A 72089-nucleotide genomic window follows, 5' to 3' on the forward strand; every position below is an offset into this window, starting at 1 on the left:
AAAATGTATGATCATGTTATTTGGTACAAAATTCCTACGAGTCAACGATAACAACAATTTTATACACTCCAAGGCACCTGTTGTAGTGTAGGCATAGACTAGGTGTATGGTACAATATTTTTTTTCGGATTTTATGAGTTAACAATTATCTGTGATCCAAGAAAAAGGTTCTGCGTTATCAATAGTATAATAATTCAATCTGAAACAATAAGTGTATAAATATTCACATGTTTTTCTCATAATTTAAGGGTTAGAGGAAGGGAGAGGAATATTTAAATTGTTGGCCCATTTAACTACCATCCAGGTATGATTTCTGGTCTATAGATTTTCAAGTACAATATAACTATCGAGCCGACATAGAAAATATTCTAAAATATAACACAAATTAATTATTTTTTCAAAAATATAAAGTATATTTCATGGAGTTAAGGACATGAATTATACTACTAAGAGACATAAGGATAAAATATTAAATTATTGTAAATTTTAATAGTCGTAGATAATAGCATTGAGTATATATTGTATAGAGAAACAAGTTAACGAATTTTGGTTGCACGTGATATAGTTGCCGCTTCTACGGATAGAGAGCGTGCAGTATTTCAAAAGGTAATAAATCATTAAGTTTTCAATATTTTGGCCTTTGGTCTAGAAAGTTGCTGCATTTATCATGAACTTGAGCATTATATTTTATTGAAATGATTATTTTTTGTTAACTTCTTGCCCATCAATCACCCTAAATAAATACAAAACAAATTTTAGCTTTTAATAAATAAAGCTTAACTGAAATCTCATAACAACAAAAATCATTTTCACATTTCAAAATTTGGTATATTATTTCAAAAAAAATTTACACATATCATCTTCTAATATACAAACATAGTATATTCGTCTTCAACTTTTATAGAATGTATTTTGACCGTTTAAATGTATGATCGAGTTTTTGTAATACAATTTCCTACGAGTAAACAATAACGATAATGTTTAACACCCAAAGTGTGTAGTACAATATAGTTTTTTAGATTTACTTATAACCAACGCTGTATCTTAAAAAATTCGCTGGTTTTAAATGAGTCAAATATCATATAAGGATAACTATGATCCATGAAAGATGGTCAGCGTTGGTATTATTATCAATTGAGCCGACCACAAAAATGTAAAACTCTTTTTTATATATACATATATCTTCTTCTATATACATATATAAGTTCGAGTAAAAGTTCTACCGCTGTAATAATACTATTAAATAATAGGTAATACCACCTAACCCAGAGAAGTTCTTAATACTTTACCCCAAAACGTAGAAGTTTAAATTTAATTTTGGAGTCTAACATTGTCCAGTTAATTGTGATTGTTTAAATAGTTGTACTTTTATTGATAACTTAAAAATAACATGGCAAGTTAAGTCATTTATATTATCTTCGATGCGTAGCTTAGAAGGTATTGATTAAACAAATTTGTGTTTTTATTATATTTTTGTGTGTGGTGAGTCTATACTATGATTTCTGATCTATAAACTCTATAGATCAGAAATCACGCCAGAAAGGTATTTTAGTGGTATAAAAAATTCACCTCCAACTCTGGTGAAACGATAAAAGCGTGTAACTATTTCTATTATCTAATGAATTTATTTAAGTTGTTTTTTTTAAAATAAAATATGTTGTTATTTATCAGCTAGTCTACGCGCTTGCATAGTTTAATACCAATGTATTTGTTGACTCAAGACATCTTTGTACAAAATAACACGATCATACATATTCGAGATAATAACAAACACACAATTGGTAAATATTTTTGCCGATGAACGGTGTGAACTAGTTTTAAAATAGTATACGTGTATTATACCTATATACCTATTATACGTTCACTGTACATTTTCATAACTTGATAGTATTTAGCAGTTGTGGGAGCTGGTTTTCGTAATCATGAGATTTCAATTAATCATTTTTGTTTTAACACTCAAGTTTATATATTCTGTTTATCAATGGAGAGTAATGGACAAGAAGATAATGATAAAGAATCACGTCATATAACAAATTATAAAAAACTATATGGAACAGCTGTACGCAGACCAACTGCCTCAGAAATAACCAACGCTATATCAGATTCAGAAGCTTTACGAGAGTTTCTAGCGTACAAAAACATATTAAGGATTATAAATATTTATGACGTACGTATTTAAATAACTGTGTAAATAAAAGTACTTATTTTTTAGTAAGATACTCTAAAATGGTTTTTTTTTGGAATTACCATTTTTCAGTATAAATACTAATACACATACCCAACTTAACCTAACCTAACCTAGACACTTAAAAAGCATAATTGTCGGTTTACAGTTTGTCGTGTTTAAAAAACAATTGTGTATATGTATAAAGTTTTATCCTTCATTAGCTATATCGTCAGAAAATTCTACCTACGGTAGAATGTCATTGTCTGTTACTCAAATATCTATTAAACTTATTTATTGTTGTTCACTCAAAGTCTAATACTTTTAATCTAATCAATAGCCCTTACCTGCTTATAGATTCAAAAGTCTTTTCTAAATCTAAAAAAAAATCAGGGAGATATTTTAAAGACCCCATAAAATAAAAGGGAAATTGGTTAAATCAAGTACATCCTCTTGAATTATATGTAAAATCGTATTGGCCTTTATGTAATATTTTAATATGAATCATCAATAATTGGCTTCTAACAGGAAGGATTATAGTAAATTTTAACAATTATTCAAATAATATGACCAGGATTTCCACCATAGAAATAGACCTAGTCTTATTAAAATCTGTATTAACCTGTGTAACTACTGAATACTTGTTAATTATTATATCTATTATAGAAATCGCTTCAGAAGCTATCTCTCTAACTGATAGAGAGTAGTTCATTGTCTATACTCTACTTACTTCTCTTCCATTATTATTACAGTAACCAATTAAGTCATTTTTGTATAAAATAATCATCAAAATAATCAATTCAACATTTAATTATTGTTTATTTTTAGGTTGAAACATTGCAACAGTTTTTCTATATTGGAGAGTATCCAAGTATTTTTATACAGATATTAAACGAGTACAAGACTTTGAGTTCCGAGCCCATTCATTTAAGCAATGACGAAATAACAACACTGACTACGAGTTACAATGGTGCATCAAAAAACAACAGAATTATTACTGAATTTAAATTCAACTGCAAATTACAAGAAATACTGTGCACGAATTTTGTAATTTTGAAATTTTTTTTACCGAAGGTTAACATTTTTTTAAACTCTATTTTCGATTACGTTAACAATATGATAGAAATGACATACAAAGGAAAATTTATGGTAAACGCATGGCTTTGGAAACTGCATATAAATCTAATAGGACTGCAAGGACTACGACGTTCTAAGTTAAAACATCAAACATTTTTAGACGATCATTTACCGGAGATTAACGAAACTCTGCAGGAGATGATAACGTCATGCCGAAACCATAATTACCTAATGAAAAGGTTTGACTACATCTTAAAAGATTACAGCAGAGGACGTGATATATATAAAGTGTTTGATAAATTTATAGAAATGTATGACCACAAGTATCAACATTATTTCCAGAAAGAAAATCGTAAATTATCTATTGGCGTTGAACCAATAGATTTACCATTCATTTTGTATGAAAACATCAATGGCCTTGCCATTGACTGGAACAAACCGAATAAAGTATTAAGTAGTGAAATTTATAATATCCGAAATCCAAACTATAAAGGAGAATGGACAACAAATCCGTTAAAATACATTAAGTTACACAAAGTCATTATGGACGTATTAAAGGCAAAATTGTACAGTTAAATTTGGGTTCATTTGGCTTTTTATCAGAGGATAGGAATAAAGGCTCGAAGCGAACATGATAGTTTTATATTTGCATTAAATAATGTTGTACTTAATTTTGCATATAGTGAAGACCACATCTTAAACAAAGTACTGATTTTATTGAGTGAAACATACAAAAACCAACGACGAGAAGATAACTGAATCTATAAGAATATTAGCAAAAGGAGTAAACGGTTTAATGAGAAATTATACTGGTCGAAAACATACTGGACATAAGTATCAAGAGGCCAAAATTGATGATGAATACTTCGAACAGCATTATGAAAACTATTCCAGATTTTTTAGAGAACATAGACTAGGATTTCATCGTTTCTTTCGTGAAACTGGAGGATATTTGGGAAGATTAAATTTAAGTGTTCTATGGTTTTTTATAAATGAAAACCAAACCACCGAATTTGTATTCCCAAATATCAATCAATAATACAGTAATACCTGTTAAAAAAAACATACATTTAATTCAAATAAATATTAAACATTTACTAAATGTATTACTCTATTCAAAACAAATTGATGTACACTTCTAGTGCGCACATGGAGTAATAATAGCAGACAGCATGGATAGAGATAAATGTAGGAATGTAGTAGAGCAGCGAAAGTCTTATTATTAGCAATAAGTAATATTAAAATAATTATACCTACATAAAAAATAACTTTGAAGTAAATCTGTGACATATCAGTTAACGAGACGATTCAATATAATTTAAAATTCATAATAAGTTACTTTAATATTTATTTTATAAGTTCTTTTCTTTTTTAGTAAAATTATTTTTACTTTATTTTATTTTAATCAAAGAGAGATTGTTGAACAGATTTAGGTAAAAAGTGTACACCACATAAATCTAAAAGATTTTTGTTAAGGCAAATTAGTTATTCTGTTTATATTTGGACTGATTGAAGAATAGTAAATTAACACTAAGAATCTCGATATGTACCACGAATATATGTAGTTAGGCGCAAAAATGTTTATGAAATTTTATAAAACACTGAATTAAAGACTAAAATTTAAAAGTAAAAACCTGTAAGTGGAGTCGTGGCATAGTGGGACATTATTTGATTTTAACTTGTAGCTACAACAAAACATTTTTTTAAAAATTTTATTTGAAAAACTTGTAAAATTGATATTCGTTACATGTTGATGTTAACGTTTGCGAAATTTTAGTATTTTATAGTTTTTCCTAACACGTAACGTACCTACGTTATATTTTGTTTTTACTAGGCAGAGCTATTGTAAACATTGCCAAATTGTGTACGGTATAGCTGCATGTCGACAAAAACAACGGCCTAGGTAAAAGAGTTTCCAAAAAACTAAACAGTGTTTGATTTAACCGAAATTTGCGTTAAAACCTACTCAAAATGTCTAAATTAAGTTTTCATACACTACTAAAAGACATAACGAATTATTATCTACCACTATATGATATACACTTAGGTGTATATTATATTTACTGTTATAAAATCTCCAACTTCTCTGCAGTATAACATTAATCAAATCACTGCCAGTCAACATTCTGATGATCAAATCCATCGGTTTGGAAACATATTATAATATAACAATTTTCGTTACATTAACAATCAATCGAGCATTGTCCACAAGCAACGTTCAACCATTTTGACATTATTATTCAGAATGAAGTAAATAATTTAATATATACTTTGACTAAACTAACACTATTTAGTATATGCAAAAATAAAGTTCTCTTGTATTATAATGAATTTAAATTATCATTATTTATAACAAGTCATCAGCCTTTTAAGAGCTGATTTTTATAATAAATTATGATATTGCAATTAAACATGCATATTATGTTATTGGGCTAGGTGGTCAATCAATTAATCTAGTCAATCCCCTACAGTTCTGATTAATACACATACGCACAATTTTAAGGGGATAGCATGCGGTCTGTTTTTAAGAAGTTTTGAACAGGCGATATTTAAGCAAAAAGAGGTTTTAATCAATATCAAAAATGTAAATTAATTTACCGGTTAATTTGTATAATCTTCGAGGTATAATTTATAATTTAAATCATTTTTTTTTATGAGTAGAAGCCATTTTTGTTTGTTTTAGACCCAGAAGCCTGAAGCTTTTGAAACTTAAATAGTAACGTTTATATTTTATTAACTTTTTAAATTGAGAATAATGTACTAAACATTTTGACTGGTCGATGACCAGTTTCGGATAACTATTTTTAAAGTTGTAAGAGTTTTAAAGTTAGGATGGGAGGGGAAGTGCGGTTGGGAAATGCGCGCAGATAAAAATAATACTACACTCCACCTTTCCTCCTGCCCTAAACTTGAAACTTCAAAAATAGTTATCCGAAACTAGTTATCGACCAGTAGACATTTTTAATACGATATTCTAAATTTAAAAAGTTAATAACACATATACGTTACCATTTATGTTTGAAAAGTTGCTAATAAAAAAACTTAGTTGGGGGGGGGGGGTAAAATTAAAAAACAAATGTAAAAAATAAAGATTACATCGTATAGAAAAAATATTTAAAAAAAAAATTTTAATTTCTTATTGAACCGTATGAGATATTGAGTGATTCACGATAATTGGATCACATTGTATCTATACAGATTTGAAATTGGACCACCTTTATAATAGTCCAACGTTTGGGTTTTTGGTCTAAAAATTGAAAAAAAGACTTCATACAATCCCTTAATATTGAAAATTTTATAGATTTTATTGTTGTTTTTCCCGATGTTGTGTCTCGATAATAACTACTACGTTTTTTTTGGTATTTTTGCAATTTTATAATGTGCATACTCTTTTTATTTTCAAATTAGGTATGCAAAACTAAAATTCTGTAAAATCAAGTAGTCTTAGCACTAAAATTAATAGATTAAATTATATTCATAGGTGTAGATTTCCACATTTATGATAATATCTCTTTTGGCTTTTAGATGTATGATTACATTACATATCAAACGGAAGAATAAAAACTATTTATAAGTAGAATCGATACTATATACTTCATTATTATGAACCAAAATCATTTTTAAAATCAAATGAGTTTTCTTATTTACAGATTTTAAAAGTAACATTGTTATTTATTCGCGAACACAAAGTCGACGGTATTGATTCCTTTTATATAAAACAATAGATCATTTAATTTTAATCTTCCCCATCTGTTTTTAGTATCATCAAAATATCTTTCAAGGGCTACACTACGATTTCCAAAAAAGTCCGTAAACAATTCTTTACAATTTTTTCCGACATATTCATAATCAATTTTGGCCTCTCTATGTCTATTATTTGGTTCATTATAAATTCTCAGTATTCGGTTTACTTCTTTTCCTAATTTATCCACAATTTGAGATATCTTCTTGTCATAGGGCTCATATATTTCACTAAATAAAATTACTATCTCGTTAAAGAAGTGGTCATCAATATAAGCAAAATGTAATACCATATTTACAACATATATAAAACCATCATACTTGCGTCGAAGCTTGGTCCGCACTGCCGCAATTTCCTTTAATTGGGTTTTTGTGGGCCAAAATTTGCGCGGAAATTTGGCTGCGACTATTGTTTGATAACAAACTAAATATACCCAAATATAACTATAAAATTGGGCCTTTAAAATGTCCAAAACTATTACTTGATATTTCTTGTATTTAGAAGGATCTGCTATCCATTCACTTATACCGTATGGACTACTGTTAATTTCAATTATTTCGTTTTCAAATACATCATTATACAAATTTTGCCATTTAAAGGTGAGGCAGATAATGTCAACGTCAAAAAGATCTCTTGAAAATTGTTGCATAGGAATCGCCCATAAGTCTTTGACATCCGATGTAAATTGTCCCTTGTTCTTGACGAAACGTTGAAATTTGTCGTCATACATTTTTAAAAATGTATTAAACATTAAATGTGGACCAGATTTCTCGTTGTAGTAATTTAAAATGAAATCACACCTTTTCATTAAGTAATTATTTTCTTGACACAACATTATCAATTTCTCCAGGGTTTCATTAATCTCCGGTAAGCGTTCTTTTAGCAATGTTGTTTCACCAAACTGTAGCTGTATATGCAGTTTCCAAAGCCATTCGCTCACTAAGAATTTCGCTCTGTACGACATTTCTATCATATTGTACACGTAGTCAGCAATAACTTTTATAGAACTTTCGATTTTCGATAAACTTAACTTCAAAAGTACAATATTCGTGCATTGTATTTCTTGTACTTTGCGGTAGAATTTGAATTGGGTAAGAATTCTTTTGGTTTTTGACCCGTCGTTATAATTTGATTTAAGTGTTGTTATTTCTTCGTCGCTTAAATGAATAGGCTTAGAACTCAATGTTTTGTACGTGTTCAATAGCTGAATAAAATCAGCTGGATACTGTCCACCATAGAAGAATTGTTGTAAATGTTCCACCTAAACACATAAAGTACCAAAATGTAGATTGAAGTATTAATTTACGCGTTAATGTTAACTAAAAACGACTACATTGGTTAATCTAAATAGCTGTATATTTTAAGTTAATGAACTACTTTTTCTCGGGTGGAGAGAAATAGTCAACCAAAGCACATAATTAGATCCATTGCATTCTTTTAATAAGTCTATTCATACCTCGCCTCGGTGCTAAAGTGTAAATTATTTATGTTTGCTGACGACGACACTCTTATTATGACAGAGCAAAATTGTGGTTGTTTAAAATGAGCTGTAGAATATAATCTCAGTTGTATTTAATTATGGATGAAATTAATCCTTAGCGTTGAACCTAATAAACTTGTGTGTATACTAACAGTTTTTGAGGCAATTTCTATAAAATATGTATATACTTACAATTACTCAATGTCTACACCTTGATTAATACCAATTATACACATTTAGAATCTTTCTCAATGTACTATTCCTTTAATCACACCAATTGTACATAACATTAATGTAGTATAAGTAATAGCATGGTCCTCGATGCATTCAAAAAATCAAGGATTGTTCCTATTCATAAATTGGGGGGTTAGTTTTAAAGATTTTACCAATCCTAGGCATATGATTTTATTCACCAACCATGCCTTATAACAATAATATACAAATTCGGTTTTTTCTATCAAGATAGTGACCATAATTAAAGCTAGTCACAGTTACACAGAAATTTAAATAAAGGTAGCATCGGAGACGTCAGACCCAGTTAATGTCTTCACGGGCCCAAGGCAAGGAGATACACTTATCTCATTGTATTTTAATTTAGTATCAGAGAAATTAAGGTAAGTGATAGAATAATACTAGGGAACTCAAGGATAAATCTTCTCGCTTATGCCAAAGACATAGCTTTATTAGGAAATACCCAATTAGAGGCAGAGCAGATTTGTTAAAAAACGTGTAGAGACAGCGAAAAAGGTCGGATTGTGTGTGAATGATGAAACAAATTGAGTATATGGTTATAAGTCGTTTGAAGAAGGATTATTAACAGGGATATATTATGAGCTCGAAGGACACATATATAAAAAGGGACATGTTTCATGGTCATCTTTTAATACAAGACAATAACATAAAAAAGGGATTTTGTACCAGAATGCAATGGCCAATAAGTTATATTTTTGCCTTAGAAAAATACTAAGCTCAAGATATATATAAATAAATTTTAATTATAGATATTTATATAAGACATTGATACGTCCAAAAATTCAATATGCCTTTGAGACGTGGTGTCTTAGGTAATAAGAGGAAAGCTGTTTATTTGGATTTGAGAAAACATTTCTAAGAAGAAATAGATTGTTTGTGTTTACACTCCAACAGGATAATGAAGAAAAAGACATAATAATATACTGAATGATGAAGAATAAAAAATATTGTAATTAAGTTAAAATAAATTGATTAAAAAAAAATAATTTTTCTGATACTGGACACATAGTATCTTAAATTCAAAAATTAAGATAAAAGTGATAAACTTTAAAGTATGTGTTTAAGAAAAGCATTAAAATTAAATCAATCATAATTCAGATAATAAAGTATTTTTAATCCATATGCCTCTGCTTGGTCATCAAAGTTCCATGTAACGTTCCTAATAACTCTCTATCGCATCTATGTTATACTCAGGACTTCATTCCAACCGACAGATCACACAACTTCACTTAAAAATACTTTCGGGCTTTCAAAACAGGTGTCGCTACCGCATTTGGTCCAGAAATATACTGAACGTCACTTGTTTTAAACTTAAATTGGTAGTTATGTACAAATGGCTCTACTTTGAGCCTTCTTTTTAGTGCCCTGTCACTGTTATACCTACTCCCAAGCATACTTATTGTAGCCAAAGTATAGATTAGAAACAGTCATAACTAACGTTATTTAACACTGCAATTATCGCATCAATTGATGTAACACCAGTTGTAGCCCATTATCTGTGAGATACACGATTAACTTTTTAATTACTTGCAATTAACTTCAAGTATTTTATTGGATAACTACACAGAACTTAAGCTTTTTTTTTAAAATTAAGGAGTTCATATAAATATTTTCTATCCTGTATATCTTATTTTTTGTGAGATACGACTATTGGAGTAAAATAACCTAATCTTACCTAGCCAAACCTGACGGTATTTCATTTGAGAGTAATATAAGTACAAATGGAAAATATCACTGTATAAAAACGACTTAAATAATGTTATAATATCAGAAATCAGAAAAAGTTAAGTACCATAATACTATCGCATGGTCATTGCGAGATACAATCATACTTAAAATCCAAAACCCAAATGGTGACGTACTTAGTCTGAAGAATAGAAAAATTAAATATTAAATTATTATAATTCACAACAAAATAAATTATTGTTTACTTGAATATCTTGAAAAACTTTTGAATCCGATATCGCAGTTGTTATTTCAGAGACAGTCGGTCTTACTGCTACCTTGTTAATCATTTGTCGACGCCATTGTTTATCAAAATCATCGTCATAGTCATATCCACTTACCTCCGTAGATAAATGAAAAAAAATGTTCAGTGTCAAAGAAATAAACCCTAGTTGAAACTTCATAATGACAAAAAAATTAAAATTACAAACGAGTGGTTTGAACAAAATGTACACGTATAATATTTTAAAACAAATTCACACTCATCTAGGCCTAAAGTACAAACATATTTTCATATTCAGCTTTTGTATGTGTTATCGTTAGCATGTATGATCGTGTTGTTTTGTACAAATTCGCAGTAAGTCAACAATAATAACAATTATTTAGGTCACCTATGATCCAAGTAATATGTTTTCCGTTAACAATAGTGTAAGAATTGAATCTGTTATAATAATTATTGTAGAAATAATCACACGCTTTTCAAGTGGTTACCTAAAATACAAACATAGGTAACATTTTCGTATTCAGCTTTTGTACATGTTATCGTGACAATGTATGATCATGTTATTTCGTACAAATTCCCTATGAGTCAACATTAACAAAAATGGTGTTTAATAATGGCACCTGCGATACATGTGTACAACTACGTCATCTTTATATTTTTTAAGATAAACGTTCTTTTTTGGATTAAAACGAGTGAACAATTTTACAAGGTTACCTATGTTCCAAAAAATATATTCTTTATTGACATTAGTATAACAATTGAACCTTATATTATATGTGTAGAAACAATCACACTTATTTCAAGAGGTGAGTTGAAGGGGTATTTTTTAATCATTGACCCATTAAAATAACATTCCCGTATGATTTCTGATCTATAGTTTTACCAGACACAAATATAAGAAAAGGTTAAAATAAAAGTAATAAAATCACTTAAAATTAAAACGCTTTGGTGCTAATTTGTAAACATTGCACCTCGCTTAATGTTATGGATACATATGTGTTTTAGCTCATGACAAATTTTCAACTAAAAGGTCCTAAAATTACGGTTAAAAAACAAAAAACCTTGCAACTCCTGTGGAGGGATGAGAAATGGGTGTGATTTAAATTTGATACTATTGACCTATAGGAACATAACAAATAAGTATTCTTAAAAAATTTAACTTGATCAGACCATTTTTCTGGGAATCATAGCCAGTAAGAGTTAAATTTTTTGAAATAACATTTTTTTTCCAAATTTAAACTGTAAAGAAGTGAACTTTTTCTAATTTTACCACCCTAAAGTACCAACATGACAAAATTTGTGATAAATAGAGTTACTACTAGAAGGAATTGGTCAAATATTAAAAAAGATACAGTGTAGTACGTTATTTCTAAATACATTTTTTTATACGTTTGAAACATAAAACGAATATGTGTCTACTAACTATTATTATATGATCGATATCTCCAATTTCTCTGCTGTCAAACTTTGATGAACTCACTGTCAGTTAACGTGCTAGTGTTTAAATTTATCTCATTAGGTCAATGTAGTTTGTTGGAAACTGTTTTATCATAACTCCCCTACGTTTATATTAACAATTTTCGTTACATTTTAGATTACAATGTAAAAGATAGGAGAGGGGTAAGTGAGTCTTCAGAATATTAGAATTCCCATAAAAAAATACTATACTACTTCCTATATAATAATTTTTATTCCTTATTTTCGTGATACCTATTTGCCTATTGCGCGTGCGGTAATAATATCTTAGTGGGGATCTCCCAGCTACTTTGCAGTAATCGAGCTTCAAGGCAAGAGGTATCAGCAATGGATGAGAAGATAGCAAACGAATTGGCGGTATATGTTATCAGACGGGGTCAGTTAAAGTCTCAACTGACGAAATTTAACTCGTTTATAAATTACCCGGGTAGTAATACCAACCTAACGCAGGTGAAGTTGCGGATGGAAAAAATAAATACGTTATGGGACAAGTTTGATAACATCCATAACAACATTGAAGCATGAGATGGTAGTACTGGAAACTTACAATATCGAGATAGGTTTGTGGATTTGTTCTTCGACTCAATGGCAAAGACTGAAGACAAATTAAAAGAGGCACGAATAAATTATATACCACAAATACCTCGACAAAATAGTGGTACAAATCAAAATGACAATTTCTCGTTTGTCAAATTAAAGCCTTTAGAAATCCCATGTTTCACAGGCAAGTATGCAGAATGGTCTGCATTGCATGATATGTATTATGCTATGATTCACTCAAATACTTCGAATACAAAAGTTCAACAATGTTATTACTTGAGGAAATCGTAAGCGGAGATGCAGGTGAATTAATACAAAACTCGGAAACTACAGCAGACAACTATGAGGCAGCATGGTCAATAATACAAATGTGAAGCTGATTTTTATCGTTATGATATTTCAGTTAAACTTTATTTATAAGTAATATTATTCGTTTTTCATTTATCTAAGTAGGTCGACGGGCAAGACGATATCGAAGAGGAATCATTTCAAAATAATGCTCATAAAAGATTATATGAAACAGCTGTAATCAGACCAACTGCCTGCAAAATAACCCCGGCCATATCGAATTCCATATTTTTCGAGATATTCAAGTAAACAATAATATATAATGTATGAGGCACATAAAACCAAAACTGTTTAACCCAGAAAAAATGTAATGCCGTTTTTTTGTGATAAAATGTTTTAGAATGATATGATATTTCAAAACTATTATGGCTCAACCTTCACAAAGATTTTTCCTGTAGATGGCAGCACTTAATATGTTTTGGCTTTGATACTTAAATAAATGTTTGTAATATCAAAATGGCCTCTACGTTGGTTAACGTTTACAGATGGTTTAAAAGGCGTGAATTTATACATACTAAAGTGAGTTTATTATATTACCTAGAGTGGATTCCCACTTTTGTGGGTTAAGCGGTTTTGTTTCTATGCGCCTCATAGATAAGGATGAGGAATATTTTTAAAATACCATTTTTTTATACTATGTTAATAAATACTTGACGTTGAATGTATTGACATTTATATATTCTTTTAAATAAGTAAAATAATTATTTAATTTCAAGTTTATGATGAACAGAGCAAATTTTTAGACACAGACTATTATCTACGACTGTTAAAATTTACAATATTGTAATATTTTATCGTTTTATCTTCTATTAATATAATAATTGTTTCGTGTCCTTAACTTTATTAATTATACTTTATTCGAGTAAATAATTCATTTGTATTCAGTTTTGAAATATTTTCTTTACCGGTTTGATAATGATATTGTACTTGTGAATTTATAGATCAGAAATCATACCTGAAAGGTATTTTAATGGGACATCGATTTAAATATTCCTCCCTCCCCCCAACCGTTGAATGACGAGATAAACATGTGATTATTTCTACACTTATTATTTCGGATTCAATTTTTGTACTTATGCAAACGCAGAAACATTTTTTTGGATTATAGGTGACCTTATAATAGTATTGTTGACTTATTGAATCCGGAAAAACTGTTGTACAATACACCTAGTCTATACCTACACTTGCCCAACAGGTGCCTTGAAGTGTACACAATTGTGGTTATTATCGAATTGTAGGAATTTTGTACCAAATAACATGATCATACAATTTAACGATAACATATACAAAAACTAAATACGAAATTATGTGTGTATTTCGGTCGAGGATGAGTGATCTTCTTAGCTCAGATAACAATATTGTGTGTAAGCACCACTGACACCATAATGTTATTTTTGTTTAGTAACTTTAATAAAAAATTCTTTCCTTGTATTAGAGAGGGCATTGTTATTTGTCAAAGAAGAAGGAGCGGTTGCGGTGTGAACTGGTCTAAGTCCTTTGCTGATTTCCTAACGCCCCGCTTAATACAACAAACGATTAACAAAACAATTAATAACGACCATCACCTTATTACTTGAAAACAAACTGCTATCATTAGATATAAATACTTTCACAACCATGTCTTAAGTCCAAACCCTCTTATTAAATGCCCGTCCTCCCACATGATTCCTGATAACCCTCCTCGCTGCCAAAAAAGATCCTGATGTAGAGATCTTCTTTAACAATAAAAAAAATGTTATTCTATATGTACTAGTAATTTACTCAAAAATGTTATTATTATTGTAATTTAATGATTATTGTATATTTTATACAGATTGTAATTTTTACGTAATTAAAAACAATCTTTTTATTAATTAATTAAGCTAGATTTGCTTTAGGGTATAATTTTAAAAATAATTTGTATGTAAACAATAGTACTACAACGGTAGAACTGTTATTGTAACTTGTTATCGTTTACCGCAAAAGGTGGATGTTCAAAGTTTAGCTATTATGTTTTAGTGGTATTATTTATGCCACAATATAAAGAAAAAAAACATATTTATCTTTTTATCTTGAACTTGATTTATTGTTGTATTTTCAACAACAAATGTTTTATTAATCGTTATTAAAACTGTTTATTTTTACATTCATCAAATTTATTAACAACGTTATTATTACAAAGTGTGAAAACATTTAATTATAATGGTCCTTTAAAAATATGTGTTCATAGAGTATGTATTGAAGACTGGTATAATATATAAATCTTTAATGCTAAAGTATGTGCTAACGACACCGTTTATATCTGTTAGTGAACAAACTCCATATCTATCGACTTTAGCTTGTCTTATAAATTTTTTTGGGTACTCCAAACTTTTGTATAATCCTATTAAATTACATATATCAGAAAATTGTCCGAATCGTGCATTCTCTCCAGCTGAAACAAATGTATGCAAATTTAACTTATTTCATGCTACTTTTCTTCATTTGCAAAACACAATTCAAGTGTATAATAATTTTTTTTTTTTTCAATTGGAAGAACACGGCTAACAATCATAATATTTTCTACCTTGTCCTATGTAACATTGTGGTTGGTGTTGTATAATAAGTAATGAACTAAATTAAAAAATGAAAGTCAAGTTTCTACTGAATATATGTAAGGAACTGAGTCCAATCAAGTATCCATTTTGTGTGAGTTTTATACTTCTTTTGTTAAAAAAAAAAAGTATGTTACTGAGATAATTATCGATTCTGTAATTTAATATGATTTACGATTTTTTTTTGTATTAAGATTAATATTTTGTACAACCATTGAAGAAGTCATTTTTTTTTACTTTTTTAAATTTAAATTTTTTTAAGATGATTAAACAAGTACAGTTAAAATTATTACAATTAGTTTATGTTAGGTATATTATATATGTTATATACCTATGCATAAAAAGGTAAAAAATATCTAAATACTTACTTTTTACATGATGGATTAATAACGCTGTAGATTTCATAGTCATCATTCTTCTTCGTTTTTCCAGATTTTTTAGTAATTCTCCATGCTCTACACAATTTTCTAGATCGGAAAAAATATATATATATATATATTTCAACTAAATATTTCATAAATGATTGTGATTACCTTCGCTCATCGGAGTTACATCAGCTGTAACCAAAATATAAAATATCAAAATACTTATACGTTTAACATTTTTATTTTTATTTTTCATACATAACAATCATCCTATATTTGATAATATTTAAACAAATCAATGTAAAATACATTCAAAACAACTAGTAGCCATGTTCGAATTAACTATGCTTAGAACGATCATCGAAACCTTGAGTTGAAAAACATACATGAAAATGAATTTTAACTTCAATCGTTTTTACATAAAACTAAACGTATTATAATCTAATTTAATAATTGAATAAAAATGTTAAATTTCTATATTTACATGTGGAAGCCCGTAGTTTTTCATGTACAAATTTTTGGTACTCTATTTTTTCTAAAATTTAAAACAAAATACATTTTAATCTACTTTATTAATATGATAGAAATCAATTTTGAACTATTACTCATAATAAATTAAATAATTTACATGGATATATATAATATTTACTATGCTATATTCTTACTATGATATGTGTAATTTTCTATGGGATTTTCTTTGTCTTCTGAAATTACAATAAAAAAATGTTTTACGTCTTAGTGGTCTATCTTCTTTAAAATTAAAAACAAAATAAATTTTAATTTACACAATTTATTATGACAGAAATCATTATGCAACTCTGTGATTATACTCAATGTATAAAATAGTTTACTACTAAATATTTACGTTGCTCTATGTATTCTGCTATGTCTTTGTTTTTTACTTCTGAAATTAAAATAAAAACATTTTGTACTTAATGAATTTCAAACAATTATGTGGAATTATTTCCATAAATTTTGCTAAGCAAATTATTACCTGGTACTACAAACATTAATACTAACTCCGCTAAAAATAACATCAAATAAATGTATTATTTAATGACATTATATTATCTATTTTTTTATTTTAAAATAAATAATATGTCGAATATCAAGTAAAAGAAGACACATAATATGTTTTATAAGTTCGGAAATAAGGTGCTTGGATTTATTATAATAAATTGAGTGAAGACCATGTAAATAAAATGGCTGAATCGCAGCAGATGTGGCGAGTAGAATAAAATTGTATGATTTGGTGGTGTTTAAAGAAGCAACATTATTACTCTTCATCGTTATTATTGTGTTTTTGACTTTATGATTATGATTATGATTACCCATTGTAAATTTTCTAGAAAGAACCGCTTCTTCAATTATCGAATACAAAAATTTATCTAGAATAAACAAATAATGGGTTTAACTTTACAAAAGCTAGAAAGTACTCAGAAATATTTTAATTTAAAATTTAATTTAATTATCTCTGATCTCAAAAAATCAAAGACATCATATTTTAGGACTTAATTATTGAAAATATTTTACCTCTTGTGTGCATTATCTGGTGGTCTATAAAAAAATTATAGACATAAGTAAATCAAGAAAAAACAATTATTTTGTATGTAAAAATATTTTTACTGACTTGTCATCAGAACATGCTCTTTATATTCATCTGTAAAATAAGTTGAATATTGAATTATATTTATGTATTTCTACTCTCTCTTGTGTATGTATAAAAATTAAAAAATCACCCAAAGCGGCCGAAACATTTGTCAACGCAAATGATATTAAAATATATAAAGTTATCATTTTCACCTGCAAAAATAATAAAAATAATAATTATATATTTTCTGAACTGAGCTGAGAGAACTATACAATCAGTTTGTTCAACTTTTTTAAAGTGATTTTATTGTAAATTTTGGATGGGTTCTATGTGGACCGAACCAGTAAAATCTAAATGTATTCGACGGTTCCCCTATGTGATTACATTTACATAGCTGTATTCTTTTTACTATGATATCATATGTACAACACGAGTTCAGATTACGTTTTCTTATTTGTTGGTTTTAATAACACTTGCAAAATTAGTGTTTACATTAGTTTTACATTTTTTTAAGTATCATTATTGGTTTTTATGCAAAATTCGTATTCGCTGTAAAATTTGTAACAATAGGTAAAGCTATCAAGCAAGCAAACTCAAACTATCAGAAAGACAAATAATAAAACAACATTTGGCCAAAAAACCACTTGTTTTTTATAATAAAAAAAATAATAAAATAAGCTAGTAGAACAATAAAAATTGTATTTGTAAAATACAACAGTTGTCTTAACGTAAAAACTTAACAAATGTATCGTGCCAACAGTTATTTGTCTTTTGTCCACATTATCAATCGCTCATTTCAGTATCATTCAAATAACATTTCTGAACCTATAAAATATGCTTTATGAAGAAATAGGTTAAGCAGTTTAAAATATAATATCGTGGGTCCAGACACAAAAAAAAAGTCCTCATCGAAGCTAAAAAGGGGATGAAATCACTTTCGAATAAACGCTTCGATGCAAATCTGTGGATAGTAAGTTCAAACCAGTACAGTCCAACTCATGCACAGTAAGAAAGTGAGGTGCAGTGTCCACAGATCGGCATCGAAACGTTAATTTCAATGGGGTTTTATCACTTTCAGTTATAGTATTTTCTTGATGACCCGTGACCTCCCCGTCCCCACTATGCCACGACCCCACTATACTAGATATAATGGTATGAATCATCAAAACATATTTTGTTTTTCATTTTAATGCTTAGGTATACGCGTTTTACACACAATTGTATCTGACTGCATTATTTATTTTTCTATACATAATATAGGCCATAGCTCCACATATGCCTATTATTCTAAAAGTTTTGTTTTTTTATCGACAATAAGGAACGATCTCTTCTTGACACTGAAATCCTATAATGGTATAAAATCCTTCAATGGAACTTACGAAGCATCCGTTCCCGTTCTATGGATTTAGGCTCATTTCTACGTACCGAAAGATGTTCCTTCGCCTCGTTTTCTGAAACAAGGCTTCGGCCTGGTGAAAAGTTTTCCCTACCTTTCTTCCACCTCTTACGTTCTGACCGGATCGACGGTTACGGTGGCGCTGTCATTGCCGTTCACCACTACCATACAGACCAAATACATTACGCTTGAAGCCGCTTTCATTGAAGACTTACAACGCAATTCAATTGACCTCATTGGTACTGAAGTTTTCATTAGCTGTAATACCCCAATCACACTTTGGTCTATATATATAACTACTTCCTGGAGCCGTTCACCTAATTTACTTCATTCAAAATACTTCTGGCAATTTAAACAGGTTTCATCTACAATCTAAAATAGTTTTTAGTCCAGTCTTTATTTCGTTAAAAAAGAAAACAATGTATAGACAAAATCTAAGCACTCTAAAGTTTCGTGTCATTAAATGTAGTAATTATGTCCAAAAACCTCAAGACTAGTATTACTAAAAGTTGTAAAAAATAATTTAAAAATGCTTAACTATTGTCTTAGAACTTCAACATATTTTTGCAAAATAATCCAGATATTCAGATATAAACAGTTTTATATACAATGATGAATCAACTGTACGAGGGTTACGAACAAATTATTATAATTTTTGTTTGACAGGGTCGAAGTTCAAGCATTCCTAAGATTCTTGGACATTGTATTGGCCACTTAATAAGTTATGCACTTACGTGGATGCTATTTATGAGATCTAGTTAATTTGATCATATCTAATTAATGCAATAGATAGTGTATAATTTGAGAGTAAATATATCTATAGAAAATTGAGCAAGTAACTCGGAAGGTATGGTACTTACAAGCATGTATGGTTTTAATACTTTTAGTATTTTAACCTTTTCTTATTTTTGTCTGACTAACAATTGCTCAGAAATTATACGTGAAAAATATTTCGATGGGTCAACGGTCGAAAAACGATCACCCTTCCCCCACCTCTTGAAAAGCGTGTGATTGTTTCTAAGCTTAATATATCAGATTCAATTGTGGTTTTATATATCAAGTGAATATGGTATTATATTATACTTACATTGATGACCAATTCTTTAACAAAGTTCTAATATTATTGAGTGGAATATATGAGCCCGATGACAAGAAGATATCTCAAACTGTAGACAAATTAGCAAAAGAAGTAAACCGCATATTGGGAATTTATAATGAACCAAATAATAGAGAGGCCAAAATTGACTATGAATACGTCGAACGAAAATGTGAAAACGATTCCGAATTTCTTGGAAATTATAAATCAATGTTTGCAAAGTTCTTTCGCGATACTGAAAATAAACGGGTCCAATTAAATTAAATAATCTATTGTTTTATATAAATGTAAACAGAACCGTCGACTTTGTATTCCCGAATAAATAACAAAACCACTCTTAATATTTGTTAAATAATAAACTCGTTTGATATATTAGTAAAATATATTAACATTTTACTAAAAATGAAATGTACAATATCAATTTATTATACATACTTCAATACATATTTAAAATACCTACTTCCTCGAGCCCTTCATCTACTTAAACTTCACTCAAAAACACCTCTGGGCAATTTAAAAATGTGTCTTAACCGCAATTGGTCCAGGGATCTACTCAATGCTAACTAACTTAACTTAATTTCTGATGTACAGGTGGCTCTACTGTGAGCCTCCTCTTTACTGGCATGTCTGTGTTAATCTTCCCTCAACTTTACTTATTGTACATAATATATAGTATAGTTTGTAATTTGTAAATATTAGCAATAAAATCAATTTTTAATTAAAAAAATATATATATTATTTTTCTAAACACTGTTTTGTGAATTCAAATACAAATCTACAATAATTCTTAGCCCAGTCCTGATTTCGTTAAAAAAGAAATCAAAAACATTATTTGATTTACCTATTTTAGAAAAGTATTTCCAAGTACAGAAAACGACTATAATACTATACTACTCTGTAGTTTAGATTTTAATTTTTTTTCCTAATTTAGAATTACATCTCTACTAGTCAAGCCAATTGATAGTGTATAATGTGAGAGTAAATATACCTACAGAAAATTGAGCAAGTAGCTCAGAAGGTATAGTACTTACAAACACGTATATTTATTATACTTTTTATTATTTTAAACTTTTCTTATTTTTTTGTCTGGCTAAACTATAGTTTAGAAATCATACGTGAAATATATTTTAATGGGTGTTTATATTTTAATTAAAGTGTATGAAAATTTAATTTGTCATGGTTTTTTTTGCTATAACGTAAATTTAGGTTGAATTACAGACTATTTTCATATAGTTTTTGGTCATATATTTGATAAATCGTAAAAAACGTTAGGTTAAGTAATAATAACATATAACATAATATAACGAACAAAACAATATCTGCTCACAAAATGGCACCGTCTTACTAGTGGCTATTTATTAAAAGCAACTGACTATAGAAAATACGCGTTCCATGAATTGAGTTCAGTGGGATACTACAATATTTTATATTTTATAATAAGTTTAACTATTATTATATGTGATTATTTCTACATTTATTATATCAGATTAAATTGCAACACTATTTCATAGAGCATAAGGCGACCTAAAAAATTGTTGGTATTGTTGACTCACTGTGAATCTGTACAAAACAACATGATCATACTTGCTAACGATAACATGTGCAAAAGCAGAATACGAAAACATGTTTGTATTTTAGGCGAGACTGAATGTGAATTTTGTTTAAAAATATTATTCGTGTACATTTTGTTTAAACCACTCGTGTATAATTTGAGCGTTCTATTGAATTTTCAAAAATTTCCTCTATCATTATGAAGGTTCAACTAGGGGTTATTTGTTTGACCCTGGAGTTAATTTTTTACATATCTACAGAGGTAAGTGGAGATGGTGAAGACGATAATTTTCGAAAACGGGGGCGTCAGCATATGATCACAATGGCTGCACTAAGACCAACTGCTTCAGAAATAACCATTGCGTTGTCAGATTCAAAAGTCTCTGGAGATATTCAAGTAAACAACAATTTATTACTTTCTGAATTATAATAGTTTAATTTCTTATTCCTAAAATTAGGTACGTGGTTTGTGACAGTTTTCCTGAAACTTTGGTCACCATTTGGGTTTTGGGCATCATTGTATCTCGCAGATACCACACGATTATATTATCGAAAAAGTCAGCTTTCTGATATCAAAACGCTATTTAAGTGGTTTTTATACAGTGATGTCTTCTATTTGTATTTATTTTCACTCTCAAATGAAATACTGTTAGGTTAAGTTAGGTAAGATTAGGTTAAATTAGGTTATTTCACTCCAATAGTCCGTCGTATTGCACAGATACACAAGATATACATGATGGTAATATTTATTATAGAAATACGTGATTATATAAAAAATATGTTAAATTGCTACTGACTGGTCTGACTTGGTGTGTCATCAAATGATGCGACAATTGCAGTGTTAAATAACGTTAGTTATGACTGTTTTTAATTTATACTATGTGCACAATAAGTATTTTTGAGAATAGATATAACAGCGAAAGGGCACTATGGAGGCGGCTCAAAGTAGAACCATTTGTACATAACTATTTAAATAAAAAATAGGTAACATTCAGTTCCATGGAGATTTGATGACCAAGTATAACCGTATGGTTTAAAAGCCTTATTTACCTGAAAAATAATTATAGTCAAATTCTTTTCTCAAATACATATTTTTAAAGTCTACACTTCAATTTGATTTTCATAATCAAAGATTCTGTGTGGTAGTTATGTATTTTAGTATAATTATATTATTTTAGTTTCGATGCGGAGCAGCGATGCTATTGGTTTTCATTTGTTTATTTTGATACACACACCCGGCAGAAAGTGCAAATGTAAAAAATTAAACATTTAAAACCCATAAAAGTATTAATCATCAAAACACGACCTTTTTTAGCTTATCAATAGAATCATTAAGAATGTCTTTCTTGGTTTTCACCGTCATTGACGGTATGGTGGTATCTAAATCAATATCTCTCCATTTCTACTATCGATGCTATCTTTCACTGCAAATCCGGTTCCAATTTTTTCACATCATGTTAGAATATCCATATATTTTAATAGTTCATTCAGTACATCATTATGTATTTTATTTTCCATTATCCTGTTTGGATGTAAGCACAGGGGCCACAGGGTCTACTTCTTAGAGCTTTTCTCTCAAATACAATTAATCAGCTTTTCTCTGATTATCTAAGGGACCATGTCTCAATGCCACATAAAATTATTGAACGTATCAATGTCATATATATCTGTTATTTAAGATTTCTTTTTATGCATCTTAAGTTCAATATTTTTCCAAGGCCAAAAAAACCCTTATTGTATTCTGATAATAATTTCCATTTTTAGGTCATTGTCTTGTGTTAAAAGATGACCCAACTATTTGAAATAGAACACCCTTTTACATATGTGTCCTTCATAAAATGTCCCTGTTGACATTCCTTCTCCACTAGTTTTATTATAATATACTCACTTTTTTTCATCATTCATAAACAATTCGACGTATTCCGCTGTCCCTATACGTTTTTTTACACATTTTTTCTACCTCCACTCGGCCATTTTCAAAAAAAACTTTGTCTTTGGCATAAGCGAGAAGATTTATCCTAGAGTTCCTTTGTATTATCCCAATTTAGCTGTGTCTCAATAAGAGTTTAATTAATTGCTCACGATCATTCCTTTCTATAACCAAATGGTAATTGAATGAATAAAGTCATTAAATACATAGTAAAATCTATTTAGTGAATTGTATTAACCAATTTGGTCTTTTTTGGTATTAATAACATATAAAATATTACTCAAATCTGCATTTGGTATTTTATGTGTTTAGGTGGAACATTTACAACAATTCTTCTATGTTGGACAGTATCCAGCTGATTTTATTCAGCTATTGAACACGTACAAGACATTGAGTTCCGAGCCCATTCAATTAAGCAACGAAGAAATAACAACACTGACCTCAAATTACAACGAAGGATCAAAAACCAATAGAATTCTTACTCAACTTAAATTCTGTCGCAAAATGCAAGAAATACAGTGCACAAATATTGTGTTTTTGAAGTTTAGTTTACCAAAAGTCGAAAATTCTTTAAAAGTTATTGCTGACTACGTGTACAATATGATAGAAATGTCGTACAGAGCAAGATTCCGGTGAGCGAATGGCTTTGGAAACTGCATATACAACTACGGTTGGGGAAAACAACATTGCTAATAGAACGCTTACCGGAGATTAACGAAATTCTAGAGAAATTGATAATTTTGTGTAAAAATAACAAATACCTAATGGAAAGTATGACGACGTTTTTAATTATAACAACGAAGAATCTGGTCAACATTTAGTAATTGATACATTATTAAATATGTATGACAATAAATTTCAACGTTTCGTCAAGGACAAGGAACAATTTCCATCGGATGTTGAAGGCTTGTTATTGGATTCTATGTGGAATTTCTCAAATAGCACTTTCGAAGATTTCTCTGGTCTCATCTTTGAAGGAAATATTTATATACGGTATATTCGAAAAGGAAATTAAAAATATCAGAAATCAGTACAATAGGTTTGAATGGACAGTAGAACCTTTTAAACACAAGAAATATCAAGAAATCGTTTTGGATGTTTTAAAGGCAAAATTTTACGGCTATATTTGGGTATATAGTTTTGTTATCAAAAGATAGTCGCATCCACTGTCGCACAAATTTTTGCCAACAAAAAAAAATTTTAATTACATAGCGGAAATGCGGACCAATCTTCGAAGCGAGTATGAAGGTTTTATATATCAAGTATATTTGGTATTATATTATGCTTACATTGATGACCAATTCTTTAACGAAGTGCTAATTTTATTGAGTGAAATATATGAGCCCAATGACAAGAAGATATCTCAAATTGTGGATAAATTAGGAAAAGAAGTAAACCGCATACTGGGAATTTATATTAAACAAAATGGTAGACGTAAAGTGGCCAAAATTGATACTGAATACGTCAAAAGAAAATGTGAAAAAGATTCCGAATTTTTTGAAAATTTCGGATCAATGTTTGCAAAGTTCTTTCGTGAGACTGAAGAAAGACGGGTAAAATTAAAATTAAATATTCTATTGTTTTATATAAATGGAAACAGAACCATCGACTTTGTAATCCCGAATAAATAACAAAGCCACTTTTAATATCTGTTAAATAATGAAACTCGTTTGATTTTAAAATAAATTAACATTTTACTAAATATAATACTCATTAAACTAAAGAAATTGATATTGTACATTTCTAAATGACATGTTTTTTTTTTATTTGTCAACTTTAATTTTGGTGCACAATAATGAATTGTGTAATGTGTTGTATTTTATTAATATCTTTTTATTAAGGCATTATAAAAAGTCAATTAAAACTTTAAAAAAATATCGGTTTTCATACTGACAATTTTAATACTACCGTTTGATATATTATACCGTACGTCTAATTATCGTCCGTATTCAAACGTCTAAAAAAGAAAAGAAACCCTCTTCAACTATATAATATAATGAACGTTAAAATCTACAATAATAACTTAACCTATTTATTTTAGTGCTAAGATTACCTGATGTTACATAATTGAAGTTGTATATTGTTCAATAATAAAAAATGTATGTATTACAAAAATTGCGAATAAAACATATTGGAACAATAAAAGTAGTAATAATTATTATCGAAACACATCGGAAAAACAACAAAAAAAAAACCTGAAAACAAACTGACATTTTTAACTTAAAATCGTAGTTAAGTAACCAAAGTCAAAAGAACTCGAATCTCTTTGCAAAACTGAAATTTCAATATCTTATGTAGTCGAAATTATGTCTGAATTTTTAGTCTAAAATAAACCAAAATAGCTTCTACTCATAGAACAAAATATTAAAATTAACAATTCTACCTTGATACTTATACAAAGTAACCGGTTATTTAATTTACATGATCGAAATTTATCAAAACCACATTTTTCTTAATAATTGATTATATATAACTTCTTTTAAACAGACCGCATGCAATCCCATTAGGAAAAACATTTTTTAATTTTTTTTTTGAAACCGTATTTATATCTTAATAAACAAGATCCCTCAAATTTTATCAAACCTTGTAGTCGATTAAATCATAATGTATGTAAATGTATTAATTATTAAATTTTATTGTAATTTATGAACTACTTGATGCGAAAAGTAACCCATAACTATGCCAACTTGCTGGTTTGTACTACTTTTGAGTATGAAAAAAATACATTGTATTCGTGATATTAAAAAAATAGTCAAAAATATTGTTAAAATAGTTTTATTTAAAAGATTGATTTCTACATTTAGGTAGGTACCAACTAGGTGTCACCGTGATAAGATAGTATTCTACTCGGGTTATAGTCAAGTGTTAATGAGAGAATCAAATTTACACTTCATAGTAGTAGGTATAACAAAAAAAAAATCAGGTAAAAAAAATAGTGCATTGAGAGGACAAAACATTTGAACAGGTTATTTTCTGCGCTGTATTGCATTTGTAAAAATGATAAAATATTTTCGTCCTAGTTTAACATTAGGATTAATAGAAAAATGAAACATTTGGAATCATTTCTTTTTTTTGGGGGGGAGGGGGGTTGAAGTTAGATGCAGACAAACAAGTACATCAGCTTTGCATTGGAATTAAAATAACTTTATTTTTTTGTATAAAGAATGTTTTAAAATCTCGATGCCTGATTATTGTTACAATTATTGACATAAAAAATATGATCAAAATATGTAACATTCAAAATATTTTTTTTTTTTTTTTATTATTGTAACGGCTGCATAGTGATTTGATTGTTTTAAAGCTTTGGTTTTCTATGTTTTTACATAAGACCTTTGATAATCATAACATTTTCAAACCTCAAAATAACATTTTAGATATAGACACGTCTTGTTTCATAAATTATCTACAAAAAAATTATTATTTTAAAATTACTGTAATTTTGTATTTTTTTTGATAAGATATTTTATTTTAGCTAGTTTTTGAAACCTACAAAATTTTGATTTAAACGAATAATTGTATGATATTCTGATAGCTTAAATAAGTTTGAGCTTGTGCAAAAATTATGATCTTAAGTATATGTTGAACTTAAGTTTAAGGCCTTATTGGGACGATTTAACAAGTTCATTCCAGGAACAAAATTATTTTATGTAGGCGTAACTTAACTCTGAAATTTTTTTATTGAGTTTTATTTTATAAGATCGAACGCAGTTAAGCCTAAGGCATCATAATATTATATATGTTTTTTTTTAGCAAACTTATGTTATATTCGCACACGGTCTACATGGTCTGAAATATATTTTTGGTGTTAAGTAAAAACATGTTTATTTGTTAGAATCCTATTAAGAAGCAATTGTATAATATATTAAATAGGACAATTCGGTATCGCTTATAAAATGTGTACTAGTAACTGAAAGTCTATTGCTTTTTGTTTTTTTCAAACCGATAAATTCGTACATGGGTTGCCTTAATATTTTAAGTTCAACATAAAATGATGTAATTATTTGAACAATACATGTGTACGATATTGTTCTGCTTTTGTGTTCAAACTTAGATTGTACTTCTATATATCATGTTTCAAATTTGGTATTTAGGTCAATATTAAAAATAAAAGCTTTGTAGAGCTGATGGTCTCCAGTTCAAACTAAACACTAACAATGGTAGATGATTACAAATTTACCACTTTTAGTAAATTATGCACCCTTTTAGTCACCTTCATTATAATATTAGTCTATGTGGCGTTGTTGGAGCCCAATGTAGTTAGTTTTGTACCAATAGTTTATAACAGGATACACAAATAGGTATCCAAAATTTTAGTTACTATGTATATGCAATAATTTTGGGTAGGTATTCGTGAAGGTTTATTTTTTCTTTGCTTTATATGTAAAATTGTAAAGAAAACATTTTATTACACATGTAGCTAGAATTAAAATTAAAAGTATTTATCTTTTCTTCGGTAAACAGTTTTTTAATAAAAAAAATGTCTTGTTCTTTAGAAGTTAGCTTGATAAATAGAAAATCAACAACTTATTAATTCAATGTAATGGCAAGAACCCCTATTTATTTATTTTATAATTTTTTATGTAGTTTGTGTATTAAAATCAGACTGTGTGGTATGGTTTTTATAAAATGTGTAATCAATACAATATCTGTTTTTTTTCATACCAATAAAATTGTACACAAGTAATCTTAGTTTATTTTACGTTTAGTATAAAAACATAATATTTTTAAAATTTAAACAATACACGGGCACATTTTTTTCTACATATTTACAACATCTTAAGATGTTTAAGAGGCCCTCGGTTGTTCTAAATTCCTAACAAAATCGATTTTAAATGGTTATATCATCTTCATTTCTGATATCTCATTTCATATATGCAATGTATTATAATAGTGGGATCGGGGCATAGTAGGGACGGGGAGGTTACAGGTTTACAGGAATTGTTAAGTATGAAAGTAATAAAATCATTTTCGAAAAAACGCTTAGATGCAAATCAGTAGTTAGTATTTTCAAGCCAGTACAGTCCAAACCAAACAAAGTGTTAGCCAGCAAAGTTAGAAAGTATTAAATTGAAGTGATGTATTTACAAATAAGCATCAAAGCGTTTATTTGAAAGTTATTTTATCTGGGAGGACTAGTACAGTAGAGTATAGGCATAATATAATAAAAACAACGAGGGGACGGAGAGGTCACAGGTCTACAGGTCTAATTGTATAAATAAAATTAGATAAAATCTTTTTCAAATTAACGATATGATGCTTATTTGTAAGTACAGCACCTCAATTTAGTATTTTCTAACTTTGTTGGCTTATATTATTATTATTTTTTGGTATGAGTCAGATTAATATTCAAAAAAACTATATTTGCAAAGACAGTCTACGCTTTACATAAAAACAAATCTATAGTTTTAAATCTGGAAACACCAACGATTAAGGGGTATGGGATGAGGGTGGTATAATAGTCAGGCAAGCACATAGTAAAGCCTAGTACATAGTAGGTAATGAGGAACAATTTTTTTATAGTACAAGGTTTAAAAACTTTGACTGGTCAATAGCCAAAAAATTGTTTTATAGTTATCAAAGTTTATACTTTCATTTTCCTGTAAATTTAATTTTCTTCCAACTACACAATATTCGTATCCATAATGAATAACAAAAATATATAAATTTATTAAAATTATAATATAAATTTTTTGTTGTTACTTAATGCATTATTATTTTCAGTCCACGAGTTAAAAAGACATACGAATAATTATAATAAGTAAACAAATTTACAGATTTTTTGAGAAAATTATATGTGTAGTAGAGTCACGTTATATCTCAATTCATTCTTATGTTCAGAGCTTAAGTATTACGCTACGGTTTAGTATTTGCAATTCGCATAATCTTTTTTTAGGGGTTGGTTAGTAGCATAAATATTTTTTAAAAAATTATTTTAATAGGGTACACAAATTTTTTTTTCATGTTTTTTTTTGCCTGTGATATCTCTTTTGGACATAACGGTATGAATCGTCAAAACATATTTTGTTTTTCATTTTAATGCTTAGCTATACGCGTTTTACACACGGTTGTTTTTTACTGCATTATTTATTTTTTATATATAGACCATAGATCCATACGTTTATACTAGTTTAAAATGCTTTTTATTTTATCAACAATAAGTAACGATCGCTTCACGTCATAATGAAATCCTTCGATGGAATTTACGAAGCATCCGGTCCCGTTCAATGGATTTAGGCTCTTTTCTCCATTCCAGAAGATGTTCCTTCGCCTCAGCCCTCGGTTTTCCTATCTTTCTTCCACGTCTTGCGTTCTGACCGGATCATCGGTTACGGTATATAATATAATACGACGGTTATGAACGAATTGTAATATCTTTTGTTTTACAGGGTCGAAGTTAAAGCATTCCTGGGCTTTTTGGATTTTGTACTGGCCACTAAATAAGTTATGCCTTATGTAGATAATATATGTGACAGCTAGTAAATTATATCTCATCTAGTTAAGCCAATAGATAGTGTATAATGTGAGGGTAAATATACCTACAGAAAATTGAGCAAGTAGCTCAAAAGGTATACTACTTACAATCACGTATATTTATAATACTTTTATTATTTTAAATTTATCTCTTTTTTTTTTGTCAGGCTAAATTATAGTTCAGAAATCATACAAGAAAGATAAATTAATGGTTCAACGGTTTCAAAATTCCCCCCCCCTCCCCGCCTATTTAAAAGCCCGTAAATTATTACTACACTTATTTTATCAGATTCAATTGTTATACTTTTGTTAACGGAGAATATTTCTTGGATCATAGGTGACCTAACAAAATATTTTTGTCGTTAACTCGCTGCGAATTTGTACAAATAAACATTATCACACATACATTAAAAAACCATTTAAGTTAAATCATTAAAACATCATACTATTAGCTTATCAATATAATCATCTTTGGTTTTTCCTGCCATTGACCAAAATCAATTTCTCTACATTTCTCCCTATCGACTACTATCCTCCACTGCAAATCGGATTCCAATTTTTTACATAATTTAGAATATCCGGTCATTGTATTAGTTCATTCAGTACATTGTTATGTCTTTTTCTGCATTACCCTGTTTGGGTGAAAACACCATGGGCCATACATTCTTCTTAGAAATGTTATCTCAAATCCAATTTATCAGCTTTCTTCTGATTATCTAGGGGGTCATGTCTCAAAGGCACATAACATTTTGGTCGTATCAATGTCATATATATATATACTATACGATTTTTTTAAATGGATAATGAGTTTTCCAAAGCCAAAATAACACTTATCGGCCTATGGTATTCTAGTAATTTTTAGGTCATCGTCTTTTATTAAAGATGACCCAAGTATTTAAAATATGTCATATCTTAAATATGTGTCCTTCAAACTCATAATTTGTGCTTCTTCAATCAACTTATTATCATACACTCAGTTTTTTCATCATTCATACACAATCCTCCTATTCCGCTGTCTGCTGTAAGTTTTTTACAAATTTCTTCTACCTTTACTTGGTCATTTCCGAATAAAACCTAATGTCTTTGATAAAAGCGAGAAGATTTATCCTCGTGTTCCCATGTATTATTCCATCACTAACATTAATTATTATTAATTTACTCTGATGCTAAATTAAATAACGATGGGATAAGTGCACCTCCTTGTGGTGACATAAATTGGGTCTGATATCTCCGATAGTGCTCTATATTAAATTTTGTTTATTAATTACTTACGATATTTCCTTCCTGTTACCTAGTGGTAAAAGAATGCCATACAGTAAAATACATAGTAAAAACGATACAGTGATTTAAATTAACCAATTTGGTCATTTTGGTTATTATTGACACGTAAAATAATACTCAAAACTACATTTTGGTACTTTATGTTTTTAGGTGGAACATTTACAACAATTCTTCTGATTTTATTCAGCTATTGAACATGTACAAGACGTTGAGTTCCGAGCCCATTCATTTAAGCAACGAAGAAATAACAACACTGACCTCAAATTACAACGAAGGATCAAAAACCAATAGAATTCTTAATCAATTTATATTTTGCCGCAAAATGCAAGAAATACAGTGCACAAATATTGTATTTTTGAAGTTTACTTTACCAAAAATCGAAAGTATTCCCAAATATCAAACAATAATACAGTAATACCAGTTAAAAAAACACACATTTTATTTTATAAGTATTAAACATTTACTACATTTATTACTACATTCTAAACAAATGATGTGTACACTGCTAAATTACTAAATTTTTTTGAAAATTTGTATTTAAATCCTAATAAAAAAAATTGTTGTATGACTTTTTATAAATTATTAAAAATGATTATAATTTTTTATGAGTGATTATACTATTAATGATGATACTTTGCAGTTTTGATTAATGTTAGAGAGTTTTGTTATTAGTTTTATTATTTCAAAATACAAAGGTTAATACTTTATTTTTTCAAATACTATGTAATGGTAATTTTAGTAAAAACATAAATACAGTTATTTAAATGTAATCTGGATCTACACACTTATAGTGTTTAATATAATTGCTTTTAACTTGAACATCGGTTATTAGCATGTAGTTATATTAAAATAACTACACTTATCTAAGAAAATGCTTTGATCTGAATCTGTGAAATGTTGATTAACGAGATGATTCAATATAATTTAAAATTTATAATAAATTACTTTAATATTTATTTGATATAATCTTTTATTTTTTAATGAAATCATTTTTTTACATAAAAATAAATCTTCGCAGTTTACTCTACCGCACTCCACTTCCCGTCACCAGTCATCCTCACTTTCAGAAGAATATAACTTTTGAACGGACGAATTAAAATACAAATTTTTTTCACTCAACCAGCTATGTAAATTCACATACACTAGCCTAACAAATATTTCTAGATTATATGCCAAGACGATTGATGTGTAAAACCAATAACTAAAAAGCATAAAAGTTAAAACCTTGTTTCAAAATTTAGTACATCGTTTAGTAAGCTGCACTATCGAATTTCGATAGTTGTGAGTATTCTTTTATCTATCAGAAATGGTGAAATTTCTAATTTCCATTTGTATCCAAAAGGTGACATTTTGAATAAAATGATGTATTCGATTTTATATAAAACCATTATTTTGCCTAATATTGTAGTGTTTGAATCAGACTTGCGGATCATCCGAATAGAATGTTATTCAAGCAAGAGTTATTTGAATAAATTGTGGAAAAAATATTCGAATGAGAATTTGCATTAGTCCGGTCGAAATTGTTATATATTTTCTACATTTTTATAATGGCCATAACTTAAATTTCTAAGGATTTTTGTTTTAATTGATATAACTATAGTTTAACGACCCGTCCCGTCTAGAAATCATCAAATGATAGCAGGGTTGGACCTCGAATGGCCGACGTTATACTTACCGTACATGATGATGACTTAAGTAATATATAATTGCAATGTTTTTTTGTTTAGATTTCAATAGTATTCAATTTACGCGTCTGTATACACTGTCGTCCAATGAAGTTCAATGGCTTGTGTCTTTTATCCGTGTTGCTAGTTACTTCTTTGAACGTCGTAATTCGGGTCATGAATGTCTTGATTTTAAGCCTATGGATGATTTCGAAATGGAAAATGTAAGTTCAAGTAATGCATTTGATACTTGACAGTACATATAATAACAAAATAAAACAATTGAGTACCAAATTGTGATATTCCTAAGCCATAACTATAATAGTTATCGGATATGAGCTTAAATTTAATTTTAAATATAGCTTTAATAAAAATCGTTTTAATTTATTCCTGTGTTCTCGTACTAATCCGTCATTTTTTCTATAATTTTATGGATCATATGGTACGCCATTAAAGCGATGCGTAAGGTATGATTTTTACCACACAGAAAGTCAAACATTTTAATCCTATTACATTCCAATGCGCTTATGCGTAAAAAATATACATAATACAATTACTACTAATATATTTTTACCACCCGTGGAATGAACTTTACCCTATATAATGTTGGTCTTAAAAGTTTTAAACGGGTATTTCTTACGATTAGACACATTTCTATAATTTTCTTATTTAAATTCGTTCATCGTGATACACCAAAACTTCTTATTATCAAACACTACTGGTTTAATTGTTTAATTAGATTTATTTACTCGCCGATAGACAACCAATTTATTTATGTAGATACCTAATTGGTAGTTTTCAAAACGCACTTTGCAGATCCTAAAGTGCAGAAACCGTATTTCGCTTACAATTAGTATAAATGTGTTTATTATGCATTGTTAAATAAAATTTAACTATACCAGATGATATTCCAAAATAAAAAACTATATAAAATTGGATATTTCTGAGAAGTTTTTTGTTTCAATTTAGAGTCAAGATATGTCAGCAACTAGCCGGTGAGATGCTTTAAATGTTGAACTCAGAAGATTTTCATCTATGTCTAACACAATTTTACCAATTTTTAACATGAAAAGTTTTATGTAGCAACAATAACCGGCTCAAGATTGTAATCAAATATCAGATATTTTATTACACAAAACTAGCTTATACTTCACATTTGTATATCGTGGTCAGTGCCCCTAAGGAATATTTAAAATAATTTATTAATCTATAAATAAATTAATAAAGAAATTGCCTGAATATTATTTATGTTCCTTTACATTTTTAACCTTATTGTTAGCTTTGTGAAGTTATTTTTAAATTCTGCTAAAATTCAACATATTTTTCATAATTTAGAAATTAGTAACACCATTTGAATATATTTCATAGTTAGTGAAAAGGCCTGACTTTATATATTCTAGCCACGTGCGAGATTTTAGTGATTTAGTTTTTGACTACAACCATATATGAAATTATGTCTCATTTTAATGAAACAATTTTTGAATTTAAATAACTTGGTGTAACTGTTTGATACATTTCGTATTTATATATAATTACTATATTGATAAAAAAAACATTATTCAATTTACCACAACTGTGTCTTACTCTAGTAAGAATAACTCTAGTAATCCTACAAAATTTAAAACTAATCAATTTGAAAACCTTACAAACAAAAAAACCTTACTTTAAGTTATTTCTTAATTCCTGGCAATCTAAATGGCACTCTCTTCCTCATAATTATGCATAGAGCTATTTCTCCTACAATTTCCCGTCGTCCTTGGTTCTGGAACTCTTCCTTACCTAGATCCCGGTTTCTACATGTCACATCGAAATTCGTAGTTACAATTTCATTGCTTTTTAGAATTATTTTTACATACAGGTATATATACATTACGGCGTGTATAACGGTTCATATGATTGCGTTGACGCGGTTGTACACAATATTTCGGACCAAATAAACAGCGGCCACGTGTCTTCGCAAGTCCACGTGATACTATTATATGAAAGTTAGATTTAAAATATTGGCTTCAACGGTACAAACAACAAAAAATCGTAACGGCCGTTGATAAGAGTCGTTTGCCAGGTCTGTTTGAAATTAAACCCGTTTGTGCGGTACTATGAAAATTCATTCGTTGGGATTTGTATTTTTTTAATGTTACCCATGCAACCGTCGTGGCGTGTCACCGGCCTAAGAAACCCAATGAAAGCACCATAGAAACGTACATATCCAACGGTGCAGTGCTGGACCCGGAAGATTACCCTTATGTGGTCGGTATAGCGATGAGAAGCAGCATTTTGTTTTCACCAGGACGTGTACGGGAACTGTAGTTTCGCCGGTGTACGTGTTGACCGCGGCACACTGCACGGACGGTGTAAGGGTGACCGACATCAAAGTAAAAAATAAAAACAATTAGGTCGTCTGATATATTATACTTATTATAGTGCATACAATACAGGTGATCCGCGGTAACCCGTTGATGCGGACGCTGTTCGGTAACGTCCCATACAGAAAAGTCGTGCAGGTGATTCCCCACGAAAACTATGGCCCGCGAGGCACCATCATTGCCGACATAAGTCTGCTCAAAGTATGTATAAACCACTAAATATACTATATTCTTCGATTCGGTTCTATATATTATTTTGTTTATCTCCAATTATACCTTGTTGTAACTGCTGTTGCCGTCTATCGGCCAGCAGTATTATGTTAACAGAAAACATTAACTTGTGATCTAACTAAACCTACACGAATAACAACAACTACAATTATAATAATTAGAGTAATAATACACAGATACAGGATATTGTTAAAATAAGTGGGGATGCTCATTGTCAAGACGCACCATCCTATCAATTGGGTGGTTTCTACCGTAATTGGTGCTGTGGGCAGGGATAATAAAAAGAGCAGACGACCTAGTGGGATAGGAAGGAACACTAAAGTTGACTTGTGAGAGTAGAGAGGGAGCATCAATACGCCCATCAATCAATTTACGCAGAAGTGATAAGTTGGCCTCAACTCTCCTATCTACTAAAGGGACAAGATCAAGCATGTTTGCAACTGGTTGGTAGTCGTGTGGCTGGTGTTCAATATTTAAAATAAATGAAGCAGAGTTTAAAAGTCGCCTTTGGACACGTTTTATAAGGGAAGAATCAACTGCAGTAAAGGGGTCCCAGAGGACTGATACATACTCTAGACGTGACCTAACGAGAGAACAGTAAATAGCCTTCAGTGAAGCGGACAATTTGAACTCTTTAGACAAGCGTACAACGTAACCCAGTGTCTTTAGGGCTTTACAACACATTGCTTCGATATGAGCGTGGAAATCTAGCTCAGGGGTAAATAAGACACCTAGGTCTTTTATGCTTTTTACCGACTGTGGGCTTACGCTGCTGATGGCATAGGTGAAGTTCATAGCAGACAGACACCTAGTAAAGGACATTGAGTGGCACTTTTCAGAGTTTAACTGCGATCCAATTGAGTCGAACCGAGTGACCAAAACATTAAGTTCACTTTGTAGCGACTGACAGTCAGCTATTCAATCAACTCTACCAAAGACTTTCAAATCATCGGCAAACATAGGAAAAAATATTGTATTGTATATTATATTCTATACAGTTGCGGATGCCGTTCAATGACGTCAGAGTGTTCAGCAGTTTGCAAGGGACGCTGGATACGTTTCACAACGGCCAGAGGTGTACTGCACGATTGTCGGTTTTGGAGAAACCGAAAAAACAAAAATACCCAACACAAGTCGGATACAAAGCCGACGTGCTGGCCAGACACGGACCGGACGTGTGCAAAGACTGGTAACAACTTATTGGTTCATACGAATTTATATTTTGCAACGGGTTCAATATACCTCCTATTTAAGATTGGACAATTCATCGTGTAGGTCTGATCCCAAATCGTGGGAGTACTTTATATGCGCCAAGCCGGGCAAAAAGATGATATGCAAAGGCGATAGCGGCGGACCTTTGATGTGTGGAGGACACCAGTACGGCGTGGCCAGTCACATGTTTAGCACACATCCGTACGTAAGTCTCAAATGCGGAAATCCTAATGTACACACGAGACATATTTCGGTATACGCGTATAAGGACTGGATCAACGACATAGCAGGATCACGGGCAGATTCTGTATCACCGAATCGACTGACCCTCGCGGTCGGTTTGACAACGTCCATTGTGATCATTTTAACACAAACAAATTATTCGAAATCGCATGTTTTTGTTATCGAATAAATTCAAGTAAATTACCCAATTTTCATTCACCTTTGGCGGGGACTTTTGAACAGATGTAACAGATCTCCAGTTAATATCTCGTCTGTACTCGACTTCCACACATCACTGCAATAAGATCTGCGAAGAGAACAATACTTGCCAGCAAAGACGTGAGTTATAGTAATAAGCGCAATATTGTAATTGTTATGTCAAAAACGTCAAGGCGGCGAACCTGGTTCATAAAGTTCTGCAAAGTTTACCGAAATGTATAAATAAATTAACAGCTGTGTCGTGTAAGCAGTTAACAGTACACTGTTATTAAAATCGTTTTAAGAACGTTATATGATTAAAAACATACTTAGAATAATTAGAGCTTATAAGTTTTGATTGTTGAGTTTGTTTCTTATTCTATAATATATAGAGTAGCTATACATGAATATATTAAGCTGTACATGAATATTAAATATCTTTGGAATGGGCATAATTAGTAAGGAATGAGGTTGGGGGTGGGAATGGGATGGGGGATGGGTGTGGGGCTGGAGGGGGTTGGAAATGGGGTTGGGGGTGGGAATGGGGTTGGAAGCATATGTTGTATTCACATCGTTCAAACCAGAACTGTACTAAAATGAATTTGAGAGGTCATATTTTTATAAATTCTTTTAAGCCAGATATTAAACACTAAAATATTAGCCAGACACTTGATATGTTTTAATATACTAGCCACCTTAGGTACTACCATTTTACTGCTTGTAAATTATGATATAGTACATTATCTATAATTCCACCACTACTCTAAATTTATTCGGTACTTTAACAAGACATGAAAATGCTCTTTCGTGGTTGCAGACTCGGCTGGAAAATGTTTTTTTATCCACCTGCAATACTCATTATTAACTTGATAAGATGATAAGGAAAATATATTGTTATGACATATAGTTATTTTATTTTAATTTTATTCTAATTAAAGAATTATAATAACAAAATTATTAAGTTATATTCTAATATATTGACTAAGACCATTGGACAATATAAATTGTATTTTATTTTATTAAATACCTATCTACATATTTAGGATAGGTATAAGATTTAAACAAAATCATGAATGACTAATGTGTATTATGCAAGGTGAGTACTATTTAAAATTATTTATTAAACTATATTTTAAAATAAGATTCGATCAATCATAAGTGTTACTTTAGTTTCAACAACAATAATACCTAATTATTAACCATGGGTACAACATTAAATATACCATTTAATTAAATTAACAAATAAAAAAGTTGTTGTATGAATATACTATGTTTTAACAATATTCCAATATTTTTATTATTTTTTTCTATCAAATATTTTACTGCAGAATTTTATGAGTCATTAAATAAAAGATTATTTAACATTATGCTTTAAACTCTTTAATTTAAATCTATTTTAGAATTCAAATAATGTAGGTGGCTAATGAAAAAAAAAAATTTGTCAAAAAAATTGTTGAATATTTAAGGTTAAATTTTAAATATTAACTTTACTAATTGTGTAAAAAAAAATTATTTGTAATAAAAAGGTAGAGTTAAAAACATTAATACTAAATCAAAGAGTTGACTGTTGTTTGTAAGCGAGTATAAATGTGATAATTTCCTCTTCACTTGTGTAATGTCAATGTTTAGATTTGTTATATCGAAAATTATGCAGAGATTTCCGCAGTTTGGTATTTATTATTTAGTTCTTCTATTTCTCATTTATTGATTATAAATAGAATTACAATAGGTAGTATAGGTAGTATTTATAATCGCCTACTTAATGAGTTACTATTATGTATTATACTTAAGGTATTTATATTAAATTTAATTAAGGTGTTGTATTAAAAAGTGTAATAATTTAAACTATTATACATTGATAATAATACATACGAGACACACGTCGCGGAATGGAATGATAATGATGAAAATATAATGAAGACCGTAATAATATAACAGAATAAAAAAAAAAAGAAGGGCCACTTACAATGTAAACAAAAAAGTGATGACCATTTTGTAAAGAACTATTTAGTATTATGTGGTACAACTATACAAAACTAAAAATAATAATGAAGATATAACATTATAGAGGTGTAGCCTTAGGAAGATTGCCGCCTCGTTTGTGTGTGATAACTGATAAGTAACAATCACGTATTAATTTTTATCAATGTCTGGGGCCTGATAATATGAATGGACGTATGGTTAGAAGGTGATGTTGCAAAATAATGGGTTAAGCGTCAAGTGTGTAAAATTTTAAAAAATACAAAAGGAGTTTATTATTAGCTGCGTTAGTAAAATTGTCAACAACACATTAGCAAATCAATATTTCCAAAATTAAACTTGAAAACATTTTAATCTATATAATTTAGATTAAATTAAATTTTGAAAAAAGTAGGGGTCGCCATATTAAATTCAAAAGTTGGTTTCGAGTTTTCGAGGAAGGGGGGAGATAAAAAAAAAAGTAGTATATTATACACAAACAAATTATTAAATATTTTTTTTTGTAAAATCGAAGTAGTTTTAGAGTAAACTAGTGCAGGGCGCTAAAAGAATCACCCTGTATATAGAAATTTTTTTAAGGCTTTTGTAATGGTGTGTTTTCTTTCTGTATACTACTTTTTATTTTAAAGAACATATTACTTGGATCGTAGGCGACCTAAAAAAATTTTGTTGTTGTCGACTCACTGCGAATTTGTACAAATAACATGATCATAAACCACCGCTAACGATAACATGTGCAAAAGCAAAATACGAAAATATACTTACATTTTAGGCGACGATGAGTGTGAATTTCTTTTTAAATATTATACGTGTTCATTTTGTTCAACCCACTCATGTATAACTTAAACGTACTACCGAATTGGATAAACTTTTCTAAATCATTATGATGTTTCAACTAGGGCTTGTTTCTTTGACACTGAAAATCATTTTTTTTATATCAACGGAGGTTAGTGGAGATGAGCGTCAAAAAATGATTAGAATTGCTGCACTAAGACCAACTGCCCCAGAAATAGCCATTGCGATGCCGGATTCAAAAATTTTTCGAGATGTTCCAGTAAGCAATCATTCATTATGTTGTGAATTATTACAATTTAATACTCTATTCCTCAGACTTGGTACGAATTTTGTGACAGTTGTCCTAACTTTTTGGGTCGAATATATTATCGAAAAAGTCAACTTTTTCTGATTTCTGATAGTAAAAACATTATTTAAGTCGTTTTTATACAGTTATGTCTTTTGTCATTTGTATTTATTTCATCCTCAAATGAAATACCGTTAGGTTAGGTTATTTCACTCCAATTGTCACGTCGTATCGCAAAGATATACAACAAAAACAGGATAGTAATATTTATATAAACACCTGATTTTATAAAAAAAATATGTTCAATTGCTTCTTCTTCTTCTTTCCTAAAGGCTAAGCCTTGTCATAGCGAAAAAAATAGACTTCCACTCTTCTCTCTTTGATGAGAGATTAGAGTCTTCATATGTGAATACCCGTTGCATCCAGCCATTTCAATCATCTCTCCTATTATGTTTCTTCTTCCTGTATGTTTTCATCGCTCTAACATGGGAGTATAAAGAGGTAGTTTCCCCTTGCTTTCCTCATCGCAGTATTCTGGCCGTCAAATTTGTCCCAAATTTTGCCCAGAATAACCTGATAACGAGCCGTACCAGAAGGCTCTTCTTCCGCCTCGTTTCAGTACTGCTGCCCTCCATCAGGTGTTTAATCCCTATTAGAGATTAAACATTCTTATTGGAATCGCTCGCTTTGAGCTTTCCGCCAGTAAGAGCTCAGGGACCTCGGGGTTGCTAGGCCCGTAACACAATGTGTTACCCTGAGGAAGTTAAATTGCTAATAGTTCAATTAATATATACACTGTTGACGTTTTGTCTACTTATCCACTCGAATACTTGAAGTTATTTACAAGTATTTAAAAAATGAATCGTGTGTCCCACGAAAACTAGCCCACAACTGGTGTGACATAAAATGATGCGAATAATGCTTTGCTTAAATAATAGCAGTGGAACCAATAATTCGCTTTAGGTGACTCTCTATCTCTCTGCCAGAGAAAGTGTACTTTATTAATTGCTCATGATACTTCCTTTCTATTATCTAATGGTAATAGAATGACATACCGTAAAATACATACATAAATTAAAGTACGAATTACATTAACCAATTTGGTCGTTTTTGGTTATTATTGACACATAAAATAATACTAAAAACTACATTTTGGTACTTGTTTTTAGGTGGAAGATTTACAACAATTCTTCTATGGTGGACAGTATCCAGTTGAATTTATTCAGCTATTAAACGGATACAAGACATTGAGTTCCGAGCCCATTCAATTAAGCGACGAAGAAATAACAACACTTAACTCAAATTACAACGAAGGATCAAAAAACAATAGAATTCATACTCAATTTAAATTCTGCCACAAAATGCAAGAAATACAGTGCACTAATATTGTACTTTTCAAGTTTAGTTTATCGGAAATCGAAAGTTCTTTGGACGATATTGCCAAATACGTATACAATATGATAGAAATGTCGTACAGAGCAAGATTCCCGGTGAGCGAATGGCTTTGGAAACTGTATATACATCTACAGTGTTATAAAACCACACCTTTAGAAGAACACTCACCGGAGATTAACGAAACCCTCAAGAAATTGATAACGTTGTGTCATGAAAATAAATATCTAAAGGAAAAGTCTGACGACATTTTAAACATGTATGATGACAAATTTCAATGTTTCGTCAATGGCAAGGGCAAGGAACAATTTCCATCGAATGCTAAAAACTTATTAGTGGAATCTATGTGGGCTTCTTCAGGTATCGCTTTCGAAGACTTCCCTGGCCTCACCTTTAAAGGGTATATTATATACGATATATTCAAAAAGGAAATTGAAAATATCAGAAATCAATACAATAAATATGAATGGGCGACGGATCTGTTTACATTTATATAAAACGATAGAATGTTTAATTTTAATTTTACCTGCCTTTCTTCAGTTTCACGGAAGAACTTTCTAAACATTCCTAATTGATTTCTTAAAAATTCGGGATCAGTTTTACAATGTCGTTCGACGTATTTAGTATCAATTTCAGCCACTTTATGTCCATTATTGGTTTAATAAAAGTACCCAGTATGTGGTTTACTTCTTTTGCTAATTTGTCTACAGTATGAGATATCTTCTTGTCATCGGGCTCATATATTTCACTCAATAAAATTAGTACTTCGTTAAATAATTGTTCATCAATGTAAGCAAAGTATAATACTTTATTTACATGAAATAGTAATCTTTCATAGTCGCTTTGAAGACTGGTCCGCATTTCCGCTGTGTAATTTAATTTTTCTTTTGTAGATGCGACTATCTTTTGATAACTAACTAAAAATATCCAAATATAGCCGTAAAATTGTGCCTTTAAGACGTCCAAAATTATTTCTAATTGGAATCTATGTGGGCTTCTTCAGGTATCGCTTTCGAAGACTTCCTGGCCTCACCTTTAAAGGGTATACTATATACGGTAAATTCGAAAAGTAAAATTGAAAATATCAGAAATCAATACAATAAATATGAATGGGCAACAGAACCTTTTAAACACAAAAAATATTTAGAAATAATTTTGGACGTCTTAAAGGCACAATTTTACGGTTATATTTGGGTATTTTTAGTTAGTTATCAAAAGGTAGTCGCATCTACAAAAGAAAAATTAAATTACACAGCGGAAATGCGGACCAGTCTTCAAAGCGACTATGAAAGATTACTATTTCATGTAAATAAAGTATTATACTTTGCTTACATTGATGAACAATTTTTAACGAAGTACTAATTTTATTGAGTGAAATATATGTGCCCGATGACAAGAAGATATCTCATACTGTAGACAAATTAGCAAAAGAAGTAAACCACATACTGGGTACTTTTATTAAACCAAATAATGGACATAAAGTGGCTGAAATTGATACTAAATACGTCGAACGACATTGTAAAACTGATCCCGAATTTTTAAGAAATCAATTAGGAATGTTTAGAAAGTTCTTCCGTGAAACTGAAGAAAGGCAGGTAAAATTAAAATTAAACATTCTATCGTTTTTTATAAATGTATACAGATCCGTCGACTTTGTATTCCCGAATATATAACAAAGAAACTTGTAATACTTTTTAAATAATAAAGTTCGTTTGATTATAACATTTTGTTTACATTAAAGGTTATTAACATTTTATTAAATATAAAACTCATTTCACTAAATAAATTGATATCGACTATTGTACATTTCTAAATAACATATTATTTTTATTTTACAACTTTTATTTTGGTACATAACAATAAATTGTGTTGTATTAATTAATACCTTATTTTAAGTTATAAAAAATTAATAAAAACTTTTATCAATTATATCAATTTCTCATACTGTGAGTCTTCTTATTTTCGTTTGGTATTTGCCGTGGTCATACTTAGCCATAGTCTTAATCTATTGATTGTAGGGCTATGACTACTGGATGTTAAATAAAACATAAAAAAAATCTCAAATAAACAATTAATAACAAACAAATAATAACTGATCTCCGCAGTTAAGTATGAATACATAACAGTCACCAATCGGAAATAAAACAGTACTACAATTAATAAAACTGGTAAAAATATTAAATGGTTAAAGGTAGATTCCGAATTTTAACGTCTACGGTTGTATATCAAACGTATGAAATAGTGTGACAATTTTTATATTTTATTGTAATGTTTAATCTAATGAATAAATCAGGTTTATATTTCGAAACCAATTAAAAATCTTTTTTTTTTACCATGAAGTGCACTATCTGGCTTTGTTTAATCTGTGATTGTATTAGGACTATTTTGTAGGAAGGGTTAGTGGGAGGATAAACTTACAGAGCAAGGCAGCGACTACAATGATGACCAACAAGTTAAAGAATATCATCTGGAATGGAAACATGCGGTCTGATTTTTTTTTTTTTTGACGTTTTCAACCAAAAAGCCAGACAAAATTTCGTCTACTTATAATTGGACCATCTTAAGTAGTCGATATTTTGTCTTTCTTTTGGTGTAAAATAAACTAAAATGGCTCTACGTCATGGAAAATAAATTATTTAAATTAAAATAAACCTTGAAGCTAATACAAGTTAACTGGTAAATTAGTTGACATGGTCGAAATTGATTTAAAACCATGTTTTTCTTAAATATTGCCTATACAAAACTCCTTAAAAAACAGACCACGCTCAATCCCCTTAAAACGTAAACGTCTATAATAGGCACCTAAATCTATGTTGTCTGTTGTGTTTCTTTTTTTTAATCTCTTAGGTTTTGCCAAAAATCAAATTGATAAACATTTTGTTGGATTTTTCATTCACTCTTTTTCTGTTTTATATAGGTTCAATGCCAATTTCTTATTTTATTGGGAAATCCTAATGTTGAAATATGATGAAAGCATTTGATATTTTTCACACATATAATATAGTGCAGAAAAAAAACCTGTTAAAATGTTTTGTCCTCTCAATGCACTATTTATTTTTACCTGATTTTTTTTTGTAATACCATAATATGGGACATGTGATTGCATTATTTCAGTAGCCCTACACCGTCCACTAACAATTGTAAATTTGATTATAACCCTTGAAAACTTGACTATACCCCAGTGGTATATTATCTTAACACGGTGACACCTAGTTGGTAGTGTGTAGGAATTGTAGGAATCAGCCTTTTAAATAAAACTATTTCAATAATATTTTTGACTTTTTTTTTAATATCAAAAAACACAATGTACTCTTTTCATGCTCAAAAGCAGTACAAACCAGCAAACCGACTACTAGGCTTGATTAAATTTGAGTCTTCTACTTTATTAAGCTATGAGACGTTTTCTAAAAATAATAAAAAAAATATAAATATTCATACTTATTTTAGCATTAGTAATTCATTTTGTTTGTTTTTAAGAAGTTTCGTATAGGCAATATTTAAGAAAAAAGTGGTTTTAATAAATTTTGACCATATTAATGAATTTTCCGGTTAAATGTGTTTAATTTAAACAATAAATATCAATTTTTTTATTTATATATTTTTTTCTATGAGTCATTTTGGTTTATTTGAGACCAAATTTGAAGCAAAGCTAGGCAAATATTGAATACTTAAGATAGCTCAATACTAATGCTGTTGAAAGATTCCAGTTCTTTGGGTACTTTATTATGTTATGTGAGAATCAGGTTTTATTTTAAAACTTCAGTTTCTATTAAATAAATAAATTAAGTTTGCAATTTTTACAATATAAAAACCCAATTTTTTTACATAAAAAGAAAGAAAAAAATTAGTTTCCTTCATAACCTATGAAAGTTGTCAAAGTACTTGTTTAAAATAATTTAAATCGGACCATCTTAAGTAGTCAACATTTTGTCTGACTTTTTGGTCTAAGACCTAAAATAAACAGACCCCATGTAATCCCCTTAATTTATATGTATATTAATTTATTTTTTTTATTGTTAATTTTTTTTTTCAAATGAATTGTTCTTAACAAATAAAATGTACGTACTTGTACCTGTATATGAAATACATACACATATGTTTATAAATATAACACTTACAAACTTTAAAAAAAATCAAAATTTTTAAAAACTAACTATTAAGTATTTTATGAAATGAAATAATTATTAATTAGTATTTAATGTTTACTGATATAGAAATGAAGCACTTTGATGAACACAACCCTTAGAAATCACAGTAGCAATGTTTTTTATTAAAATAATAATATTATATTAAATTTGATAAATTATAAGGTTTGACCTGGTTCACTATACATCGTAATAAACAATAAAATGAACCATCTATTTTTTCAGATACCTATTGACTGTAAAATCACTCTCACATAACTACCTAGAAATTTACTAATAGTTACAGTTTATTTTTCCTCTGTTTTATTGGTTTTGCAACTAAAAAATATTAACACTTGTTTGTTTTAATAATAAAATATCATTAAAAAGTTTTTAATTTTAGCAATAAACTCAGTAAGCTTTTTAAAGAGTTTTTAATGAACCGAATTAACCTAGACAACCCCTAAAGCGTGAAGTACATGATTTAATTTATGTTTTAACCAACCTATCATTGTATAGTATTTTCAAAACTAAAGTATTACTAAGTAATATAATTATTAAGTAATGTTTCTATTGCGTGACATTTTTATTGAACACAACTGCAAGTATCATCATTATAAGTATAAACAGTAGATTTTTGAAAAGTTTAAGTTAGTTTATTATCATTTATAAAAATTCAACAGCTAAGTACAACACAATTCTTTATTGTGAATAGTTTTTGGAAATAGATAACTAAGCAACTATTATTTAGATAAGCTCACAGATAATTTAATAACAATTTATTTAGACAAGATATAAGACTATTAATTAAATATGTATTAAGTTAAATACATTTTTATCTAAATACATATATAGATAAACACATTTTTACCTTTATAAAAAAAATTATATAAAATAATACACAATTTTTTTTTATAATACAAATTGAAAAAAAACCCCAAATAAAAGTATTAACTAACAGAATTTACATAAAGCTAAAAAAAAAGAAGAATAAATCATAAAAGAAAAAAATTAACAAATATTTTTATAATAATATAATAACGTCAAATAACATAAAAAGTTAAATTGTATTAACACATTTAGAACATTTAAGTACCCCTGTTAAATAATCGTAGAAGAAATTTTTAATACTTTAAACAACTCTTACATAAAATATAGCAAATATATATAAAATAAACAATTATTATACTTGAATCGATGAGTAAAAACCACACTTGTAAACATTTATTACTACGAGGACATTGTGGTTCTTACAATTACCTCTTCATGTAATATTGTAATATCGATATCAGATTATCTATCAGACAATGCTATTTTTTATCAATATAAAATCATTGTTCAACATTTTTATTGAGATAATTTATCTAGATAATTTCCAACACTAATTATGAATCAAATAAAAGTTTAACATCAAAATAGCATATCATTTAAAAGTATACATTAATCTTTTTAGTATGTTTAAAGAGTATTAGGTATATTCGGTATATGGTAAATCATTTTTTTATTTTACAGACATTACATTACATTACACAAGTACACTTGTCATATTGTACTCGATAATACAAAGTCAGTTGTTTTAGTGCCGATTATATAAAACAACAGAGCACTGTTGAGAATCCGGTTTACTTCCTTTGACAATATATTATAGCTTCAGTTATCTGTTCGTCGTCGCGTTCGGATATTTTGCTCAACAAAATTAGTACTTCGTTAAAGAGTTGGTGATCGGTGTAAATAAAATCTAGATTTTCGTTAATTTTCCTCAGAAACCAATGGTGATCTTTCTGAGCACCGCAACCAGGTTTTTGGTAAACAACCAGGTGGATCCATATGTAACTGTACAATCGTGCCTTTATGGCGTCCAAAATTAGTTCGTGATATTCTATGTACTTGCTTGGTTGTGTTGTCCATACTCTCTTCTCGTATTGATCGTTGATGTTTTCGATATGCTTTACGAGTAGATCGTACATATAGTACCAATGAATATCAAGGCCAAGGGTGTCGCCGATCAGTTCTCTGGCAAAATCCCACATGGAACGAAACAAAAAGTTTTCCTCACCGATACGAAATGTATAAAGTTCCTTGTCTTTGACGGAACGGTAAATTGTTTGGTCATAGATTTCTAAAAACGTTTGCAACAATACATGATCACGAGGTTCATTCATGTCGTGTTCTAACGTGTGGTCAAAATGGTCATTAAGTATTTATTTTCTCGGCACGACATTATCGATTTCATTAGGGTTTCGTTAATTTCCGGTAAGTGATCGTTTAAAAATGTTCTATTTTCTAACTTGGACGATTGCCGTCCCAATAGTTTTATATGGAGTTCCCAAATCCACGCGTTCACTATAAATTTCCTTTGTACGATACGTCTATCATATTATAAACGTACCGGGAAATGTCTTCCAACGAATCTTTTACGTCTGGTAAAATGAACAACAAATGTACATAATTCGTGCACCGTATTTCTTGTAAAACTTAATTTGAGTGAAAATTCGTTTGTTTTTCGATTCGTCGCCGGGATCCGAGGTCAGTGTGGTTATTTCAGCGCTGGTAAATATAATGGGCTTGGACTCAACGTCTTAGACGTGTTCAGTAGTTGAATGAATTCATCTGGATACGACCGACATAAAAGAACGGTTGCAGTTTTTCAATCTAGAAAATAAAATATTTAAATATCGACAGCGGCATTATTTAGGTTTTTGAATAGGTGAGGCACAATTGTATTGTACGATCTTCTTTTTCTTCTTCATCTTCGCCTTACACTCATCCACCCTCTCCCTGCATCGCAATAGAGCTGCTCAGATCACTTTCCATTCTGTCTATCCATTTCTTTTTTGGTTCTTCTCTTCTCTCTTTCCTGTACATCCATCTTTATAACAATTCTCACTGCTTCTATCTCATATCAACTCATAACATGACCAAACAATCTCAACCTATTCTCTCTAAATTTTCCCGCAATCCATACAACTCCCAGTTTTTTCCTTATCTATTTTTTTCTTATTCTATCCTCCATAGTCACTCCACTCATCCATCATGGAAATACTACCTCTGCTTACACTCATTCTCTGTTCAGTTATCTTGGTCTACTGCCAACACTTTGACCCATATACCATTTCTGGTCTTTCTATCGCCCTATAAAATTTACCTTTCAATTTTATAGGCATCCTCCTGTCACAAAAACATCTGTCGCTCCCTTCTAGTTCATCCATCCATAATTAATCCTACTTTCACGTCCAGCTTATACCAAACATTTTTTTGTACTACCTGTCCTAAGTAATTGAATCTATCAACCGTACACACTTCATCAATACCCATCTGCATTATCTTTCTTGTCCTATACTTTCTTCAAAGTCATACACGGTTGCCACCGTTTTGTTCCCACTAATCCTCAGTCCTTTCTCTTGAAGCGCTTTTTTTCATACTTCAAGTCTCTCACTCAATTCGTCCGGACTTTCTTTACTAACACTCATCATACACCTACGCTTAAGGCTACGTGGTGGGTTATCAGGAATAGTGAGGGATGATATATTAGATATTAGTGGATTATGGCGATGGAAAGTGTTGTTGTGGAAATTATTTTAGAGTTGGGTAGCTAAAGCAGGTATTGTTGGAACTTTTAGATCGTTATGAAGAGTTCGGTTGCTGACATATCATGGGCATTAGTTAAAAGGCGAAGAGATATTAATTGGAAGAACTGAAGGATTTGGATATTTGATTTTTTTGATGCGCCCCATAACTGGTTTCCGTAAGTCATAGTAGGCCGAATGATTTGTTTGTAAATGAGAAGTTTTGTATTGTAGGGAAGTATTGATTTTAATAGTAGTCTGAGTTGATAGAGCCTGAAATTAAGTGATTTGCGTTTTAGTTTTATGTGATAGAATCAGTTAAGTTGTTTTGTCTAGGTGAATACCCATATATCTAACGGCATTATATTAGGAGATTATGTTGTTTATTAATCTGTAACGGAGGACTAATGCCTTGACGGAGAGTAAACGTAATGTGTAACGACATGTTTGAATTGTTTTTAATTCTCCAGGGTTCAATCCATTTTTGTAATTAGATAATTCCTGTATCGTCTGCTATTGTAGCTAGGGTAGTATTATTCGAATGTGGGATGTCGGAGGTAAAAATGTTGTACAAGGTGGGTGCTTATATACTGTATTGGGGAACTCCTACTAGTATTGATTGAAGGTTTGAGTGGTTTTCATCACAGCGAACCACAAAGGAACGATTGGATAAGAATGATTTGATTATTAAGTATAAGGGAGCCGGTAAAAAATGAATTTTGTGTAAGAGACCTGCGTGCCAGACTCGATCAAACGCTTGGCCCACGTCTAAGAATACGCCTGTACAATATTGCTTATTTTTTGGGACTGAGCTATGATATCGACTATTCGATGTACTTGGTGAAGAGAGGAGTACTTGTTTTAAAATCTGAACTATGTGTCCGGAATTATTTTTTGATTCATAAAAATTGGATTGATTTTTTTAATAGAATTTTTTCTAGTAGTTTTTAAACGAAGGTAAGAAACTAATTGGTCGATTTGAGGATACTAGTCTACTGGTTTACCAGGTTTAAGTATTAGTATAATAATAGATTGTTTCAAATGGGTGGTATATAAGAGAGACGGAAAATAGAGGTAAAAATGAAAGTGAGAAGTAAGATGGCTTTTTTTGGTAGGTGTTTAATAACTTTGTTAGTAATTAGTAGGAGATTTATTATTTAGTAGTTTTTTGATCATGTAATTAATTGCTGAGGGGGTAGTATGTTTTGTTGGGAAAGACATATGTAGGGTATTTGTTAGGGAATTTTCTATATATGATCGATAAAAAAATGCCAACTGTGTATTGTGTACACATTTGATCGTTTATTATAATATACTAGCGCGTTTATACAATGAAAATTCAAAGTATAAAATATAACCTAACTCATTATCAATTGAAACCCGCTTAGGCCTCATTTAGGACTCTGGTTAACGAGTTTAGTACACGTTGGAAAAATCGTTCTATTCTACTTAAAATGTTCTAGATACAAAAAAACTCAAGGGGTCGCGGGACCTACTGAGGTAGGAACGAAGTTCAGATATCATATGGTTGCATTCGATTAATTTATAAAAAGTGATTGATATAAAATCTTTTTATCATATGTATATTATTATATATTACCAAATCTCGCGTTCTATCATAGAAATTATTGATTTATGATGACTAAAATATGATACGAATATTTTGACTAAATTTTGTTCAAATATCTGGAAAAACAGCATCAATGGTTGCACAATATTTTGTCGTAGATTGTGTAGGATCACTGTTCAGAGACAAATTAAACGTTTCGAAAAGAAATTTTATTCTTTATCAAAAATATAAATAAATTATAATATTCTTTATTAAGTTCCGAATGTCTTGTAGTAAAACGGGTGTGAAAGAATTTTAATTAGGAATAAGAAATTTGTAAGTAGTAACACGTGAAAATGAATTTGAAGTGAGGAATAAGAAAAAAATCATTAACGTGCCAGGCTCTCGTTCCAAAAATAAAATATAAATTAAGTTTTATATTATATTTTTTTAAAAATCTTTTAAGTATATCATGAAATTCAATCAAATAAAAATACTGGTCGATATCAAGTTCTGAACAAATACCTTGGGAGTGACTAGTAATTTGAGAAATAGGCTGGAGTAATAGCTAGAGTTTTTTTTAGACACTTAAAATAATTTACTAGCTCGATGTAAAAGATGTTGTTTTTGTTATGAATATATTTGTTATTTAGTGCCTTGGTGTATGACTAAGAGGTGGACTGTTTGAAGAAGCCAACAACACATCACATCAAATAAGTGTTCTCCTTGTTTCAATAAATAATACTACACAATAAGCGTTATCAATGTAAGAATGTTAATAGGCCTAAAATATTATTATAAGCATAACATTTAAGGATCTGAAATTAATTCCCGTCTAGGTTTTACATTTATATTGTTAAGGCAAAGTTATGAAGTATAAATGTTATTACAATAATTCCTACCAAATATTATGAGCTGATGTTAGTGGATACGAATAAATGTAGATCCTTTGTCTCTTACCAATGTACCAACTAGATAAAATGTGTGATAGATAGAGAAACTATTTAAAGGATTTGATCCAGTATATATAAATATAAAAAAACACACAACATAGTAAAATCCAATAGACTCTCAGTTCCACATCTAAGCTAAAATAAGACCTCGACAATTAGTTTTAATCCTTATACTACTTATAAATATTATAATATATTATTGTTTACTTGAATATCTCGAGAAACCTTCGAATCCGATATTGCGAGGGTTTTTTCTGTACCAGTTGGTCTTTGTAAAGCCCTTTTATGTAATCGTGTATGAGGATTATATTCTTCTTCGTCATCGTCTTGTCCATTAACATCGGTAGACAAGTAGAAAACGAATTTTAATTCGCTTAATTGATGTTACATAATGATAAATACTAGCTGACACAATTCCACAGTACTTTCAAGTAAAATAATATATTGAACATACATGAATGTATAATATTTAAAAAAAATCGACTCTAGTCATCGTCTTATACACAAACATGTTTTCGTTGTTAGATTTTAATGTTAGTATTTTATATTTTTTTATGTTTACAGGTGATCACATAAGACACCGACGTTGTATATTATGGTTTGTGCTAATGCAAACATTGTGCAAAACGATAGACAGGGTTACACAGATTGTCAAAGACTATACAGTGAACGGTTCAACCTGAATTGACGTCAGAGTAGGGGCTAAAGAAGCTGTAACAGCGCCACCGTTGTAACAATACAATTTTTCTTAATAAAAAGCTGAGGCCTAGCTCAAGTCAAAAATGTCCTTTATACATTTGATATAAAATGTAGACGTTAAAATTCGGAATCTACCTTTTGATACCAGTTGATATTTGTTTTATAATCGTAGTACTGTTTATTTTTTATTGTAGTCTTAGCCCTACATTAAATAGATTAAGACTACGGCTAAGTATGACCACGACAAATATCAAAGAAAATAAGAAAATACTCAATATGAAAAATTGATAAAAGTTTTTATTAATTTTTTATAATTTATAATAAGGTATTAATTAATACAACACAATTTATTGTTATGAACCAAAATAAAAGTTGTCAAATAAAAATAACATGTTATTTAAAAATGCACAATGGTCAATATCAATTTCTTTAGTAAAATGAGTTTTATATTTAGTAAAATGTTAATAACCTTTAATGTAAACAAAATGTTATAATCAATCGAATTTTATTATTTAAAAAATATTAAAAGTTTCTTTGTTTTATATTCGGGAATACAAAGTCGACGGATCTGTTTACATTTATATAAAACGATAGAATGTTTAATTTTAATTTTACCTGCCTTTCTTCAGTTTCACGGAAGAACTTTCTAACATTCCTAATTGATTTCTTAAAAATTCGGGATCAGTTTTACAATGTCGTTTGACGTATTTAGTATCAATTTCAGCCACTTTATGTCCATTATTTGGTTTAATATAAGTTCCCAGTATGTGGTTTACTTCTTTTGCTAATTTGTCTACAGTATGAGATATCTTCTTGTCATCGGGCTCATATATTTCACTCAATAAAATTAGTACTTCGTTAAATAATTGTTCATCAATGTAAGCAAAGTATAATACTTTATTTACATGAAATAGTAATCTTTCATAGTCGCTTTGAAGACTGGTCCGCATTTCCGCTGTGTAGTTTAATTTTTCTTTTGTAGATGCGACTATCTTTTGATAACTAACTAAAATATCCAAATATAGCCGTAAAATTGTGCCTTTAAGACGTCCAAAATTATTTCTAGATATTTTTTGTGTTTAAAAGGTTCTGTTGCCCATTCATATTTATTGTATTGATACCTTATTTTCAATTTCCTTTTCGAATATACCGTATATAATATTACCCTTTAAAGGTGAGGCCAGGGAAGTCTTCGAAAGCGATACCTGAAGAAGCCCACATAGATTCCACTAATAAGTTTTTAGCATTCAATGGAAATTGTTCCTTGCCCTTGACGAAACATTGAAATTTGTCATCATACATGTTTAAAATGTCGTCAGACTTTTCCTTTAGATATTTATTTTCATGACACAACGTTATCAATTCCTAAGGGTTTCGTTAATCTCCGGTGAGTGTTCTTCTAAAGGTGTGGTTTTATAACACTGTAGATGTATATACAGTTTCCAAAGCCATTCGCTCACCGGGAATCTTGCTCTGTACGACATTTCTATCATATTGTATACGTATTTGGCAATATCGTCCAAAGAACTTTCGATTTCCGATAAACTAAACTTCAAAAGTACAATATTAGTGCACTGTATTTCTTGCATTTTGCGGCAGAATTTAAGTTGAGTAAGAATTCTATTGGTTTTTGATCCTTCGTTGTAATTTGAGTTAAGTGTTGTTATTTCTTCGTCGCTTAATTGAATGGGCTCGGAACTCAATGTCTTGTATCCGTTTAATAGCCGAATAAATTCAACTGGATACTGTCCACCATAGAAGAATTGTTGTAAATCTTCCACCTAAAAACAAGTACCAAAATGTAGATTTGAGCATTATTTTATGTATCCATAACAGCAAAAAACGATCAAATTGGTTAATGTATTTCATTGTACAATTTATGAATGTATTGTACGGTATGTCATTCTATTACCATTAGATAATAGAAAGGAAGTATAATGAGCAATTAATAAAGAACTCTTTCTTTGGTAGAGAGATAGAGAGTCACCCAAAGCAAATTCTTGTTTCCACTGCTATTATTTATGTTATTTAACACTACAATAGTCGCATCATTTAATGTCACACCTTTTTTAGACCCTCAGAAAAAGTACTAAACGGATTCAACCGTTATTTGGCTACATTCGTTTACTTTGACTACTTTTTGCTCGTCGATGATGAAAACAAAATAATATATCGTTGTAAAACATACACCTTACAATAATATACAAGCACCTTCAAATTTGCTACTAAAACCTGTAATTCTTGTAGTTTTGATAATTGGAGACACTTCAGTTTGTGTAAAAAAATGTTTTCAAAAAATAAGCGTATTATCATTATTGTATCACCCGGTGTACATATATATTTATTTATTTAAGTCTTGACGGGCTATGCCCTTTTTACAAGATCTTAATAACTATTGTAATATTAATAACATGAGTATAAAAGACAAGTAGATGTATAAACTTATTAATTACCTTATCACAATGACAACAAATAATATTATAATAATGTTATTAATTCTAAAGCTTTAAATTTAAATATGTTACGAGAAAGTTAAAAAAAATCGAATTCGGTTGATATCTTATTGGCCAAAACTAATAAAGCTCTTGAAAAGAATGTATTGTTTCCACTATTGGTATTATACTTAGGAATTACAAAGATATCTAAGTTCCTTGTGTTTCTACATGGGACGCGAAACCCAATTTCAGATAGTAGGTCAAGACAGTCGACTAGGTTGTTTAAAATATCATAGACTAACATAGTATCTGCTATTTGACGTCTTGTATTAAGTGAGTCTATGCTCAAAAAGTTTTCAACAACATTAACGGTGTCTCTAGTGATATGTATATAATTAGTGATATAGGAATTTCTTTTAAAAATTTGTATTAGACATAATCAAGCTCGTTTATATGTTTTGAGTAATTACAAGACCAAATAAGTGAACCAAATTCAAGGTTAGATCTTACTAATGACATATAAAGGGTTTTTAAACAAATAGTGTTTTTGAATTCTTTCGTATTTCTATTTAGAAAACCAAGCATTTTAAAATATTTATTTATGATTTCACTATGATTTAGTTTAAACGATAAATCATTCTCAAAGTAGCTACCCAAATCCCTGATAGAATTTACTTTATCCAGAGAACGGTTATTAATTTGATATTGAAATATAATTGGATTTTTATTACGTGTAAAAGATATTGCTTGGCGTTTGTTAATATTTAGTGGAAGAAGATTTCGTTCACTCCATTGAAAAAAATTATTAATATTGGATTGTAGACTATTTGCATCATTAATTGATTTAATATCAAAGAATAATTTTGCATCATCAGCGAACAGCAAAATATTAATATTGGTATCGAGGACCAATGGGAGATCATTTATAAAGATTAAGAATAGTAATGGTCCTAGATGGGAGCCCTGAGGAATACCCGAGGCCACAGGTAATATATTTATATATATATATATATATATATATAACAGGCTTTTGCGAGATTCCGTTGATCTGTGCGAACGCTGAACGTTACCGACAATATATATACAAATAAGATTATATATATAGATATCGCGTTTTCAATTGTAATTTTGTGTTTATTGAGTTCGGCTAACGTGTGGGAGAACAACTGACGGTGGATTTTTAGATGTTTCTAAGGTAAGTACAACATTCACAAGCCTCTCAGAAATAGCTACTACCAAAGAGGCTACTATGAAAGAAATAAATGGTTGGGAGAAGGACGAAGCCGATCTTAAATACCAGAGACAGTCACGCAAGTTCAAACCAGCTGATCGTCAGACAACTTCAGATAAACCAAGGTGCGGGGTATGCGGTCCAAAATAAATTTATACCACAGAGTTCGAATGAAAATGTAGAAGAAAATGATATTATGTATAATTTATCCAATACCTTTTTTTGTATAAGGGAACAACATAATTCTCAAAATAGAATAAAGCCTTACACAACTAACCTATCAGTTGAAAATAAAAATTTTAATTTTGAAATAGATACGGGGTCTAAGTACAGTGTTATATCAAAAAAATGTATGATTCTAACTCTAGTATTATAGTTTTACAAAACAATGATATTTATCATTATAAGATTATGTAGGAAATAACATAAGTCCGATAGGTAAATGCGAAAAATTCAAACAAGGCTTTTAAAATGTGTATTTATGTCATTGAAAAGGGAGGTTCTCCTTTGACAGGAAGAAACTATTTACATACAATTAATTACTCACTCTTATATAAAAATGTAAATGAAAGTGATAATTTAGATCTGGATCAAATATTAAAAAACTTTGAAGAATTTTTTAAAGATGATTTGGGGACATTTAATAATTATGAAATTTCATTAAATATTAAAAAAGCGGCTATACCCACATTTTTTAAACCCAGGTCAATTCTTTTAGCGTTAAAAAGTAAAGTAGGGACAGAAATAAATCGTTTAGTAGTCAATAAAATTCTAGTTCCTGTTGACAACAGTGAATGGGCAACACCTATTGTTTCAATTTTATAATCTGACGGCCCAGTAAGAATTTGTAGTGATTTCAAAATTACAATTAACCCAGTTTTGGAGGGAATGGAGTACCCATTACCTAAAATAGAACATCTATACGCAAACATTAGCGGTACAAAGTATTTTTCTAAAAGTTATCTTAAAGATGCGTACCAACAAATGGTAATTAAAGAGACAGACCGAAAATGTACTACCATTAACCCACACAAAGGTTTATTCAGTTACACTCAAAATCCATTTGGTATAAAAATTCAGCAGGTGAATTTCAGAAAGCTATGGAGCTTGCCACTGCAAATTTAGAAGAGGTAGGTGTATTTTAAGATGGTGTAATAATTGCGGATAAAACGTTAGAGCAACATAACGATAGGTTAAAAAATTTACTTAATGATCTTTCGGAATCTGGTATAAGAGTTAAAAGAAATAAATATTGTTTTCTCAAAATATCAATTGAATATCTAGGTCATAAAATTGATGAGCGAGGCTTACACACGTTGTTGAAACACACTGACGCTATTTATTCAGCTCAAATTCCAGAAAATAAAACAACGCTGAAATTATTTTTAGGATTGGTAAAATATTATATTCCATTTATACCCAACGAGTGTGTAAAATATCAAAAAGTACAAAAAGCGCTTAAATTGTCAATAACTCATTATCAAATTAATAATTTCAAAATTAAACTTCAAAACATTTTAATTTATACAATTTTGATTAAATTAAATTTTGAAAAAAGTAGGGGTCGTCGTATTAAATTCAAAAGTTGGTTTCGAGTTTTCGAGGAAGGGGGGAGATATAAAAAAAAAAGTAGTATATAATAAGTTAGTATATTATACACAAACAAATTATTAAATATTTTTTTTTGTAAAAATCGAAGTAGTTTTAGAGTAAACTAGTGCAGGGCGCTAAAAGAATCACCCTGTATATAGTAATTTTTTTAAGGTTTTTTTAATGGTGTGTTTTCTTTCTGTATACTACTTTTTATTTTAAAGAACATATTACTTGGATCGTTGGCGACCTAAAAAATGTTCGTTGCTGTCGACTCACTGCGAATTTGTACAAAATATCATGATCGTATACCACCGCTAACGATAACATGTGCAAAAGATAAATACTAAAATACATTTGCATTTTAGGCGACGATGAGTGTGAATTTCTTTTCAAATATTATACGTGTACATTTTGTTCAAACCACTCGTGTGTAACTTGAACGTACTTTTGAATTGTAAAAACTTTTATATATCATCATGAAGTTCCAACTGAGGCTTATTTCTTTGGCACTGAAAATCATTTTTTTTATATCAACGGAGGTTAGTGGAGATGAGCGTCAAGAAATGATTGGAATTGCTGCACTAAGACCAACTGCCTCAGAAATAGCCATTGCGATGTCGGATTCAAACATTTTTCGAGATGTTCAAGTAAGCAAACATTCATTATGTTGTGAATTATAACAATTTAATATTCTATTCCTAAGACTAGGTACGAGGTTTATGACAGTTGTCCCGTAACTTTAGTCACCATTGGGGTTTTGAGTTTTAGGCATCACTGTATCTCGCAGATACCACACGATTATATTATCGAAAAGGTCAACTTTTCTGATTTCTGATATTAAAAACATTATTTACTACAGACATAAGTCGTTTTTATACAGTGAATTTTTATACTAAATCGGTTAGCTTAGGTAAGATTAGGTTAGGTTAGGTTATTTTACTCCAATTGTCACGTCGTACAAGTAATTAAAAAATGAATCGTATATCCCACAAATGGCGTGACATTAAATGATGCGAATTTGTAGTGTTAAATAACATGAATAATAGCAGTGGGACCAAGAATTTGCCTTGGGTGGCTCTCTATCTCTCTACCAGAAAAAGAGTACTTTATTAGTTGCTCATGATACTTCCTTTCTATTATCTAATAGTAATAGAATGACATACCGTAAAATACATACATAATTTATACAATGAATTACATTAACCAATTTTATCGTTTTTGGTTATTGTTATACCTTAGTATGAAAGTAAAACACAATTAGATTAATATAAATAATAATATTCGCTGATGTTTATTATGAAACCCAAATTACACGAATGACAAGTTGTGCCCACCATATGTATTTATGTAAACTGCTGATACGTAACAGTTATTGTTGACACATAAAATAATACTCAAAACTACATTTTGGTGTTTTATGTTTTTAGGTGGAACATTTACAACAATTTTTCTATGGTGGACAGTATCCAGTTGAATTTATTCAGCTATTAAACGAATACAAGACATTGAGTTCCGAGCCCATTCATTTAAGCGACGAAGAAATAACAACACTTAACTCAAATTATAACGACGGATCAAAAACCAATAGAATTCATACTCAATTTAAATTCTGCCGCAAAATACAAGAAATACAGTGCACAAATATTGTACTTTTCAAGTTTAGTTTATCGGAAATCGAAAGTTCTTTGGACGATATTGCCAAATACGTATACCATATGATAGAAATGTCGTACATAGCAAGATTCCCAGTGAGCGAATGGCTTTGGAAACTGTATATACATCTACAGTGTTATAAAACCACACCTTTAGAAGAATACTCACCGGAGATTAACGAAACCCTAGAGAAATTGATAATGTTGTGTCAAGAAAATAAATATCTAAAGGAAAAGTCTGAAGACATTTTCAATTATTCCAACGAGAATTCTGGTCAACTTTTAATGATCAATACACATTTAAACGTGTATGACGACAAATTTCTACGTTTCGTCAAGGGCAAGGAGCAATTTCCATCGGATGCTAAAGACTTGTTAGTGGAATCTATGTGGGACTTTTCAGCTAGCACATTCAACCCCGTCTCTGGTCTCACCTTTAAAGGGAATATTATATACGATATATTCAAAAAGGAAATTGAAAATATCAGGTATCAATACAATAAATATGAATGGGCAACAGAACCTTTTAAACACAAAAAATATCTAGAAATATATTTGGACGCCTTAAAGGTAAGATTTTACGGTTATATTTGGATATTTTTAGTTAGTTATCAAAAGATCGTCGAATCTACAAAAGTAAAATTAAATTACACAGCGGAAATGCGGACCAGTCTTCAAAGCGAGTATGAAAGTTTACTACATGATGTAAATTATATATTATACTTTGCTTACATTGATGAACAATTATTTAACGAAGTACTAATTTTATTGAGTGAAATATATGAGCCCGATGACAAGAAGATATCTCATACTGTAGACAAATTAGCAAAAGAAGTAAACCGCATACTGGGAACTTATATTGAACCAAATATTAGACATAGAGAGGCCAAAATTGATACTAAATACGTAGAACGAAAATGTGAAACTGATCCCGAATTTTTAAGAAATCAATTAGGAATGTTTAGAAAGTTCTTCCGTGAAACTGAAGAAAGGCAGGCAAAATTAAAATTAAACATTCTATCGTTTTATATAAATGTAAACAGATCCGTCGACTTTGTATTCCCGAATATATAACAAAGAAACTTTTAATATTTTTTAAATAATAAAATTCGTTTGATTATAACATTTTGTTTACATTAAAGGTCATTAACATTTTACTAAATATAAAACTCATTTTACTAAAGATATGATATTGACCATTGTGCATTTTTAAATAACATGTTATTTTTATTTGACAACTTTTATTTTGGTTCATAACAATAAATTGTGTTGTATTAATTAATACCTTATTATAAATTATAAAAAATTAATAAAAACTTTTATCAATTATATCAATTTCTCATACTGAGAATTTTCTTATTTCCGTTTGATATTTGCCGTCATCATTTTTAGCCGTAGTCTTAATCTATTGACTATAGTGCTAAGACTACTGGCTTTTAAATAAAACATAAAAAAAATATCAAATTAACAATTAATAACAAACAAATAATAACTGATCTCCGCAGTTAGGTATCAATACATAATAAATTCGCCAATAGAAAAAAAAACAGTACTACGATTAATAAAACAAATATCAACTGGTATTAAAAGGTAGTTTCCGAATTTTAACGTCTACGGTTTTACATCAAATATATGAAGAACATTTTGGGACTTAAGCTAGACCTCAGCTTTTTTTTAAGAAAAATTGTATTGTTACAACGGTGGCGCTGTTACAGCTTCTTTAGCCCCTACTCTGACGTCAATTTAGGTTGAATCGTTCACTGTATAGTCTTTGACAACTTGTGTAACCTTGTCTGTCATTTTGCAAAATGCTTGCACTAGCACAAATCATAATCCAACGTAGGTGTATTGTGTGATCACCTGTAAACATAAAAAAGTATGAAACACTAACAAAAAATCAGACAACGAAAATAATATGTTTGTGTATTAGACGATGACTATTGTCGATTTTTTTTTTTAAATATTATACATCCATGTCTTGTTCAATCTACTCTTTTACTTCCAACTTGAAAGTACTGTCGAATTGTGTCGGTTAGTTTTTATCATTATGCGACTTCAATTAAGCTTTATTTATTTAACGTTAAAATTCATTTTCTACTTGTCTACCGATGTTAATGGACAACACGATGACGAAGAAGAATATAATCCTCATAAAAGATTATATGAATGGGCTGTACAAAGACCAACTGGTACCGAAATAACCGTCGCAATATCGGATTCAAATGTTTCTCGAGATATTCAAGTAAACGATTATATATTATAATATTGTTAAGTAATATAAGGATAAGAACTATTTGTCAAGGTCTTATTTTAGTTTAGATGTAGAGCTGAGAATCTATTGGATTTACTATGATGTGTGTTTTTTTTAATTTATATATACTGGATCAAATCCTTTGAATAGTTACTCTATCCATCACACATTTTATCTAGTTGGTACTTTGGGTTGGGGGGGGGGGATCTACATTTATTCGTATCCACTAAAATCAGCTCATAATATTTTGGTAGGAATTTTTGTAACAACATTTATATTTCATAACTATGCATTAACAACTTAAATTTTAAACTTAGACGGGAATTAATTTCAGACCCTTAAATGTTATGCTTATAATAATATTTTAAGCCTATTTACATTTTTACATTGAAAACACTTTTTAAGTAATACTATTTATTGAAACAAGAAGAAAACTTATTCGATGTGACGTGTTGTTGGCTTGTACAAACAGTCACCTCTAAGTCATACACCAAGGCACTAAATAACAAATATATCCATAACAAAAACAACATCTTTAATGTCGACCTACTTATATAGCTTTGAGTGTCTAAAATAATATATAGCTATTACTCCAGACTTTTTCTCTCTAGACACTCCAAAGGTGTTTGTTCAAAACTTGATATCGACCAGTCTTTTTATTATATTGAATTTCATGATATTCTTAAAAGATTTTTAAAAAAAACATAATATAAAACCTAATTTATATTTTATTTTTTGTATCTAGAACATTTTAAGTAGAGTAGAACGATTTTTCCAACGTGTACTAAATTCATTAACACATTTTTTATCGATCACACCTCATATACAGGATATCCCTAACAAATACCTTACCTATGTCCTTCCAAACAAAACATACTACCCCCTCACAAATTAATTACATGACCTTAGTTCTTACAAAATTGTTAAACACCTACCCAAAAAAAACCATCTTACTACTCACTTTCATTTTCAACTCTATTCTCCGTCTCTCGTATATACCACCCATTCGGAAACAATCTATTATTATACTAATACTTAAACCAGGTAAACCAGTAGACTAGCATCCTCAAATCGACCAATTAGTTGCTTACTCTCCGTCAAGGCATTAGTCCCCCGTTACAGATTAATAACAACATAATCTCCCAATATACTGTCGTTAGATATCTGGGTATTCACCTAGACAAAAAACTTAACTGGCCCTATCATATAAACGTAAAACGCAAAGAACTTAATTTCAGGCTCCATCAACTCACAATCAGACAACAATTAAAATCAAAACTTTCCCACAGTACAAAACTTCTCATTTACAAACAAATCATTCGGCCTACTATGACTTACGGAAACCAGTTATGGGGCGCATCAAAAAATTCAAATATCCAAATCCTTTCAATCAATATCTCTTCGCCTTATTACTAATGCCCACGATATGTCAGCAACCGAACTCTTCATAACGATCTAAAAGTTCCAACAATACCTGCTTTAGCTACCCAACTCTATAGTAACTTCCACGACAACATTTTCAATCGCCATAATCCGATAATATCTAATATATCATTGCTCACTATTCCTTATAACCCACCACGTAGCCTGAAGCGTATGTGAATGATGTAGTGTTAGTAATGAAAGTCCGGACGAATTGGGTGAGGGACTAGGAGGGTGGAACGAAGCACTTGAAGAAAAAGGACTGAGGATTAGTGGGAACAAAACGGTGGCAACCGTGTATGACTTTGAAGAAAGTATAGGACAAGAAAGATAATGCAGATGGCTATTGATGAAGTGTGTACGGTTGATAGATTCAATAACTTAGGATAGGTAGTACAATAAAATGTTGGGTATGAGGAGGACGTGAAAGTAGGATAAATTGTGGATGGATGAAGTAGATGCTGATAATATTGAAAGGTAAATTCTATAGGGTGATAGAAATACCAGAAATGGTATATGGGTCAAAGTGTTGGACAGTAGACAAGAGAACTGAACAGAGAATGAATGTAACAGAGGTGGTATTTCCAAGATGGATGAGTGGAGTGACTAGGGAGGATAGAATAAGAAAATAAATACATAAGGAGGAGTCTAGGAGTGGTATCGATTGCGGGGAAATGAAAGAGTATATGTTGAGATGGTTCGGTCATGTTATGAGATGGATAGACAGAATGGAAAGTGATCTGAGGATAGCTGGAATGACTGATCGAAATGTAGAAGATCGAACTCTATGGAGGTGCAGGGATAGGGTGACTGACCCCAGAAGATGAAGATGAAGAAGAGGAGAATTGTGTGGAAATACAATTTTTCCTCACCTTATCAAAAACTTAAATAACGGCGCTGTTGATAATTAAATATTTTATTTTCTAGATTGGAAAACTGCAACCGTTCTTTTATGTCGGTCGGTATCCAGATGAATTCATTCAACTACTGAACACGTCTAAGACGTTGAGTCCCAAGCCAATTATATTTACCAGCGCTGAAATAACCACACTGACCTCGGATCCCGACGACGAATCGAAAAACAAAAGAATTGTCACTCAAATTAAATTTTACCAGAAATTACAAGAAATACGGTGCACGAATTATGTACATTTATTGTTCATATTACCAGACGTCAAAGATTCTTTGGAAGACATTTCCCGGTACGTTTACAATATGATAGACGTGTCGTACAAAGGGAAGTTTATAGTGAACGCGTGGATTTGGGAACTCCATATAAAACTATTGGGACTGCAATCGTCCAAGTTAGAAAATGGAACATTTCTAAACGACCACTTACCGGAAATTAACGAAACCCTAATGAAATCGATAATGTCGTGCCGAGAAAATAAATACTTAATGGACCACTTTGACCACACTTTAAAACACTACATGAATGAACCTCGTGATCATTTATTGTTGCAAACGTTTTTAGAAATCTATGACCAAACAATTTACCGTTCCGTCAAAGACAAGGAACTTTATACATTGCGTATCGGTGAGGAAAACTTTTTGTTTCGTTCCATGTGGGATTTTGCCAGAGAACTGATCGGCGACACCTCTGGCCTTGATATTCATTGGTACTATATGTACGATCTACTCGTAAAGCATATCGAAAACATCAACGATCAATACGAGAAGAGAGTATGGACAACACAACCAAGCAAGTACATAGAATATCACGAACTAATTTTGGACGCCATAAAGGCACGATTGTACAGTTACATATGGATCCACCTGGTTGTTTACCAAAAACTTGGTTGCGGTGCTCAGAAAGATCACGATTGGTTTCTGAAGAAATTAAACGAAAATCTAGATTTTATTTACACCGATCAACAACCCTTTAACGAAGTACTAATTTTGTTGAGCAAAATATCCGAACGCGACGACGAGAAGATAACTGAAGCTATAAAAATATTGTCAAAGGAAGTAAACCGGATTCTAATAAGTCATACTGAACCACAACATATGTATCAAAAGGCCGAAATTAATAATAGGTTTGTCGAACGAATATGTATGGACGTAAATTCCAAATTTCTAGAACAAAATACAATCGATTTGGATCTGTTCGTTTGCGTTACTAAGAAGCGTTTGAACGGATCAAATCTAAGTGCTCTGTTGTTTTATATAAACGGCACTAAAACCACCGACTTTGTATTATCGAATACTATATGACAAGTGTACTTGTAATGTCTGTAAAATAAAAAAAATATTAACCATGTACCGCCGAATGTAATACTCTTAGAATATACAGAAATTAATGTATACTTTTAAATAATATGTTATTTTGATATTAAACTTTTATTTGATTCATAATTAGTGTTGGGAATTATCTAGATAAATTATCTGGATAAAAATGTTTTAACTATGATCTTACATTGATAAAAGATACTAAATCTTATTGTCTCATAGATAAGTGATACATGGTTATCACTGAGGTCATTTATCTAGATAGAAATCGATAATACATTATTACATGAAGTGGTAATTGTAAGAACCACAATGTCCGCATAGAAATAAATATTTACAAGTGTGTTTTTTACAATTACTGATTCATATATAATAATTGTTGATTTCAAATAAGTTAATAATATATGTTGACTATATATTTTGTGTCGTTTTAGAATTGTTATGTTTTCTTTAGATGTTTTGTAAGAGTTGTTATAAGTGATAACAACATCTTCGTTTATTTAACAAGGGTACTTAAATGTTCTAAATTTGTTAATACATTATATTTTTTTTATGTTATTTAACGTTATTATATTATCAATTATAATATTTGTTAATTTTTCTTTTATGATATTTTTTTGTTCAGAGTTTTCTGTCAATTCAATTAGTTAATATTTTTAATTGGGATATTTTTCAATTTGTTTTTATTAAAGAATAGTGTATTATTTTATAAAATATATTTTATATAGATAAAAATTTAATTTATTTATTTTGTAATTAGATAAAAATATTTTGTTTATTTATTTATCTTAATACATTTAATAATCTTATATATTGTCTAAATAATTTGTTATCGTATAAGCTGCGAGCTTGTCTAAATAATTGCTTACAAATAGTTATCTATTCCCAACACTGTTCACAATAAAGAATTGCGTTGTATTTAGCTGTTGAACTTTTATAAATATATACTGTACTATATAATGATACTCGCAGTTACGTTCAATATAAATGTCACGCATTAGGAAACATTACTTAATTATAATATTACTTAGTAATACTTTAGTTTTGAAAATACTATACAATGGTTGGTTGATTTAAACATAAATTAAATTATGTACGTCAAGCTGGATTACAACTTATACGTTTCTGGTGTCTTATATGTTTGTTTTTAACACGCAGACCGGTTATTAACGGATATTAAAACAAAAAGAATTATACTTATCCAAGAAAACGCTTTGACGTGAACCTGTGACATGTCGGCTAACAAGATGATTCAATATAATTTAACATTCATACTGAAGAACTTAAATAATCACTGTTTAGATTTTATTCTTCAACCTAATTATTTTTATTGAGGAGAGATAGGTATAAAGATTTAGGTATAAGGACACAACGTGTACACCACTTAAATTTATTAGGTAACAAAATAAAACTTAACCGGAAAATTAATTAACATGGTCGAAATTGATTAAAACAACTATTTTCTTAAATATTGCCTATACGAAACTCCTTAAAAACAGACCGCGTGCAATTACCTTGAGAACGCTAAAACAAGTATCAATGTTTATATATTTTTGTTATTTTTAGAAAAGGTATTCATAGCTTAATAAACAAGATGGCTCGAATTTAATCAAGCTTGGTAGGTAGTCGATTAAATCATAATGTACATGAATGTATTAGGTAATATATTTTATTGTAATTTATAAACTGCTTAATACGTAAAGAAACTAATAACTGTGTTAACTTGCTGGTTCGTACTGCTTTTGAGTATGAAAAGAGTGCATTGTGTTTATGATATTAAAAAAAAATTGACAAAAATATTATTAAAATAGTGGAAGGTGTAGAGGTACTGAAAAAACGCAATCATATGTCACATATGGTATCACAAAAAAAAAAAACAAGTAAAAAAAAAAGTAGTGCATTGCGAGAACAAACCATTTGAACAGGTTTATTCTGCGCTGTATTGCATGTGTAAAAATGATATAATGTTTTCATCAATTTTTTAACTTTAAGATTAACTTTAATCACTGGATATGTCTATACAGTTATATTACATCAGTATACAAACCGTAATAATATACAGAACTCGATATCAATTCTGTTGGTGCTTATGCCAGAAATTAATATTAACTGACTACGAGCCGGTGGTGTTCACCCTTTGTACACTACTCAAGTTTAGAGGGCTTCGACAAAACAACTATTCGACCAATAGATAAGTTCGGTTCGCAATGCAGGTATACGCATACCGAAAGCAAACAATCGAATAAGTTAGAAATTTAAAGTTAAGGTTTAAGAGATTTAAAAAACAAAGAAACACAACAAACCACTTAGTTTTAGGTGTCTGTATGGACGTTTACGTTTAAAGTGGATTGCATGCGGTCTGTTTTTAAGGAGTTTTGTATAGGCAATATTTAAGAAATAGTGGTTTTTAATACATTTAGACCGTGTCGACTAATTTACCGGCCATTTTGGTTTATTTTACACCAAAAACCATGCAAAATTTCTTTTGTTGAAGCTTTGTCTGGCTTTTTGGTCTCAAACGTAAAAAAAAAACAGATTGCATGCTTACCATATGAGTGTATCATCTTATGCAGTTTTCAAAAATTGGTTTGCAGCAATTTTCCATGTGCTTCTCCATTGTTGGCCTTCTTCTTCATTTCTTGATACAAATTCCATTCCAGCTGATATTCTATAACTTGTTGGCATACATTGTAGTCCAAGGCCTTACTCTGTAAGTTTTTCTTTCCACTAACCCTTCCAACATATTAGTCCAAATACAATCACAAATTAAATAAAACCAATTTAAACAAATTTATTTTTTTTACACATTTTTTGGTCACACTGACCTGAGGTTTTAGAGTGCACTATCTGGTTTTATTTAGCCGGTTAAATCTAAAATTAAAATTCATAATAGTCTTTTGTAGGTCTTCGCGCCAAGACATCAATTCCTCGTGAAATTTGACTATGGCCTGTGATCAAAATTTTTTTTTTTTTTAATTACCTATGTAATTTATAGTTTATTTACTGTACAAGTACCAAAAGTGTAGTACCTATCACGCATAAAAAATATGTACAGTTAAATTCAGTAGGTACGTCACCCGCCTCGGGTTTATTTTCAAGATCCTACCAATACATCCACTCGAGTAAGTACCTAAATAATATAAACTAAATCTAAAATTATGCGTTAAAAATATTTGATCTGTCTTAATTAATTAGACTATCATAATAGTTGAGTTAAAGTAATTACTGAACCGCATAAAATCGGGACAGTTTGATACATTCAGAAAACAATTGAGATGATATGTTGACAAGTGTTTTGAGCACTTCTGGGTGATCATATTTTCTTTTGATGAGTAATAATTACAAAAATTAAGTCCCCGTGTAACTAAAGAAAACACTCAGTTCTGCAGCAACTCTATCAGCACTGAACAACGACTGACTATTACATTGAGGTAAACCTAATTTCAAAAAATAAATAAATGTAAGGTAAATTGAAAGTATTTTAAAGTCTAAATTGATTTGAATGACTCTAAAATTATCGAAAAAATATAATTTTCATTTTGAATTGTCAGTCCCCATTTAAGTGTAGCTTACCTACTACTGACTAGCTTATAGTAGGCAACTATTAATTTGATAAAGTTAACAATAAATTTGAAAGCAAACATTTGAATGGACAGAATAAAGCAAATATAATTTTGATACCTTGTTAGATATCAAATAAAGATAAAATGCAAATCGTATAATATGTATTATTGTACAACTCACGTTGCATTACAATACCTATATTAAATCTTTCTTAAAAACTTGAATCGTATATCTATACCTTATGACCATTTCCCAGGTTTCAAATTAAACTAGAATTGGTTAGTTATTGTATATTACAAGACTTATACATCGCCCAGTTTAAAAATTTTACTCAAATTACAAAAAAAAAAAAAAAGTAGAAAAATGTTCCTCGGTTTAATAAAATTTATTAAAAACCCAAAATTATACAAATTATAAACAATTTTTTATAAATAAGAAGAAGCCGTTATAACAAATTACACGTTTAAAAAAATTTCTAAAATTAAACTATCAGCTTTTCTTTATTTAATGGCAAACAACTAATAGATTTGTTTCCCAATTAAGTAATTAAATATAAAACAATTTTTTTTTTTATAAAATAGAACTTTTAATATAATTAAAAAATAATTTTTTAACAATAGGTAATGTTAATTGGACGGATAATTAAATGGACAATATACAATAGGGTCGTGGTGGTATTTGATTTGGCTGTCGAGAAGAATTATTAATAAACGGAAAGGCAGTGGTATCTGTTGACAATTTAAAAGACTATAGAAGTTCGATAAATTTGAATTGTATATTATTGAATTTTGAGATGTTTCCGGTGGAATTGAAATTTAAGTTCCGATTCTCGTACTGCCTTGTCGGGATCTCTCTGTTTCGACTTGTCTGCAAAGAGGATTCTTTTCTGTCCATTTTCCTGGTTTCAAATAAACTGAAATCGGTTAGTTTGCACTGCAAGACTTACATATTTACCCGTTTTCAACTCAACGTATTAAAAAAAAAACCTAGTGACAGCATTTCGATATGAAACTTTGAATCTCAGTGCATACGTTTCGTTAACTTTTTCAATTGAGCAAAATGTACTTGACGTGTTGCCTGGTCAACAACGAGTTTTGGATAACTATTTTCGGAGTTACTGAAGTTTCAAGTTTAACGCAGGAGGAAGGAAAGGTGGAGTGTAGTATTATTTTTATCACTTCCCTTCAAATTTCAAAACTTTTAAACTCTTACAACTTAAAAAAAACAGTCGTTCAAATCTGGTTATCGACCATTTTGAACATTTTGACTGGTGGAAATGTATTAAAAAAAAAAAAACCCAAAATTATACAAACTACAAACGATTTTGTTATAATCGGTTTGGCATCTGAGCCGGCCTCGTGTTATTCTAATCGCACCGCTACGAGGTCCGTATTGAAAAAAAAAACAGTATGTGGGGGGGGTTTTTTTTAATTTTTTTTTTTTTTTTTTTTTTTTTTCTATATATTTAGCGTGCAATATAAACGGCGTCGCGGCGAATAGCAATAATAACAATTTCGCCGCCGACGCCGGCGAACAGACACGACGGGCAAATAACAAATAATGGAAAGCCGAGTGCGTGCAGAGGAAAAACCGTACACAATAATAATCGCGTGATTTGTTTTCCCAGCGAGGGTAAGTGACAGGCCAACACGAACACTCACAAACACACACACACACACTAGAATATAGAAATATATATATATATATATATATTTATTCCCTCACGAGTCCAGAGAGAGAGAGAGAGAGAGAGCTAGAGAGATTTTTCCCCCCACACAAGTATATATATATATATATATATATATGTACACGATGCTTTTACCCTGCGTGAACGCTCTAATGACGTTTCCCGCACCAGAAAAAAAAAGTGACGGCTAGGAGGCTAACATGTCTAATAACGCATAGACACACACGCTTTCCATAATATACAATATAAATAATACAATACAATACAATATATATATATATATATATATACCGTTAGTGCCGACGTCCGCCATTAATATGATTATGTAATTATCGGAGAGAACGGATTTTTAGGTTTTGACATAAATTATACATGTATGTATTTTTTTTTTTTACCTTTATGCGCGGCTCGAGGGAAGTTGAAAAAACGTGCACGGTTTGTAAAAATCAAAAAATAATTTTGCATTTTAGAAAATATTTTGGAAGTTAGCACTATATTTTGCTCGTTTTTCCATAATTGAAGGCTGTGTTCCAAAACGCACTACTGCCCAAAACTGGACTTTCCGGGAATGAAGAAAAACTGCTTAAGGTGTAAAAACACGTATTATATTAAATACCGAAAAATTGGGTTTCCGGGGTAAAAAAAAATACTATTTTTTTGGGGTCGTGACCATTTAATTTATGTTTTTTTTAAGTAGGCCTTTCGCGCCAAAACGTTCTACTGCCACCGTTTAGTGCGTTTTGCATTATGCATGGCAATAGTTTGTTTTGTAAAACATTAAGTAATTGATATTTCAAAATTTTACTTAGTATGTTGTGGTTATGCAGTAAGGTAAAATAAAATACGAAGAAATAACAAATATTATTAGTCGAAACAATAACACGTGTAAGACCATTAATAAATGAATTAGTTAACACGCCTGGAGTAGTTTAGTACAAGTGAAATAAATAGATACAACGACTTGATTATTTTTTATTAAAGAAAAATTACTGATACAGTTTTTTTTTTATCTCACATAATAGTAATCAAGTAAAGTCATAATAATAACTTTTATAGAAATAATAAATGGATTGAATAGCTATTGTTATAGGTATTTTAGGTAATAATGTTAATAATAATAAAAAAAAATCCCAATACTTTTATACAAATAATAAATGAACTAAACAGCTAGTATTACAGCTATTTTAGGTAATACTATTTAAAAAAATTAAACATAATAATAATGTTTAATTCTTTAACTTTAGAGTATTATTTGATCATCTCAAAGAGCATCATTATCATCAAAAGGAATCCCGTTTTCATCTACTAAAATATCTATCAAACTTAATATTTGATCATTTGGTTTAAAAATATCATTGAAAAATTCTGAAGCATTATCTGGTACAGTAAAAAAAGTCATTAATTTTTTTATTTCACAGTATTTTATTTTAGACATTAGCGCTGTTATCATTATTGTTACCGCTATAAACACAAGATGGTTTGTTATCATCCAAAGAGGTTAGATCTATCA

General features: G+C 29.8%; 3 protein-coding genes across 4 annotated transcripts; 2 read left to right on the plus strand and 1 right to left on the minus strand.

Moving 5' to 3' along the window:
- Positions 1-15195: 15195 nt before the first annotated feature.
- Positions 15196-17825, minus strand: LOC126837452 (uncharacterized). Of its 2 annotated transcripts, none has more exons than XM_050571358.1 (11): positions 17705-17825; positions 17596-17625; positions 17499-17522; positions 17297-17353; positions 16960-16989; positions 16831-16869; positions 16631-16666; positions 16450-16500; positions 16134-16157; positions 15969-16067; positions 15196-15440 (listed from the first exon to the last, which is right to left on the minus strand). In XM_050571358.1, exons 1-11 carry the CDS (start codon positions 17760-17762, stop codon positions 15217-15219), a joined length of 672 nt encoding a protein of 223 aa, XP_050427315.1. In that variant the 5' UTR covers positions 17763-17825; the 3' UTR covers positions 15196-15216. The 2 variants fall into 2 exon arrangements, with proteins under 2 accessions (XP_050427315.1, XP_050427314.1); XM_050571357.1 differs by having other exon boundaries at positions 16631-16669.
- A 40368-nt stretch (positions 17826-58193) lies between these two features.
- Positions 58194-60562, plus strand: LOC126837450 (uncharacterized). Its single transcript, XM_050571355.1, has 2 exons — positions 58194-58421; positions 59202-60562. The coding sequence occupies exons 1-2, from the start codon at positions 58251-58253 to the stop codon at positions 60498-60500; spliced, it is 1470 nt and encodes a 489-aa protein (XP_050427312.1). The 5' UTR covers positions 58194-58250; the 3' UTR covers positions 60501-60562.
- An 879-nt stretch (positions 60563-61441) lies between these two features.
- Positions 61442-65661, plus strand: LOC126837451 (uncharacterized). The gene is made up of 2 exons (XM_050571356.1): positions 61442-61668; positions 64027-65661. Exons 1-2 carry the CDS (start codon positions 61474-61476, stop codon positions 65311-65313), a joined length of 1482 nt encoding a protein of 493 aa, XP_050427313.1. The 5' UTR covers positions 61442-61473; the 3' UTR covers positions 65314-65661.
- Positions 65662-72089: the final 6428 nt, after the last annotated feature.

The sequence above is a fragment of the Adelges cooleyi genome, unplaced genomic scaffold, assembly GCF_023614345.1.
Source record: "Adelges cooleyi isolate 19-005CV unplaced genomic scaffold, UGA_ACOO_1.1 ACOO_flye_CR_arks_rails_tigmint_CR_PRNA_249, whole genome shotgun sequence".
Lineage (NCBI taxonomy): Eukaryota > Metazoa > Arthropoda > Insecta > Hemiptera > Adelgidae > Adelges > Adelges cooleyi.

Coding starts and splice junctions, on each gene's coding strand:
- LOC126837451 (XM_050571356.1), top strand. CDS start 61,474: ATGCGACTTCAATTAAGCTTTATTTATTTAACGTTAAAATTCATTTTC. Junction 61,669..64,026: donor ATGTTTCTCGAGATATTCAA/GTAAACGATTAT, acceptor TTTATTTTCTAG/ATTGGAAAACTGCAACCGTT.
- LOC126837452 (XM_050571357.1), bottom strand. CDS start 17,762: ATGATAACTTTATATATTTTAATATCATTTGCGTTGACAAATGTTTCG. Junction 17,626..17,704: donor AAATGTTTCGGCCGCTTTGG/GTGATTTTTTAA, acceptor CTTATTTTACAG/ATGAATATAAAGAGCATGTT. Junction 16,501..16,630: donor AGAAAATTACACATATCATA/GTAAGAATATAG, acceptor TTTAAATTTTAG/AAAAAATAGAGTACCAAAAA.
- LOC126837450 (XM_050571355.1), top strand. CDS start 58,251: ATGAAGTTCCAACTGAGGCTTATTTCTTTGGCACTGAAAATCATTTTT. Junction 58,422..59,201: donor ACATTTTTCGAGATGTTCAA/GTAAGCAAACAT, acceptor TTATGTTTTTAG/GTGGAACATTTACAACAATT.